At 35.6% G+C, this 71,536-nt stretch overlaps 5 protein-coding genes and 1 pseudogene across 7 annotated transcripts in view; 1 reads left to right on the top strand and 5 right to left on the bottom strand.

The window, feature by feature from the left end:
* LOC108340761 (tRNA dimethylallyltransferase 2) overlaps positions 1–5,717 on the bottom strand; it is a 6,883-nt gene extending 1,166 nt beyond the window's left edge. The window contains exons 1-7 of one of the 3 annotated variants that reach the window (XM_017578327.2): positions 5,409–5,717; positions 5,245–5,324; positions 5,080–5,148; positions 4,880–4,952; positions 4,655–4,776; positions 3,434–3,508; positions 2,759–3,169 (exon numbers count right to left, since the gene is read on the bottom strand). In XM_017578327.2, coding sequence (XP_017433816.1) covers positions 2,759–3,169; positions 3,434–3,508; positions 4,655–4,776; positions 4,880–4,952; positions 5,080–5,148; positions 5,245–5,324; positions 5,409–5,619 — 1,041 coding nt within the window. In that variant the 5' untranslated portion in view covers positions 5,620–5,717. The remainder of the gene's footprint in view (positions 1–2,758; positions 3,170–3,433; positions 3,509–4,654; positions 4,777–4,879; positions 4,953–5,079; positions 5,149–5,244; positions 5,325–5,408) is intronic. The other 2 variants (XM_017578325.2, XM_017578326.2) reach the window with 2 other exon arrangements.
* Positions 5,718–7,222: 1,505 nt separating this feature from the next.
* LOC108340466 (uncharacterized) lies at positions 7,223–11,635 on the bottom strand. Its single transcript, XM_017577873.2, has 4 exons — positions 9,045–11,635; positions 8,547–8,657; positions 7,614–7,694; positions 7,223–7,516 (listed from the first exon to the last, which is right to left on the bottom strand). The coding sequence occupies exons 1-4, from the start codon at positions 9,300–9,302 to the stop codon at positions 7,442–7,444; spliced, it is 525 nt and encodes a 174-aa protein (XP_017433362.1). The 5' UTR covers positions 9,303–11,635; the 3' UTR covers positions 7,223–7,441.
* Positions 11,636–11,776: 141 nt separating this feature from the next.
* Positions 11,777–13,619, bottom strand: LOC108340467 (uncharacterized). The gene is made up of 3 exons (XM_017577874.2): positions 13,460–13,619; positions 12,158–12,314; positions 11,777–12,034 (listed from the first exon to the last, which is right to left on the bottom strand). Exons 2-3 carry the CDS (start codon positions 12,311–12,313, stop codon positions 11,987–11,989), a joined length of 204 nt encoding a protein of 67 aa, XP_017433363.1. The 5' UTR covers position 12,314; positions 13,460–13,619; the 3' UTR covers positions 11,777–11,986.
* A 1,669-nt stretch (positions 13,620–15,288) lies between these two features.
* On the bottom strand, positions 15,289–18,165 carry LOC128196489 (pentatricopeptide repeat-containing protein At3g63370, chloroplastic-like; annotated as a pseudogene).
* An 8,680-nt stretch (positions 18,166–26,845) lies between these two features.
* LOC108340273 (DNA polymerase epsilon catalytic subunit A) lies at positions 26,846–62,358 on the top strand. Its single transcript, XM_052877438.1, has 49 exons — positions 26,846–27,188; positions 27,393–27,458; positions 27,559–27,618; positions 27,779–27,874; positions 28,169–28,329; positions 28,452–28,540; positions 28,647–28,864; positions 29,330–29,416; positions 29,560–29,694; positions 29,983–30,105; positions 31,870–31,953; positions 33,683–33,847; positions 33,942–34,118; positions 34,410–34,523; positions 34,753–34,857; positions 36,106–36,224; positions 36,332–36,503; positions 36,574–36,668; positions 36,906–37,011; positions 37,117–37,196; positions 37,306–37,482; positions 37,865–37,952; positions 38,087–38,167; positions 42,716–42,859; positions 43,302–43,397; positions 50,755–50,955; positions 51,087–51,141; positions 51,225–51,367; positions 51,448–51,917; positions 53,019–53,154; positions 53,238–53,435; positions 53,531–53,605; positions 54,560–54,750; positions 54,912–55,092; positions 55,187–55,251; positions 56,023–56,161; positions 56,253–56,354; positions 56,613–56,696; positions 57,188–57,262; positions 57,784–57,843; positions 57,936–58,198; positions 58,331–58,379; positions 59,318–59,478; positions 59,681–59,747; positions 60,420–60,530; positions 60,700–60,870; positions 60,965–61,162; positions 61,555–61,661; positions 61,807–62,358. Exons 1-49 carry the CDS (start codon positions 27,030–27,032, stop codon positions 62,165–62,167), a joined length of 6,660 nt encoding a protein of 2,219 aa, XP_052733398.1. The 5' UTR covers positions 26,846–27,029; the 3' UTR covers positions 62,168–62,358.
* A 1,676-nt stretch (positions 62,359–64,034) lies between these two features.
* LOC108340820 (MAR-binding filament-like protein 1-1) lies at positions 64,035–68,018 on the bottom strand. The gene is made up of 4 exons (XM_017578411.2): positions 67,634–68,018; positions 66,618–66,664; positions 66,374–66,514; positions 64,035–66,000 (listed from the first exon to the last, which is right to left on the bottom strand). Exons 1-4 carry the CDS (start codon positions 67,875–67,877, stop codon positions 64,174–64,176), a joined length of 2,259 nt encoding a protein of 752 aa, XP_017433900.1. The 5' UTR covers positions 67,878–68,018; the 3' UTR covers positions 64,035–64,173.
* Between the last annotated feature and the right edge of the window lie 3,518 nt (positions 68,019–71,536).

Raw genomic sequence — 71,536 nt, 5'->3', positions numbered from 1 at the left:
CTCTTTTATTGATGGTAATATCTGAATAAACAAGAGTAAACAATAATTGGAAGCATAACCTCCTTCAATTACTTTGGAAGCATAACCTCCCTCACAAGACAATAATGTCTGTCACAAAACTCAATAATCAAAAGCATACCCTTAACCATAGACTCTAACTTTATTTATACTAATTATTTCTTGCACATCTCTTATTAAATATTTCCCTAGAATATATCTGCATTTAATATAAATATCCCTATATTTAATATAAATATCCCTATATTTAATATAAATATCCCTATATTTAATATAAATATCTCCCCATATATTATCTTAGCATATATCCTTAATTATAAATATCTTATATTGAATATTTCTTAGGATATATATATTTATTTACTCTAATTAACTTATACTGAATATTCTCTCTTATTGTGCTTCTTTTAATGTAATTAGCTCTCGCCCCCCTAACTGCTGCGCAGTTAAGATGGTGATTCTTCAACCGTTCAACTCAGGTCCTTCCTGCTTCCCACTGTTCGGCCTGGTTGCTCCCTGCCTCCCACCGTTCGGCCTGGTCGCTCCCGTTGTCACCGTTCGGCCTGACCATTCCCCTTTGTCCACCGTTCGGCCTTACCTCTCAATGCCTTCCACCGTTCGGCCTTTACGGTCAATACCGTTCGGCCTCACTTCCCTCCTACCTTTCTTCTCCTTCTCATTACCTCCCAACCCTTACCATTATCTCCCACCTTATACCCTAACATTACACCCTGCTGCAAAACAACCTTGTCCTAAAGGTTGGAATCGGGGAGCTTGATCTCATGGCTCCTCATCAATTCAGGTCGGGAGGCTCGGGTGGTGGCCATCCCTCCTCATCTTTCGCCAATATCGTGACTCTCAAGCTCCTGTCCGGACAGTAATGAGCAGAACCGAACCGATCACCGCATCTAAAGCACCTTCCTTCTTCCCTCCGTTTCACAAAGTACCCCATCAGCTGTGCATCGGGTATTGTTTCCGTTTGGCCTACCAAGACTTCGAATTCTTGGATGTATTCCTCCACGGTTCCTGATTGTTTACAGGCCGCCAGTCTCTCAAAGACGGTTCCCCGGTTTCTTCCTCCGAAATGGATCACCATTGACTCTTTTAATCCTGACCACAAACGGTTCCTGGCCTTCTCCCTCCAAAATCTGAACCAGTGTCCCGCGATTCCCTCCATGCTGATATAGGTTGGGCGCAACTTCTCTTCCTCCGATACTCCTTGTAGCTCAAAGAATTTGTCCGCTCTATTGATCCAATTCAACGGATCACTTCCTTCAAAAATGGGTAGATCTACCCTTTTCCTCCAATTCGGATGCTCCTCTCGGTGTCCACCATCTAGCCTGCCACCATCTCTCTCGCCCTCCTCCTCCTTTCTCCCGTTGACAGACCCCTGACTTCCATCTGAGTTTCCTTCATGTCATCGACCTCGCTCTCCCATCACCTTCACTAGTTCCAGGACCGCTGCCTCCAATCCTCCCATGGAGATTTCTATGACCTCCAGTTTCCCTTCAATTGCATTTACTCTTCCCTCCATGATGTCTTTCCTCCTCTCAATAGGATCCGACAGTTTCCTCCCTTGACGAATCCGGTAGGTCGGACCAATTGTTACGTACCTGAGTACGTAAACTAGTCAAATACAACCTTTCACACTCTCACACACGTAATAGAACAATAAACGAATGATAATGGATGAATGAATCTCTTTTATTGATGGTAATATCTGAATAAACAAGGGTAAACAATAATTGGGAGCATAATCTCCTTCAATTACTTTGGGAGCATAACCTCCCTCACAAGACAATAATGTTGTCACAAAACTCAATAATCAAAAGCATACCCTTAATCCTAGACTCCAACTTTATTTATACTAATTATTTCCCGCACATCTCTTATTAAATATTTCCCTAGAATATATCTGCATTTAATATAAATATCCCTATATTTAATATAAATATCTCCCCATATCCTAGCATATATCCTTAATTATAAATATCCTATATTGAATATTTCTTAAGATATATATATTTATTTACTCTAATTAACTTATACTGAATATTCTCTCTTATTGTGCTTCTTTTACTATAATTAGCTCTCGCCCCCCTAACCGCTCGCATTTAAGATGGTGATTCTCAGGTCCTTCCTGCTTCCCACCGTTCGGCCTGGTCGCTCCCTGCCTCCCACTATTCGCTCTGGTCGCTCCCTGCCTCCCACCGTTCGGCCTGGTCGCTCCCTATCTCCCACCGTGTTCGGCTTGGTCGCCCCCGTTGTCACCATTCGGCCTGACCATTCCCCTTTGTCCCCATTCGACCTTACCTCTCAATGCCTTCCACCGTTCGACCTTTACGGTCAATACCGTTCGGCCTCACTTCCCTCCTACCTTTCTTCTCCTTCTCATTACCTCCCAACCCTTATCATTATCTCCCACCTTATACCTTAACAAACACTAATTCTAGGAAGCACAGGAAAACGCTAATAATAATACAAATAAATTATAGAAAAAACAAATAAATAGTCATACTGTACAGCCGAATGGCAGGTGAACTAAATGCTCTACAGAAAGGACAATGTATTTCAAACGTCTAAGTCAAAATTATTAATCATCTCAGTGGTACTGGCAATTTTCTATAACTTGTGAATACAGAAAATGACATTTTCAGTTTCCTTGCATGCTCGGCCAAAATAATTTCATCCAAGAATGCTTGTTTAAGGAAGTCAGAAAACAAAAGACATTATTTTTTACCTGTCGGCGAACAAGTCTCCTGGTATTAACCTTTACTTTTTCAATTGCTTCTTCCAAAAGAATTATGGATTCAGTATCATTGGAAGATCTCACCAACTCCATCAAATTACTATTAAACAAGGTCTTGCCCTTTTCTACCCTGGATCCTTCAGTCAGTTCCCTCTCTCTTTCATACATGTCTTTGACAACACAAGTTCTAAGAAGAGGCTCGAATTCACGGACACCAATGGCCTGCCGCAAACCTCTAGTATAATCTGCATTCAAATTATAAATGTCATAGACTTCATTGAGTAATCCATCGTCCATCATGCAATCTACCCTCTGCTCTACATATCTGTCCAGTACAGGGAGAGATGCATCCACACATATAAAACAACAATCATATCTTAAGTTGTCAACTTGACCCCAATTCTGCCCTGCCACAAGTAAGACCAATATTATTTATAAGGGGAAAAAAGAATCACCAGACATTGCAACAAAACATTAGCAAGTTAAACATCCTTTTTCCATTATTGATCCACTTGATACCCACACCAATTGTCCATCAATAGAACAGAATGAGTATAGTGTGGTAATGTGATTAGTGGGAAAAATAATTATATAACTATACGTAGACAAAGGGAAAAGAGATCATATTGAAATTCCAGTAATTGACTATTGGCAAAGAAAACAAACCTCTGCTGCCTTTCCTTGAAAAACTTTACTAGGAAGAACACCCGTGCGAGTGTACAAATTAATATATTGATTTATCTGAAACCCATTAAAACACAAGTATGCGGGTTGATGATTCCCAATTAGGCACTTCATATATATTTAAATGTTATAAAATGAATTGAAAAACCATATGGCTTGGTCCCAATAGATGTACAACACGCTGGAACTTTAAAATCATAAGACTACAATAATAAACATACTTATAAATGCCTTATATATTTTATGAATTAAATTTAAATAAATTAATAATGTAAATGCTTAGTTGCAAGCCAATTTTGTAAAGTTGAACTAGACCTAAATTTACTTTCTAAGATGGTATCGAGGTCTACCTTAACAAGGTTTAGTCTTTGGCATGAAGGGTTGTACTTATACATGCTCTAATTTTATATGAATTAAATTTTAAATAAATTAATATGCAGATGTTCGTTTGCAAGCCAATTTTGTAGAATCGAGTTAGATCTAAATTTACTTTCTAAGATGATATCAAAGTTTATTTTAATAAAGATTGTTGCACATATTGTACCACCTGCACAAGTATTTAGTTCCACATGCAAGATGCTTAATCCTTAGCATGAAGGGTAGTACTTATACATGCTTCATATATTAAATGAATTAAATTTAAATACATTAATAATATAGATGATTGTTTGCAAGCAAGTTTTGTAAAACTGATTTTGGTCTAACTTCACTTTCTAAAGTAGTATCAAAGCTTACCTTAATAATAAGGTTTGTTGGTCATATCGTGTTACCTGCACAAATATCTAGTTCCATATGCGAAATTTATACTCCTTGGCATGAAAGACTATATTAAAGATTTTACATTAACTAGAGATATAACTAAATTATAGTATATAAACTAATACAGATATCATCTTGCAAGTTTATTTCTTAGGATAGAGTTGGACCTAAATCCACTTTTTAAGAGTCGTTATACCATCATAAACTGCCATGCATATTCGGATGCTGACTTTTGCAACAACTATTTTAAAAGTAAAATTTTGACTGATATTTAACTGGTGGACGATGTAAAAGTTTTTACATAGGCATTCAACAAAACTGAACTCATTATAAACAGAAAAACCATCATGGAATTGTTGCATACGTAACTCCAAGTGCACAAATAAGACGGACCTTTCATTGTACCTAGAACTGTAAATGATAAATAATCAAATTATACTCAACCTTTCTATGGTTATTTGGATGGATTCTATTAGCAGCAACTGGATCAATATCCTTGAGCAGATCATAACCATAGCTTGAACCATCATTTTCAGCAGGGAAACTGTTCTCAGACTGCGTGATGCCTATAAAATTACAAATGCAATAAAGGATAAGTATATATCAATTGAAATAGAAAAAAAAAAAAAAAGTAAAGTAAGAGAAAGCACCAAATACATAACAATATACCAGGTGGGTCACCCAAACAGCTTTCATCCATATCTTCGGCAGAATCATCTAGAAGAAACGGACTCACAAGAGCCTGAAGAGGATTAATAAGTAGAAATCAGCCATATAAGTACATTATTAATCATTATAAGAAATTCAAATAAATAAATAAAATTAAGAACACAACAAGACACAAAGAACGCATCACTCAAAATCCCAACCTGGATATAGTAATTTGTACCCCCAACTATAACAGGCAAATGATTGCGAGCCACTATGTCATCAATAATCTGAAAATTAAAATAATAATAATAATAGCAAATAACAAATAATAATAATAATATTAATAATAAGTGGATTCTCTTGATTCATCGATTAAGACATACGGGAATAGCGGAATCCCGAAACGCTTTAGCCGTGAATTCTTCGTTGGGGCTTACAGTTCCCAAGAGATGATGCGGCACTCCTGCAGCAAATTCGAAACGTGATTTCAGAAACGGAACGGGATTGGCATGGAGAATAATCAGGTGCGGCGAGGGTACTGTGGTACCGTTTTGGTGAGAGAGAGGGAGTTTGTTGGCGAGAACATCAAGGCCGCGGTAGACCTGCATGGAATCAGCGTTGATGACTTCTATGGGGAATTGAGAGGCTAAATCAACGGCAAGCTTCGACTTCCCGGAAGCTGTGGGTCCCATTATGACAACCACCTTCGGTCGTTCACCGTCGGTAGAGTTTGAAGTCACTGTGCTCTCTGACGCCATTGTTAACGTTTCTTTCACTCTACGTTCTTCCCCTAATGTCAGCTTTGTTGGGACAAAATATTCGAATTATTTCCATAGGTTTTAGGGTTTCAATGGAAAAATTACATTTCTCTATTTATTTCTATTTTAATTTATTTTTATATTTTATTTTTTCATTTGTTTTGATTATTATATTTTTTTTTACTTAGTTGATTTTTTTTTAAAATTCAATTGAGTTCCAAGTGACTTATTAAATTAGTATTAATGAACTTTAAAAGCGTCATGTGATAAAATCAATATCTAAAATAAAATGAAAAAGAATATAGAAAATTAATTCTGATACTACTTTTAAATTTTTTTAATACTAATTTAATAAGATAAAACATATTAAATCTTTTAATAAAAACTTAATTGAATATCAAGTGGAGAATAAATATAAGAATTAAATTATTAATTAAATCTAATTTATAATTTTTTTTAAAATTAGATTTATCTATGTATTTATCTCTTGATAATATTCATCTCTTATATAATTAATTTTCAATACCTGTTTAATTTATAACAATTATAAATAATTTAATATATATTATCTTTATTTTGTTTTTACACTTTTAATCAATTTTTCACTTGTTCTCGTACTTTTTATATTTACTTATACTTTTTAAACTTTATACTTTACAGTTTCTTAATAAATATTGATTTTTATTGTATAATAAAAGAAATAATATAAAATATTTGAATAAGTGATATCACCAAGGAGATATAAACTTATTATACATAAAAAATTATCTTATAAAATTTTAATTTTTTATTGTTATCAAATGAAACTGATACTCATATTTACCAACATTTTAAGAATAAGTATATGTGCAAAATGTTGACAAATTGAACAACTCCTTTAGTGTTACTGATATAGTTAAGTTTTGTGTTCGTGACATCAATTGGGTAAGTTGGAACATGAAAAAATTGATTGGTTTAATGGAATATTTTCATTCATAAAAAAAAAGGTTAAATATGTTTTTCTCTATAACGCGATTTTGGTTTTAGACCATACTCAAAACTTTGATAGTTTTTAATTCTCATAGTTTTGAAACTTTTAGTGTTAGTCCTTAAAATTGAATGACGTTAACTTTTAATATATGTGGCTAACTGTCAGTCCACGTGTGATGTCACCTTTCCTGACTATTTTTAATTGACGTGGCAGTAAAGGTGTAGCGGTCTGGTGGGTGGTCGATCACTCGGTCTGGTGGTCGGTCGGCTTGGTGGGTTCTATTACAATCAACAGAACACAATAGAAGCGGACTATGTAAAAGACCGAACGGTGTTGGGCAAAGACCGAGCTGTTATGGGCAAAGACCACCATGCCGACCACCAGACCGAGTGGCTGACCTCCCACCAGGCCGACCGACCACCACACCTTTACTGCCACATCAATTAAAAGTAGTCAGGTGACATGACACGTGGGCTGACCATTAGCCACGTCAAACAAAAGCTAACGCCATCCAACTTTAAGGACTAATAGTAAGAGTTTCAAAATTATGAGGACTAAAAACCATCAAAGTTTCGAGTAGGGACTAAAACCAAAATCATGTGATACTTAAGAGACGAAATACATATTTAACCCAAAAAAAAATAGATGTTTCTGAATGTTCAGTTTGAATACACATCTCAATCAAATGACAAGAACTTTTGCAATGTTCAGAATTTAGGTGTCTGTCTAATGCAGATTTCCTAATCAAATTCTCAAAATACAATGAAATCACAAATTATGTCACATTACAATACAACCACATGGTTCTAGTTACATCACACAGAAGTAAGGTTACTTGTATTAGCATTAATTTCAGTTCAGGGTATCTACGTTTTTGCTTAACTCCTCCAACTTCTTCATCCTCAACTTCTCACTTTCAGTCACCAGCTATCCCAACATTCATGGAACAAACAGAAAAAAAGACAAGTTACGAAACAATTTCAGAAAGTTTTGTACTCACTCAAATCAACAAAGAAATTCTTACCTCCATTAGTTTGGTAACAAGTTGAGCTTTTTCCTTGTTTTTCTCATTGAAAGCATCAAGGGCTTCCTTATATTCTTTTTCCTGTGAGTCCAGAAAAGAGATAAATGAAAATATGAAAATTATGTTTAAATCAGTTAAGTATTTTTTATCCATAAATTTGGAAACGAAATTGAAATTAGTCTGTCTTAAAATTCAATATATTTTAGTCTCAAATTTGAAAATGAATGAATATAATCTTTCTAATTTAATGATGTTAATTTTTTTGTGTTAATCACACTGTTCAGGTTAGCATTTGAGCTGAAAGTGGTAAGTGACGTAAACAACTCAAACATCATTCTGAAACAATATTTAACATGTAAAAAAAAGTTAATATTATTACTTATATCTATTCATTTTTAAAGTTTAAAGACTAAAATATATGAAAGATTGAGATATAGAGAAATTTCACGTTTACGAAACTAAAAGCATATTTAAGTCTTCTTTATTTAATACTTAACTAATTCTCTTGTTATCTGTCAAACCATTTTTGAAAGTAAAGTAGTATCAACAAAGGTGAGTTATGATTGGTTTATGGTTCATATTTCCCTCAACCCTTTTCTTTATTTAATTTTTTGTAGGCATAATGATGCAAAAGAAGCAGCATGAGGAATTTGAAATCTGCCACTGAACCAAATAGATCATTTTCTACATGGACATTTGAACACAATTATTAATAATGAACAGCTTAACCACTAAATAATCATGTCCACTTTGCCTCTCAGTTGATGAGACAACATGGGGCCAAGAAAGCAAGCATGGCTAATTGATTAAATTCTATTCAGTGCTCAAGTGTTTGTATCAAAAGCTGTGTAAGTAAACCAGATAGGGATCACTTAAGAATGGATTTTAGAAATGTCAAAAAGCAAACAACTGTAAACAGTTGGAAAACTTCACCTTTCTCTGGCAGGTTTGGCCCAGTGGCTTTAACTCTTTGTTCACACTGTCTATCTTCTTTCTAACCATTGCAACTTCCTTCCTCAATGGATCTGTCAGACCCTCAAGCTCCTACAACATCGTATTCAGTTTTTCAAACAATTACTATTCAAATATGGTGACATGTTATAAGTACTTGTCCAAGAACAAGGAAAAATAACCAATACACAGCACACATGACACAGCAATTGCCCAGTTTCTGATCATCACTTGAAGATTTTGAGAAAATTAAAAGGAAACAAACTTTCTGATCAGATTAGTATATTTTTCCCTATACCTTAAGTTTATTGGCGTGTTTGGGAAGAGAAGCTAGAAATCAGGTCTGAGAGATAGAAACTATACCTATTGGAATGTGGAACCAAACACGCTGTATATTGATTTATATGTAAAACACAAAAGAACAGAAAACAAATAAAGCATGAAAGCTTAGAGGTAAGCCAAAAGCATTGTGACACTTACTTCTCTAATCTCAGCCAAGCGTTTTGTTTCCTCCTCTACTCGACCCAGATAAGCGTGAACCTTATCCCTCACCTCCATTTTCTTCCTCTCAATTTCTTCTTCCTTTGCTCTGAACATTGCCAAAGCTGATCTTGACATCTCCTCTTCCTTGTCATCCCTCATTGGACTCTGGTTGACGTTAATCATCCCTGAATTTCTCACACGCTGCACATTTGTTTGTTGTTGGTGTTGCTCATATGGCTGTTTTGGTGTTGCCATTATTGCACCACAGTCAATAACACTCTTTTCCTCTCCCAGGCCTGTTATCTCCCGTTTTCTTTCTCTGTTTTTTTTTTCTCTTTTCCTTGGAATGATGGCTCCACTTTCCCCTAAGGTGCTTATAAACAGGACTGGCTTTAAGGGTGTGAGAGCAAGTAGTTTGTGTTGTTAACAAACCTTAGAATAAGCCCAAATGACAGATATGACTGCCAAAAGCTATGAAGTTAACAGTGGATTTATCTTCTCTAAACAAATACTTAGTGTTTTCCCTGTCAACTTTATTCACAAGCCAACTTGATTATGGCACCATCAAAGTTCTAGTATTGGATTTGGAAGGTGTTATACGTTGAGAGTATAAATGTTAATCTTTGACTACACTTCTCCTTTTATTATTCTCTGAAAACTTAGTGAAGAATCTTTATGAGAGTGCTTTGGTTAGGTAGCAATTTTCTCAAGTTGGTATATTGGCATATTCAGCTAACGACTGTTCCTCAACATGGTATCAATAGTTGATGTATGGACCAAAAAATTTACACAGACGCGTGTATATATGTAGCTATATACCTGCTTCCCCAAGGTAACTTGGAGGATCATATCATCTTTTTACCACTTTTAATATGGCAAATATTTTTAGATCTTTTAAGGTAGCATATATATAGGTATTTTTCTTAAGAAGTTTCTAAGGAGCATTGGTAATTATATAAGTGCTTTCTTTAAGATAGAAAAGTGCTTGGACCATAAGTTTTGGTTGAGGAGTGAACAGAAAGGGTCACCTACTGATATATAAAGCTTGAATGTGGGAGAGCCTTAGGAAGCAAGACAGAGTAGGAGAACTGGCAGTACCCAGTTGCCTTTATAGAAAATTATTACCCATATGGACGACCAGCCCAAAAATGCATTTTCTGGAACAGAAAGTCACATACTCACACAGCTTGGCACTGTAAGAGAGGAGCTTCCAGCTTATGTTCTAAATAATTGCTCACTCGCATTACACTGGGCCAAGCACCATTGAGTTCCACTCGATGAATCTAGGTGTGAAAAGTGAAAAGTGAAAACACAGCATTATCTTATAATCATCTTTCATTTTTAAGATAATATTTTTCGTGGATGTGACGACCTTTTTGATTGAGTTAATATACGAATGAGTTTGAGATTGTTTAAAATTTCTTCTACAAACGCATATAACAAGAATGATTTAAGCAGGGAAAGTACAACACGAGTAAATGCATGAAAGAGTGGATGGTGAATACTTTACAGCCTGACTTGTGATCCTTCATTATTAGTTAGTGTTCGTCATAGTTTTTTTTTTCTTTTGTTACATCATCATTGATTAGTATGTTGAATAGCCAATTAGAGTATCTCATCAAATTAATCATGCACTTGGATTGTTCTTAGAATTTCATCACTTCCTAAGTATACTCAGAAGTCAGAAAAGCTTAAAAGTGAATCCAACTCTGTCAAGCGTGGTGTATACATTCAAAGATCTGCTGACTTATTGGAGGCATATGAATGTTATATGCCCCACAGTCCACCCACCAAAAAATTAGTCTCCAGCTTAGTTGTTAGTTGCTGTGCTCTTGTTTTTGGGTTTTGACCGTCCATGAACTTCTTAGTATCTGAATTTTGATCAGCAGCGTTGAATATCTGAGCTGTATAACTGCTGCGACTTAGAGAGCAGTACCTACTGGCTGTGGTACGTCATGTCGAGCTTTGAATTGCATAGGCCCACCGTATCACATTTCCACTGAATCTATCCTGCAAAAGATTTTTGCTTTGCCTGCTCATAATAAGAATTTGTTTGCTGCTTGTGTAATACTCTTTTGGTACGTGATCAAACAAAACCTCGAGGAAGACAAAGTACGCGCAGGACTTGCAGCCACATATTTTCAACTAAGGGGCAAATCTGTGCTTACATTCACGCACTTGACAAAATATGCTTTGATCACTGTTAAGCAGATTGCTTCCTTCTTCAATGACAAAGTTGCCGCTTAACAGCGTGTTTGGACCGAGAAAAATTGCCTTTAGTGTTTTGTGCTTCCGATTTAGGCAGAGAACACTCGCACCCAACCACATCATACAAACTCAGAATCTTGGAAGTATTGAATCAAGATTCTAATGATAACGTGTTTTATTTTCAGTTAGACTTTTCTAAATCATGGTACGGGAAAAAACTACGACATTTACCCAAACCATGGTTGGGGTTAGAGACCTCTCCAATATAAAACCAAATATGCATTATAAATACAAATTCTATGGAGTTCCAATCCGCACTTGGTTTCCACCTTAAGACCATTTCACAGGTTCCTGCCACCACCTATAGCTTAAGGGCAACTTCTCACCAAGTAATTCCACTGGACGACACACCATAAAGAAAAAACTGAAATGCATAACGACCGATGAGGAAAGCCGTTGAGCTTGTCTAACGCATGCAAAAGAAGGGGCAAAGCATAAACCAGAATCTAATGCCAGCAGTCTGAGCCAATTCACCCAATTTGATTTTATAAAACATACAATGAACAACTTTCGTTATAAAGTTATAAACCCCAATGGCAGTCAAAATCTGCAACTAAGAAATTTTATTAAGAGAACAAACATAAATGCAAGGGTAACCAGTGGTCCATATTAAGGAGGCTATGGTTGTTTTGTGTCGCAAATAGCCACCTCCTCAATTCGAAATTCCCAGGTCATTCTTTCTTTCCAATTCCATGCGACATATTATAGATTCCTCGTCCCTGGACAAAATGCATAACACAGTGTCGATATAACATGATTCCAAAAAAAATGGAGAATTGGAGATATACTGATAACGAAGTCAACAGAGACAAGTAAAAAGACCATATTACAATTAAACTTACAATCAGATAAAGTGATGATGCAGCCAAAGCCAGAGGTATGGCCACAGATGTAACCTTATCCATGGGTCCCTTCAAGTAGGTATGCTTGGGAATATTCTGGAAATATTTTTGCTTCTCAAAAAGCTTTTCACGTGGTCTAAATGGTGCTTCCGACATCCTGCATACCAAAGCCAAGGATTATCTCATTTTTTCCCAATTATCTAAAATAGGAAGAAAACATAGCATGAAATGAATTGAAACAAAACAGGACTTGAAGGATGCTCTCCCCCGCTTTTGTCACCATCACAAACATACCAGATAGAGAGAAGTACTTGAAGCTTTACCTAGTTCCAACTTAGGCATCGAACGAAGCAGGAGAGAAACAAAAGATAAAAAAGGAACAACGCGATAAATATATAACTGAAGCACCATACTACCAAAAACTAGAATATCAAATAAAGTGGGGATTTTCAGGTGAACAAGAAGATACAAAAGCTATATAGCAAAACTCCAGTGCAGACAATTTTCAGTTTCATCAGATAATATCTAAGATGTTACATTAGAAACAGCTCTACATATACAGTGAAACAGCTTTCCAAACTCCAGTGAGTAACAAACTATATCTTGCTACATTCTCCTCACCACTCCAAAGTCTCTTGACCAAGTACCATTGTATACTATAAATTGTAGCAGGTACAACTGTTCGTAGACCAAGCACACTGCCCCGTATTTTCGTAAATTGAATGAATTGATCATTCAAAAAATGCAAATATGAGGTTATGGATGTGCAGGAGAAGTGACTGGGGTAAAGGTGGTTATAATTATAAACTATTCGTCAATTATTCGAGCAAATATCATTATATACGTGCCAAAAGAACATTACAGAATTGACATCACCAAATGCTTGCCACTACTGCTTGGGAACAAAGGTATGCCTAACCCTAATGTTATTTTGCACAACTTGAACTTCTTCACAGTTTCATAATTCAACAGAACACTAAATAAATAATCCCACACACACGTAACAGATGAAAAACAAAATTGAAGCATCAATTCGACTAACAACCAGAAAACAGGGAAAACAACAAAATATCCGGATTTAATTGAGAAGACAAAATCGAATACAGCAACAGATTGAACAATGATAAAAACCAGATTCGTGGATAAGGCACACTGTTTGAATATGATCAAAACAGAAGAATTTGGCAAAATTGATTTAACTAGAATAAAATAACAAAAAACAAATGGAAGACGAGATCTGGGAGAAGAGCGAGGCTAAATCGTGAAGTGAGTGAGGAATAGCGTGGGGCTTTAGGAGCTTACTTGGAATAGAGGCGATAGGTTTCTCTAAAGATTGTGAGATTTGCGACGAAGAAGAATGAGGAACCAGCTCTGTGATAATCTAGGGTCTTTTCGGTTGGCGGAAGATGAACGAGTTTTATAGGTGTTCCGTTTGTCTCTCTGTTGACCCGGTCTGAACCGAAGTTTGTGTTCCCTAACAATTATTTTAAGGATTAAATTAAAGTTAATTATAAAAAATAAAAAAAATTGAAAAACAAATTTAATTCTTCCTATCACCGAAAATGAAAATAATATAATTTCAATAAAAAATAACTTTCAACAATTAAAATTAATCATTCATCGATATTTATGTCAACAATTACTCTTAAATTTTTACTCTGCTGTTATCATTTCGTCTTCAACCATGAACTTTAAATTTCATTCTCTGTATTCTGCTGCAAAGTTTATGTTTCTGTTTTTACTGTTTTACAATTCACTGCTTTCGGAATTTACCGTTTCTGCAAATTGTTTTCTGAATTTAAGTTTTCTGAACGTTTACTATTCAGTCTGTTTTTCAGTTTTATTTTCATTGCACTGTGTTGATTTTCGTTTTTTACCATTTTCCGAATTTACTGTTTGCTGTTTTCTGTATTTCTGATTTACTGTATTTTCGTTTCTGTATTGCTGTTTTAATAAAATTTCGTTTTTGCTATTTTGTTTTACTGTCTGTTAGTTTTCACTGCACTGGGTTTGATTTTAGTTTTTACCGCTTTGTGATTTTATCGTTTGCACGTTTTTACTGTCTTCTGTATTTACAATTTCTGTTTTAATTTTCGTTTTCTGTCTTTTACTGTTTTGCACGTTTTTACTGTCTTTTGTTTTACTGCTGTTTTGGTTTGCTGTTTTTACTGTTTCGGTTTTCACTGTTTTAATTTATTTTTACTGCAATTTAATTTTCTGTCTAAAATCAACCTTCAAAACAACCTCCTCTTTCGTATAAAAATCTAATACTGAACCACACGTAATTGGTCCTTGAAAGATAACCTAGGAATCACTTTTTAGTTTATACTGCATTCGCAATCAATTTTTGTGTGAAGTGCGACCCCTTCAACACATCTCTCTCACTGTAACATTTTCCTCTGTTACCCTACTATAGCCCCAAGTGAAAAAATCAGAAACATTGGGTGTTAAACAATTTGTCTTTGTAAATAGTCGAGTCATTGCCTTCATGTTAAATCATCATCTCTAAAAAAAACCCTCTAGGCCAATTACCAATTCTTTCATATGTCATTATGCTTGTGAAAATTAGATAAGACAAAAAATTATAAAATGAAAACTCATTATTATCCTTAACCTTAAAAATTCATTATATATAAAGGTATTTTTGTCTACTAAAATCCGATATATATATATATATATATATATATATATATATATATATATAATAGATATATTTTTAGTAATTAAAAAAAACTTTAGTATGAGTTTTATTATGATTAATCTAATAGCCTTTTGACTAGATTTGTTTAAAGCTTTGTCCTGCTTTGTTAAATATTATAAGTTTTATTTTCTAAAAAGTTGATAAAATTAAATAATTAGTCAATAATTATATTAAACTATATATTATATATTTTATTTAATAATATAATAATAAATATAATATAAATTTTTTTATTTAAATATAAAAAAAATTACCAACATATTTGATATTGTTTATAAGAGTTAATTAAAGGTTAAACTCACTTCAGTCCTGATCTTGATTCTAATCCACTTTACGTAGAGTTTGGGGAGCTAAAGCTTTCTTTTACTCCACTTGAAGAAACCATGGGGCTTTTTCATGGATGAACTAGGACTAACATGTGGACCATGAATCAAGTTGTAAACTCTACATAGACGTGTGCTATAAATTTTCATACTATCAAGTATTCACCAGAAATCTCCACATGAACAAATTCCTCTTTCAAAATGATGGAACCTATTGGCATCCCTTACAACAAGGGTCCGTTGGGAGACTTTTGATGCTATCTTAAAGAATGTATGACAATCATCACAAATTCGAAGGTTTTTTGTGATCCGAATAGTATAACCGTTTGGCGTAACAAGCAGACCAAAACCAAGTGCCAACCTTTCACTATGTCTATATAATATCTGCATTTTTTCTTCTCCACTGACATTATGGAACACAAACTTCGTTTGAGCCCTATAGCCTTCTGTTTCCAGAAGTTCTGTAAACTGAGCTAGTTTTAGACAAATATCATCAGATTTTGGATGAGACTTGTCCCTTGCCATGAAGGTGTGAATCTTATTCTCAACCTCAATCCAACTGCATCCTGGTGTCTTCTTCGTGCCATTTCCTTTCATTCTCAACCTCACCTCTTCAACATCGTTCCATCTACCATCTGCTGCAAAGATGTTTGATATCAATACATATTTTCCTGAATTCTCTGTATCCGATTGTAAGAGCTTCTTTGCTGCAAGCTCTCCCAGTTCTTTATTAGAATGAATGAGGGAAGCGCTGAGAAGAGCACACCAGACTTCAGAAGTAGGTTTGATAGGCATGTTTCTCACAAAACTATGAGCCTCCTCAAGGGAATTGGAACGGCTGAGGAGATCAACCATACAGGCATAATGCTCTGGCCAGGGTTCCAGTTTATATTCATATTTCATAATATCGAAAACCCTCTTACCTTCATCCATCAACCCTGAATGGCTGCATGCATATAATAAAGCCAGAAATGTTATATGATCAGGAATAACATTTTCATCAGTCATTTCCTTGAATAAAGAAATGGCCCTACGTCCACATCCATGCATTCCATTTGCATTGATTATGGAAGTCCATAAAATTAAATCTCTTTTTTTTACAGAATTAAATATCTTTCTTGAGTTCTCCACATTCCCACAGTGAGCATACGTATCCACCAGGGAGCTAGCAATTGGTCCCTCCAAGAAAAAACCTTTCCTAATCAGAAACCCGTGAATCTCCTTCACTTTCTTCAATGAAGATAAACTAGCAGTGGCAGATAGTGCACTAATGAGAGCTATATAGTCGGGATGAATTTTAAATTGGTTTAGAGTGTAGAAAAGTTCAAGAGCCTCAACTAGAAGTCCATTATGAACACAGCAGGTAATCATACTTGTCCAAGACACAATATCTTTGGATTTAATTGATTCAAATACACGTCTTGCATAATCTATATGCCCAACTTCTCCGTATACATTGACAATGGCATTTTGTAGCACTGTATCAGCTAAATCTCTTTTTAAAACATAACCATGAATCTCTCTGACAAAGTTTTTAGATTTCAACTCGCCACAAGCCTGCAAAACACTTCCAACCATCATGGGATCAACAGGCATCCCCTCCACCTGAACCATCCGGAACAAGTTCATTGCTTCCAGATGGCATTCATTCTGTGCATAACCGGCAATAACAGTTGTCCAAGAAATCAAATCCTTTTTAGGCATACATTCAAAAGCATGACCCATATATTTCACACAGCAACACTTGGCATACATATCTATCATGGTGTTCCCAATCTGCATATTACAATCCATTCCATTTCTTATTACATAGGCATGAACTTCCTTCCCTTTCAATAAATTTCCCAATCGGCCAGACGCAGCAATCAAGTTTAACACTGGCACCTGATCAAACTTCAGGCCAGAACCCTGCATATCTCGAAAGTAATTTACAGCATCACTATAGAGCTCATTTTGAACCAAACCAGAGAGCAATGTATTCCAAGATACACAATCCCTGCAAAGCATACTTTCAAAAACTCTTACAGCATCCTCCATACGACCACACTTTGCATACATGGCAATCAAAGCATTGGCAACATAGACATCAACAAAATGGTTAGATTTCAACACGGCACCATGAATCTCCATACCCAGTTTAACAAACGAGGGATCCTCACAACCTTGAAGAGCTGCAACAAAAGTATATGTATTACTCTCGACACCAACCTCCTGCATTCTTCTAAAAAGCGACAATGCCTCCAAGCATTTCCCTTCTGCTACATGTGCCGAAATAATAGAATTCCAAGAAACAGCGTCCTCTTTCTCCATCATAATCCCATCAAACAGCATCCTGGCCCCATCAAGATTACCGCACTTGGCATACATACTTATAAGCGCATTGCACACAAACACAAATTCACCATATCCACACTTAACAGCCACACCATGGATTTCAGCCCCAGAGCGAGTTGCTCCAAGAGCACCACACGCTTTAAGCACGGAGGGAAAAGTACAAGCGTCAAGCGCCACTCCATCGACTCTCATCTCTCTGTACAACTCAATTGCTTCGAGGTATTTACCGCTTGACACAAACGCACCCATCATGGCATTCCAGGTAAAATTAGTTCTTTCAGTTATTTCGCCGAACACTTTGAGTGCATCGCTCAAAGAGCCACATTTTCCGTACATGTGGACAAGCTTGGTGGCTAGAAACGCCGAAACGTGAGATTTTAACAAACGGGCATGCAACTGTTGGCCTTATGGGAGGGCTTTCTCAGTCAAGGAGGAGAGAATGCGCGTGTTCGAGACGCGAGGGGGCGTGAGTGGGTGAGAGGAAAGGAGGGTTAAGGATTCAAAAGCGGGTTTGAGGGCTCCTTCGTTGAGGAGGGTGTTAACGGAAATGGGTTTGAGACCAGAGAGGATTGAAGTGGACATGGTGACTGTGCATGCGTGAAGCTGCGCTACGCCGCACCAGAACAAAGATCTCATGCGTAAGCCGCCAAACAAAAACACTAAATTAAAGTGACAAATAAATAACCTTTTTATTTCATATATTCTTTTTCTAGAGAGTTACTCTCCACCACAATGCTGTCTGTATCTCCTCTTCCTTTTTTACCCTTCAGATATGCATTAAACGGTGTGCACGGATATCGACATCCGTTTAAAGGATAAACGCCATGTCTCACATTTATGTATCAAAGGATTCACAAATGTTTGTCTCCTAACACAACGTCACCACCCCATCTACATAGCTTTTGCACTACAATGTTTGATTTTAGACATTTCTGATGTTATCATTGACATGTATGCTGATGAATCATCTGCAAAGGAGTTCTTTGGCACCAACAGTATCATACTAGGTAGGCAGTTCAGATGGAAAGGAAGAAAAACTGAATAATCTGACAGTTGGGTGCACAAAAGAAATTCTAGATGGCATAAACCTTAAGGAGAAAACTGGTGACATATTGGGGCTGGGCTATTTCAAGGACTCGTTCATTGATAAAGCCGGTAACAACTAAGATAGTGGGGAGGTGTGATAGGCTATTGCCGGACTATAATAGGTTATGCCTATGCACGTAAGGGAAAGTTGTTGCATTGAGACGGAGGAGGAGGTGTAGGATATTTTTGGAATAAAAAAAATAGTGGAAGAGTGTAGGGAGTTCTTGGGGTGGTGGAGGGACTTCCTCTATGGTGGCGGCTGCACCTGCTCCAAGCCGAGACACCGTGCAGCTCTCTCTTCCACCGGTGGCTGCTCACTCTTCTTCCTTCATCACCACGTGCTACCATGTCCATTGCTTTGCTGCCATGTGCGTCTCAAGCTGCTGGAAACGTGTTGGCTAATGGCTGGAACGTGTTAGAGCTGGAGCGTGAAGTGCTGGAGCTGCTGCCAACCTTCCTTGCTGCACCAAGGCCGTGTGTTTCTTTCTTCAAGCTTGCTGGACTTGCTTCCACTTCTTGCTTGCTGTTGTTTGCGTTGATGCTTGCTGGACGCATGAATCCAGTGAATCACCATGCAGCACTTCACATTTTTCTTCCAGCCAGCATTGTGCATCTTCCAAAGTAGTAGCTGCAATGACCGAGAGCTCCTCCTTCTTTTCCAAGCACACACCACGCTGCTGCTATTCCGGATCTCCATCACTTAGGCGGCGGCTGGACAGTGTTTTATTTTTCTCTCCAAGCTGTTGCCTCAAGTTAGAATCCATAGCTGCTGGATGGAAGTTTCCGGACCTGCAACCAAGCTCTTCTCCTTGCCCGTCCGTGATGGATGAAAAACCGCTGCTGTTGTGTTTTCTCCCAGACCGTGAATGTGTGTTCTTCCACTCCAAACTGCTGTCCATGTGGTGTTCTTCATGTGAAGCTGCTGGACCGAGGGAGTGCTTGATAACAATTCCTTCTTCTCTTCAACGTCCATCACCGTTGCTGCTTGGAGACGAACTCCTGCTGGACGTAGAAGGTCTTCTTGCTTCCCCAGCTGGACCGTGAGCTGCTGCTCTTCAAAGCTGGTCACTCCATTTCCGCTCCAAGCTACTGGACGGTGATGTGCTTTCTGTTTTAGCCGTGAAGTGTTGCTGCTGGTCCTTCCCATCTCCACGTTTCCGCACACTACACTCTCAACGTGCTGGCTTTGGAGCTCTCCATCAACGTGTGCATCCGCTTGCTTCCAGCCGTGATACTTTGACACAAAGACGTGGCAGCACCTCCTATTGATTTGCTTTCAAAACGTGCTGCTGCCCCTGCCTTGAGGCTTGGCGTGTTGCTGCGGTGGACGGTGATGATGGTGTTGCTGGAACGTGGATGTGTGCTCTCTGTTTCAGCAAAATTAATCAGCCGTGTGCTTTGCAAAAAGAAAGATGCTGGACGTGAATTCCATCCGAAGCCGTGACAACTCTCCAAAATGTCCTAAATTATTACCCAATAATTTCTTAGAATTAACCATGTAAATAATTAATCATAAATAATTCAAATTAATCAAAATAAGAATTACCGGTCACAATTATGAAAAACAGAAAAATACTGGACAATTAACCACAATTCCCCAACTAATTTTAGCATAATAAACTAAGTGTAGTAAGAGTTTGGAAGTTTCTTGTTTTTTTTTTAATTTTTAGAATGAAATTATTAAAATACCCTTAACCTTAAAACTTAGAATTCATAATATAAAGGGTATTTTTGTATACTAAAATCCGGTACACATTACTAAAATGTACCAACTGAAAAACAGGCCCGTGTTAGCAAACTATATATATATATATATATATATATATTTATTTATTTATTGATTATTAATTGTTGATTGAATTTAACTGTAAGTTATATATTAAATAAATAAATAAACAACATATAATAAAAAAAAATCATATACTTATTACTTTTAAATTCATTATGTTAAATTGTTTCATTCATATGTTTTATCTAATTTTGATAAGATCTATATGAGTTTTTTACATAATAAAATTAAATAGTTATATTATATATTTTAAAAATATGTTTAGTGAGTAACAAAATTTATTTTAGTCTAATTAAAATTTTTATACATAATTGTTTTACAAATTTAAAATACTTAAATTTAAGATAAATTAAGAATTAATTATATTTTTTATATTTAAAATAAAAAAAATTGAAAAGGAAAACTAATATATTGATATTAGTTGACTATAGTTTTATGAATATTTTGGCCATTGAACTTTTATTATTGAAGGTGTAACATCCCCAAAATATAGCATAATATTATATCATAGATTAATCACATATAATAATATGATAGATCATTTCACCAATAGTTAGTAAAGTATTTAACAATTATAGTTATCCAAAATAACCATAAATATAGGAATAAACCGAACGGTGATACAACATACTGTAAAAATCGATCGGTTTGCAAAAAGTAAACTAACCCTATTGATCGAACGGTCCAATTCAAAACTACACACAACCGATGACCGAGCAGTCATAACTTAAGCGACAAGATCATCGCCTTCCAATACTTGCTCCACCGAACACTCGTCACCTTCTGCTCACATCCACAGGATGATCATCGCAATGGAAAAGAAAACCGAACGGACAAGACAAGACATAACAAGAAAGTAGGGTAAGCTATTGAAATTTAATTATAACCACATATATGCATTTCATGCAAGTTTAATCCATACGAAATTGAACGGTACATCATACAACAATGAATACAATTCATCACATACAAACAAAACATCATAATTCATATAAGTATATATAAATCGAACACTATGCTTGACCATCCGGATTGTATGAATATGTAGCTATAGTCGTCCTTGCACTTGTGGTAGTGTAATAGCTGACACCAATAAAGCTACTACCCAAGGTTAATCCCATAATACCTACCTCGGCACCCTGAGGTGGTAGGACCTCCTACTATTCTCACAAATGAAATACCTCTCTTTATGTGAGAATGATACTCAGAATTTCAGGATGAACGCCAACTTAGCATATCCATATTCATACTTTACAATTCCATAACCATACACGAGACATTCCGCCTTGGAATTCTCTCCCATAGTATACATAAGTCCAAAATTCTCATATTAAACATAATTTGTCATTCATCAATTATATTTTCATTCACAGAATAAAAAGAACATGTGAACGTTGGAGACCGAATACCTTCACACTACCCAATCGAGAGTAACGAACGATTCATAAGAAACAAAACCGAAACAATTGACCGAACGCTATTATAAACCGACCACTATAGAAACAAACTATTAGAAACTTATCCCAAACCGAAGAGCTTAAACCGTACCCTAATAACTCAAACCAAAACTCTTAAAAACTTATACTGAACATTATACTAGACCGAACACTTAGATATTATTGTATCCTCTATCCAGACTAAACACTAGTTTAATATTAGAACAATATGATTAGACCGAACGGTCATACATAGATAATACCTTAATAGATCGAACTCAGTAAATGACTGAGTATGTGACACGGCCGAACGGTCAACAAAGCAAAACCCTGAATAACACTTCTTAAACCAAAACAAGATATTTTTCTTAATTTCTAAACTTCCAAACTTGATTTCTAAGTTATTTTAAACCTATTCCACTGAACCTATTACTCACTGCTCACCACTCACATTTTCACATACTCTCAATCCCAAACCAGAAATGATCGAACGTTCTACAACAGGAAACTCCAATCCAGTTCACATGTATCAGCCAAACACAAAAATTGAATACAATTTAATCAAACATACCATTATTCATACATGCAATCGTTCAAACATCAATTCCAAACAAAAAAAAAATATAATTAAATCACCAGCTTCCCTTACCTTGAATAAACTAGGCACTTCCTAAGCTTCCACCACTTTGACTAACCAGCAACCACTTCTAAAGCAACTTACTACAATTCCGATCGGTAAAAAGGGACCAACCAGAGGATAAAAAACAGAAACAGGTTCAGAGAGAGATAAATGAAGAACATATGTCAGCGAAACAATGCTTGCATGTTCCAGAAAATACCGAAACTCAAAAAGGAAGAATGATTTTACTTACCAACTTCACACAACAACTAGATTGATGAAAAAGAACTTATTGCCACCAAGGAAGAACTCAAACATGGCCTAGAAGGTGATCAACAGAAGAAGAAAGTGAGGATTTTTAGAGAGAAGAAGGAGGATCGTAGAGAGAAGGAGGAGAAACTCATAATTTTGGAAAGAAGAGGTGCATGCAAACTGACTCAATGTTAGAAAATTTTCCTTATATACCACCGTCAAAAACCGATCGGCCAACCAGCTAGACACACCCGTCTTCCACTTTTTGAATTTTCTAAACCCTCACACTAACACCTGGATTCCACTCAGCATGGATTTTATGGTTTTGACAGAAGTTTTTTTTTGTTTTATTTTAGTCTAATTAAAATTTGTATACATAATTTTTTTACAAGTTTAAAATACTTAAATTTAAGATAAATTAAGAATTAATTATATTTTTTATATTTAAAATAAATATTTTTTGAAAAGGAAAACTAATAAATTGATATTAGTCTACTAAAGTTTTATGAATATTTTGGCCATTGAACTTTTATTATGGAAGGTTTTTCTGGTTCAAGTTTTTCTAGTCCAAAGTATGTTAAAGAATTCAAATTATGAGTTATATTTCTCTGTGGCAGTCACTAAGGTTTTGTTCACTTGAATGAATTTGGGAAAGAGTGATTAAATAGATTTAAGAGAATTTAAAGATAAATTCTTTTATTATTTATTTGAGTGGATTTGAAGGTAAGTGAGAGTGAATTTGAAAGTAAAGTTTGTGAGAAATAGTGTAGGATTTGATTGATATGACAGATTAAAAAAAATTACTTTCAAATTCACTCTCACTTACCTCCAAATCCACTCAAATAAATAACAAAAAATTTATCTTTAAATCCTCTCAAATTCATTCCATCACTCCTCTAAAATCTATTGAAGTGAATAAAGCGTAAAATTTCTCCTTCGGAGTTTTACTGTGGAATCAAATAGATGTTGAATCTATTAAGCAGCGCTACTTTTCAAACGGGGAAATTGTTGCTTTCCTGAACCTCATTTTCTGAACCAGAAATTAGTGGTTTATCTTGGACCATTTGATTTAGTGATTCTCAATCTTCAACCTATTTGAATGTTTTTAATAAAAAAATTAACACTGGAATTTAAATGCCAAATTATCTCGATATAAACACAATTAAAAATGTATTAAGAATTAAGACTACCACTGATCAAATGTATTAAAAATAATTAAGGGAATTAGTACTTAAATTACTATGATCATATCTCATAAATAAAATTTTATGAAACTTTAATTGAATCATAAAATTACCTTCTCACTCAATACAGTTCATGGCTGTTAAGAAAGAAAAATGCTAACGATAATTTTGTTTGTTTCTGGAAATGATATAAAATTATATACAGAGAGAGATAGATATATTAAATGAGTAACGTCACATGCATTACCTCATGGCATTTCAATCATATAATAGAAGAAATGGAGAAAATTAAGATTTATATAAACGCAGCGTTAACATCTCAAAATATATATAGTATAAACTATATTAAAGAGAAGTTACATACATGATAAAATATTACAGTTATTCATTAAAAATATAAAGTGTTACTTTTAAAGTTATCCAAAAACAATTATAAATTTAAAAACTTTATATACATACTATAGGAGACTCAAAACTATATACAAAATTCTACTAAACTAAGCCAACTAATCTACAGCATCGCCTCCATCCAATGCTTGCTCTAAAGAAACCTCTTCTTCCGCTGCTCACATCCAAAGAATGATCATTGTAGAAGAAAAAACATCAACACATACAAAACACAACACACAACAGGGTAAGCTAGTTTAAACAAAAGTTAATCATACACTAATTTATTTAACTTCATACAATCATACTATTCATTCACATCACATAAAATATTCACACATTACACCACACTGACTTTGACTGTCTGAACTTAGAATGATTGTCGAACTATGGCGGGTCGTGCACTCGTGGTGGCTTCTACTGCTTTGCAAAACCATTGCCAATGGGTTTCACCCTACCACACTCATGAGGTTAGTCCGTTATCACTCACCTTGGACCATACTGGAAGCATCCAAGACTAGGACTTCCTCCTACTCCTCACGACATAGATCAATCCTCTCTACTTGAGAATGAAAGACCATTGGAGTTTCAGGATAACCCCCAAGACTAAGCTCATGCATTCATTCTAAACTTACTTGAATCTCAACTAGAGATTGCACTTTGAATCACAACATAGGGCACCACCATGTATCCTCTCCTTGAGGATTATGGAATTACGTCCACTAACCATACTTTGAACTTTACACTTTGAAATCACAAACTTACACTTTGAAACACAACATACATCAATAACCAATGATATTACATAATACAACTTCAACTTACTTCATAAAGTACTCAATGTTTCATTTAAAACAACTTAAGATCAAAATAAAAGTAAACTAAAACTGAACCCCTCGCACAGCGCACACATTCGCATAACGAAACTAGAGGCTTCTCGCACAACGACATAACTTGATGTGCGAATCCTCAGACAGAGACCCAACCCTCTAAACCATTCACATAGCGGTTAGACTCGCTATGCGAATAAACCACGACTTCAATCAGACCCCAGACCCCTCGCATAACATCCCAGTTTGTTATTGGAGAGCCCCAGACAGTGGCTCAGGCTCCCCAAACACTCGCAGAGCGAAACCTATTCATTGTTCGAATAAAATGAATAATAGCCCCAGACCCCAACCAATAGTATAGCAACTTGATTCGCTATGCGAATCATCAAACAGAGAGCATCTCGCTAAGGTGACTCGCTATGTGAATCCATTCGCACAGCGAGTCTGCATAATATGCAGAACGAAATTATGCAGAATTATGCAACTCAACCACAACTTACCAATTCTAAACATTTTTCCCAACTTCTAACATTCCTAGATTGTTGTATATACTTAATTAGACTTGACTAAGTAATTCTAAACCTTACTAACATCCATATAATGTGTTTATGCACCAAATCCTACTCTAAAACCTCAATTTCATCAACCTAGAGACTCAAATTCGGATTTACCACTTTGAACCTGTTTTTGACCATTTTGATGACTCAAATAAGTCACATACAGCTTACCTAAACTACCCAAACAGACCATATCAACTTTTGACATCAATTTCTCAAATTCACCATCTCACTTCCTCCAAAATGATACTAAACAACTACAATTCACTTCACATTTTATTTGATCACCACTATAACAGATTACTTACATTAGTATATTCAATTACAACAGTACACAACATCCAATTCAGTTCACAATCATCATTTCACAGTTTTCACAATTTAACATTCAAAGAACATACGATTAAACCTACTCAAAACCTAATTTTCAACTCAAATAACACTATAACACAAAATTTATCACACACAAAACAAACTACTAACTAAAATAACAAACTAGTTTCCCTTACCTCATAGATTAACAACCCAGCTCACAGAGTCGCTCCAACCGTACCTTGCACTGCAAGGAAACTCAACAAAAACCTACAACTCACGAATTGGTGATAGAAAACAACTCTTAGAACCTAAATTGAGCTGAAAATTGAAGAAGAAAACTGCGAGACACATGCAACAACACTACTTTGAAATTTTCCAGAATCAAAAACAAAAGGAGAAAGGGGACAAACAGCTTACCAGCTAAAATCACAGAATTGATTGGTTAAGATCGAAGCCGGATCGCCTAGGCACCTCCTAATCGTCAAACAAATAACTCAACAGTGAGATAAGGTAGAGAGAAGTCAGAGAACTCAGAGGAATAATATTCTAGAAAGATGAAGTGTTCTTAGAATAATGAGACGTGTTTATAAAAATCCTATTTATATTAGAAGATTATTTTGAAGTAAAATAATTTGTCTCATTATTTTAATACACTTATGTGCTCTAATACTATATTTTCTAGATGTTATAGAGTAAGATTTCTCAAATTTACCTAGCAACAATACTTATTATGTAAAATATAATAAAAAATAATAGATAAATAACTTGTAACGGAAATAGATGACAGATTAATAAGAGAATCGAACCAATTAAAGTTTTTTTATATATATATTTTGTTTTTATAATTTATTCAATTTGGACCGTTCCGGTTCGTCGGGTTGGTTATTTGCGGACCAAACTTTACTTTGCGGCCGGGGAAAAAGCGCGGGAAAACGTCTTGATTGTGTCTTCCCTCCGCTCCCAATCTTCTAATCACGCTAGTAGCAGTTTTTCCCAAACTCTCGTAACCTTCATTCAAAAGCGCCAACGCCAAAACCTTCGATCTCGTTGGGGGCAACGATGAGCGGGGATGGTCGACGACGTGACCGGAGAGATACCAGAGCACCGAAAAAGCGGAAGCTAAACCGCAACCCCGAGGATGAACTCGAAGCTAAATTAGGGTTCGATCTGTTTTCAGAGGGTGAAAAGCGGCTCGGATGGCTACTCACTCTTGCATCCGTAAGCACATTACTATTGCATTTCGCTAGCACTGATTAAGTATGAATTGAAGCGTTATTACATAGCTAAGCTGAAGAATGATTGAATTGCAATTGTCTCAGTCGAGTTTTCCGGTTCCTATTTACAATATACAGTCTCAACTAGTTGGTTTGCTTTAATAGATCATTATTGTTAGCCTATTCATGATTTTCCATACTTTTGCAGTCATCTGTTCAGGATGAAAACAGTTACAAAGAATACAGTTGTGTCGATCTTTACTTTGTTACACAGGTATTTTTTTTTGGTAAAGATTGCTTAAGTTAAAAGTTATTTTTGCTCCAAAGAGTGACCTGGTTTAAGGAATAGTTTACTGATTGGATCCTGGTTGCAGGATGGCTCTTCATTCAAGTCAAAATTCAGATTTCGGCCTTACTTCTATGTAGCTACAAAGGTAGGCGAGAACATTCTTGTATGTCATATGTGGGGCTATGGTAGTACGTTTTGATCTAAACCTGTTCATTGCCGTTGTGGATATATTCTGATTCAGTGTTTATTTTGTAGTAACCATCATGATGTTGTGTTAATTATGATTATATAATTTAATTTAATAGGATAAAATGGAGATGGATGTTGAAGCATACCTGAGAAGACGTTACGAAGGTCAGATTGCTGATATTGAAATTATAGACAAAGAAGACCTGGATCTTGTAAGCAAATTATACATGTCTTATATGCTTCACTTTGTCTGGTACACCACAAACATCTTTTAAAATACGACATTCAGCACCAGTAATATTTTTAATTGGAAGTCAAGTGAATGTGGTTCGTCTTGATATAGTCTGCATTAGTTTCTTGCAATTGTTTGTGGATTTGACAATGCCTATCTGCAAGTTAAATCTGAGTTGCATTTTCTTTAAAATTTCGTGCTTTGATTCAAATGGGTTGTGATTGCTTTCTTTATACTTATAAATGGACTCTGACGCTTTCTTGATTTTTGACAGAAAAATCATTTATCAGGATTAAGAAAATCTTATTTAAAGCTTTCATTTGATACTGTACAACAATTGATGGATGTGAAGAGAGACCTGATGCCTTCTGTTGAAAGAAATAAGGCTAAGTCTGATACTGCAGAAGCCTTTGTATCCATGTCAACAGAAAGAAGGTAGATCAATTTTCACATCTTAGTTCACATTCGCATATTACTTCCTTTATGCAATGGCATATATTTTCATCTTGGATAATTTTAGTTAAACCTTTCTTTTACCTGATCTTGTTGCTTATCAGAGAACATAGACCTCAGGACTTTCTAGATTGCTTGACTGATCTTCGAGAATATGATGTTCCTTATCATGTTCGCTTTGCCATTGACAATGGTACTTTTTGAATTTTTTTTGCTTTTAATATTTATTCTGTTATCCTGTTGTCCATTGCTATGCTATTGTCTATTTATCATGACACTTGCAAAAACATATTACCTAGATATACGGTGTGGCCAGTGGTATGATGTTGGAGTGTCCAATAACGGGGTTAAACTTGAAAAGAGGACAGATCTTCTGCAGCGTGCTGAAGTTCGAGTTTGTGCATTTGACATTGAGACCACAAAACTTCCATTAAAGTTTCCTGATGCTGACTATGATTTAGTTATGATGATTTCATACATGGTAGATGGTCAGGGGTATTTAATCATAAATAGGGAGGTAAACTTCATAATTTTGTTTTTCACTCTTACTATTTTTAATTCAGAGGAAACCACCAACATCTCATCAAAAGAGACTTATTATTAGTATTCTCGTTATCAATATCTTCTGATTTCTTCCTCTTTCTTTTAAAGATGGTTCATTTTATTCAGATTGTTTATCTGCAAGAGATTATATTTCCCAAACAACCCAAATTTTGTGTCTACAGAGGATGATTGATTTGCATTAAAGTATTGAATATAATGTTGCAACTTCATTTGTAATTTTAGATATGCAACTAGAGATTACATAATTTTTTCAATGGCAAATTAGGTAGAAATTGGAATATAATAAATTATTCAGCTCTTATGCATGAAATGTTGTTGTTAACTGATTCAGGAATTGCACCATGAGAAACTATAATGTACGGCATTAGTCATTGTCATGGGCTGATAACTTTAAATAACTTATTTGCTTTATCTATAGTGTGTCGGGGATGATATAGAAGATATAGAGTACACTCCAAAACCAGAGTTTGAAGGGTGTTTTAAAGTGACAAATGTTCAAAATGAGGTAAGGGTACTTCTGAATCCATAAGCAATAAGTATATAGTATGTGTTGTCTTATTTCGTTGTTGAAAATCTGTTCCAGTGTGTGGTTTTCTTTATTTGTAATGATTAGTCTAATTTGTTGACATTTGAGTTTTTTTTTTTCAGATTGAGCTTCTTAGATTGTGGTTCTCTCATATGCAAGAGGTGAAACCTGGTATCTACGTGACGTATAATGGTGATTTTTTTGATTGGCCATTCCTGGAACGAAGGGCAACCCATCTTGGGTTGAAAATGAGTGATGTATGTTAACTTTTTGTTAGCATTCTGTGCAATTCTCCATCTCATTATGTTGGATGCATATCTATTTTCTATTAAACCCTTTGAATTTGTAGAATGTCAACTGTTAGCATAGTATTTGAACTTGAATTAGACTATGTTATGTCACAGTTTTGGGACAAATCATGTTTGTTATCTGGTTTCCCTTTTTATTGTTATCGTGAAAGTGTCAAACCAAATAGTTTTCTTTTAAGTTTGTTTAGTTGGCATTCTTTTTCCTTCTATTTTCATCACTGTTATTTAATCATTCAGGAATTGGGGTTCAAATGCGACACAAACCAAGGGGAATGTCGTGCTAAATATGCTTGCCATTTGGATTGTTTTGCTTGGGTTAAACGTGATAGTTATCTCCCTCAGGGGAGCCAAGGCTTGAAGGTACAAAGTTTGACCTCGATTTCTCAGCTGTTTGCATAATTCAATTTATTAATCATTAACATGATAAAAACTATGTATTGGAGAACTTATGTTTCATATTGTTAATCATTTCGTATTGTTCTAACTTCTCGTTTGTGAGCCAGATAAAACATACTTTTGAAATAATTTGTGTTTACTCTGAGACAGTTCAAAATTACAATTCTCAGTTTGCATGATTAGGAACCTATGATGCACAGATATGATTCATGTCTTGGATAAAACACATATCTGATAAGCAAATACGCTTATTTTGGAATATGCATATTGAAAAATATATATATTTTTTAAAAAACAATAAATTTTTGATTGCTATTATGTGAATCCAAATTAAAATCACTGTATTAAATGTCAAAATAAAAAATTTATAAATTATTGTCTCCACAAAAGTATTATTGCATAGATTAGATACTTCATTGATAGCTATTTGTAAAGTATCCTAAAGTATTAGATGTAGATACGTGTCAGACATGGATACTAATAGCTAGGAACTAAAATCCTTATGTTGGTGCACTGTTACTACCTTTTGAAGATCCGTGGACAATCTAGTTGGAACCTATGAAGCACTTATGAAGCCAAACGCTCTTTGTATAGAATGTGTTGCTGTTTCTGTGTTATGAGATAAAATAAATTTTATGGCTTCTCATTGGTGCATGGTTTATAACTGATTTAGTGGAAACTTCTTGCCCAATATTCTGAGGATTGGAGAGCTTTTATTTTCTTTTCATTTTTGCTGTCTTTGGCTTTGTAATAGAGGGTTTATATTCGTTCTTCCAATTTGTACCCTGTATCTTCTGTATCTTACTATATTCATCTTCCTAGCTAAAAGGTGCTCCATCGTCAGCCAAAGTGTTCATTCAGTCCTATATCTAACTGTTCAGCACCTCCATATGCAATTTTGCACCAATAAACAAAATTTCGGTGTAAATAAATTGTTTTATAATTATTTGTTGTGAAATGAATTGTTCTCTAGAGATTAGCAGGGGTATGAGAAATATAAGAAACATCTGATGATACTGTCTTTGAATATTTAGAGTGTCTAAGATTATATATAAGGATTTATTCTTTTATATTTTGAGTTTTTTTTTTTTTTCAATTAGAAACTTTATAACTGTTAGGATATTTTTATAGATCTGATTCAAAGGCATATTATATCATATATAAAAGGAATAAAATCTCCTATAACTATTTTTGTAATTAACTTATATAAAATGGACTCTATTGTTTACTTCATACACAGTTTTAGTCCAATGTCTCACAATTATAGCCAACTAACCAAATCAGTAACAGCTAATTGATAACCACCTACTATGCTAATTGCAACAGTTTTTGATTTGATGCAAAGTAGTTGTACGCTCATACTTAACAATTTCTTTTTCAGTGTGACACTGAATTATCAAGCTGGAAATGTACCATATATTTTCAACCACAATAGAATTGTAAACATTTTTATCCTGGCACCCTGTAACTGCAGGAGGATGAGCTGTGCGCACGAAGGCAACTAATATTGGCTCAACAAGCTATCCACTTAACCATGCATAATTTATTTACTATATTGGGAAAATCATTTTAGAATTTTATACTTATTAGTTTTGAAAAAGAACTTTATTTTTATATTAAATTGAACAGTTTCCTTGCATGTTATAATAAGTAAAGCAGGAATAAGTTCTCAGCTCATAAATTTTTAATTAACCAAATTTGTCCTTTTCATTTCTTTGTTTTCTTTAGGCTGTTACAAAAGCAAAGTTGGGATATGATCCAGTGGAGGTGCATCCTGAAGACATGGTTCGATTTGCAAAGGAAAAGCCTCAGGTATGATTCATTTGAACTGATGTCTTTATTTTTTATTAAATTGGTTTGATATGATGTATTGGGTATGAATCATAGTAGTAAAATTATTTGAACGCCTTTTTTGTCTTGTTAGCTTAATTGTTATGATTGTGCAAAAAATAAGTGTTCATTTTGATTGCCACTGCTATTCTTCGCTAAAATGGACATTTTTATTTTCCTAATAAAATGGGATACAATTGTTTGAGTGACATTGCTATGGTAATTTGAAGGAGTTGGCCTTTTACTTTATGCTTATATTTTGTGTAAAACAAATGTCTCCTAATTTGTCGGTGTTTTGGGTTCTACTTATGGAAAATATGTAACTTCTTAGGTTTTGGCTTTGGACCTAAATCAATCTCAAAAGTTAGCTCATAGGGTGGGGTTTGGCTCTCAACTTATGTACATTATCTTGGCATTGTCCCTAGTTGATAACTTAATCTCACAAAATCAACTAGTGATATGTGGGTTTCTCCACATGTATACATTGTTTTGGCTAAGTGAAATTTGTGTTTCCCCCCAATTACAACCCCCAAAAGTTAAGTCATAGGTTGGCCCTCCACTTATATACGGTACTGGTACCAGCTTTAGTCAATGTGTGATTTGAGTTTTTCCCAATACTCCTCTCACACTTAGAACTATTAGGCTTGGTGCACATATAATATGATAAATGACCCATTAATGGATGTTGTTAGAAGTCCCACGTTGACTAGAGATAAGACCAATTTATAGTGTATAAGTGGGTGCAAACCTCACCTTAAAAGCAAGTTTTGTGGGGTTGAGTTAGGCTTAAAGTCCATTTCTTAACCTGGTATCAAAGCCAGGTTAGAGCCTATCCTAGAGAGATTTGTGTGGACATATTCACATTGACTAGAGATAAGGCCAATTTATAGTATATAAGTGGGTGTAAACCTCACCTTATAAGCTGATTTTGTGGGGTTGAGTTAGACTTAAAGTTCACTTCTTAACATGATATTAGAGTCAGGTTAGAGCCTATCCTAGAGAGATTTGTGTGGACATATGGTTCCACCCGCTATCGGGCCACTATCGGACCACCTACTAATGTCTAGTTTCACGCTCGAGATGTATATACCTCGTCGTGAGTGGGATGTGTTGGAAGTTCCACATCGACTAGAGATAAGACCAATTTATAGTATATAAGTGGGTGCAAATCTCACCTTACAAGCCGGTTTTTTGGGTTGTGTTAGGTTTAAAGTCCACTTCTTAACATGGTATCAGAGCTTGGTTAGAGCCTATCCTAGCGAGATTTGTGTGGATATAATGTTCCATCTGCTATCGGGCCACTATCGGACCACCCATTAATGTCTAGTCTCACGCTCAAGATGTATATACCTCGGCGTGAGGGAGGTGTGTTGGAAGTCCTTCATTGACTAGAGATAAGGCCAATTTATAATATATAAATAGATGCAAATCTCACTTTACAAGCTGGTTTTTAGGATTGAGTTAGGCTTAAAGTACACTTCTTAACAGATGTAGACTCTGAGATCATCTTACGTTGTGGGTTTGACCCTAACATGACCCCAAAGCTAGTTCATAGGGTGAAAATTGCCCCCTTCTTATTTGCACTAATTTATGCCTTTCTTCTTCTTCTCAGGATTAGGGAGTATGTTCTACTTTGACATTGGAAAATCTGAAAAGTTATGCATCCAGGTCATGAGACATCTTAATCATATTTTTTTAAATGTTTTTGCAGATGATGGCCTCCTATTCTGTTTCTGATGCAGTGGCAACTTATTACTTATATAAAACTTATGTTCATCCCTTTATATTCTCTCTTGCAACCATTATACCTATGCCACCCGACGAGGTTTTGCGCAAAGGTAGTGGAACCCTATGTGAAATGTTGCTTATGGTGCAGGTGGGCTCTTACTATTCATGGTAGAATTCTCTGCTTAAATTTTTTCATTTAACGTCCTCTACTTTCAGTTTAATTGTTTTGGCATCTTTTACAGGCATACAAGGCCAATGTTATATGCCCTAACAAACACCAGTCTGATCCAGAGAAGTTTTATAATAATCATCTTCTTGAGAGTGAGACATACATTGGTGGTCATGTGGAATGTCTTGAAAGTGGTGTATTCAGATCTGACATCCCATCTAGTTTTACATTAGAGCCATCTGCTTTTCAGGTTTGTTGTTTCTATCTTAAATTACTTTACTGGTGACTAGCTCTCCTTTTTATTATAATCACGTCATACAATCTTTTTACAATTTTCATATGTTTACTTATTATTTCTTCCAATTATAGTTATTTTCTTTGCAAAATAAGGAAATCTCTTGCGTGTATGCCCAAGGGGGTGCACCACTGGAACAGACATGAAAACCATAATTCTACTAGTTTATATTTTATTAACTCTATTATGATATTGTTTATCTTTCTTAAAATATGTTTGACTAACCATAGAGTGGCATGGTTCCAGCAACTTATCAACAACCTTGATCGAGATCTACAGTATGCTATAACAGTGGAGGGCAAGATGGATTTGGAATCTGTTTCTAATTATGACGAAGTAAGAAATGCAATCATGGAAAAGGTACTGATTCTGATTTTTGTCTGATCAAATTTTCATGTATTTACTTGTGTATTATAATCATGTGTAAAGCTGTAATTTAATTGTTTGGTTTTACGATTTTAAGATCATTATTTTCTATTCATATGTCATTACATTGACTAAGATATGCACATTTGTTTATTGTGATCTAAACTGCTGAAAATTTCAATACCCTTGAATAAGAGATGACCACTTCTCATTGTGCATGCAGCTTGTAAAATTACGAGATGTGCCAACACGTGAAGAATGTCCCCTCATTTATCACCTGGATGTAGCTGCTATGTATCCAAACATAATTTTAACAAACCGACTTCAGGTATGATGATATTTATAATTTATATTCCTGCACTTTAGCAGGATATGCATGTTGGTAGAAATAAACACTATCCACCAGAAGTGAGAGTGTATTTTGATTAAAAAGACGGCAAAATGCCCCAGCCAAGGAAGAAAATCCTTTGGACCCAAGCTATGAGCTGAAAAGAAAGAAAGATACACATGATCCCTATCAACATAAAGCTTTCCCTTATTTCTCAGATTCTCATTCTCATACTGTAACTTTTCCTTCACGTTTTACTCTTTTCCTCACCCATTTCACACCCCTTCTCCTAATTTCAATTGGACCTTATTTAGGCCTTTGTGAACACAATGACCTTCCTTGGTTGCATGGGTCTAACCCTGGTATTCGAGTTTTATTAATTGAAAATAAGTCTTTACTTCAATAAAGTGCAGAATTTTATTATCAAAGCAGACAAAATAAGATAATTTCTTTATCTGTTTGAATTCTTCTGTTCCTGCATTACACTATGTTACATGTTAGGGATTCTGAAAGGAATTCCTAACCAGCTCTATCTCTACTCAAACACCACAGTGGAGAATTGGAAAAGAAAGAAGAGTATGATTGGTATTCACAACAAAAGAATCAAGATTACACTGTATCTTAGGAGCTTAACCTCCTTCACCTGGTGCCAAGACCGGTCTACACATACAAACTACTCAACTGGCTAACTGAAACAATAAAGGGTCCTAATATATTGGCCTTTTCCCGCCCCCTCACTTAACTGATTAACAGTTAAGTGTTCTGTTTCCCTTTTCTCCTTTCCTATACTCTCTAAGTCCTAACATTACATGACTAATTTGAATATTTACTTGTTAAAATATCCCTAGTGCTCTCCTATTTTCCTTAGATGGTTTTTCAAAATAATGTTAATAAAACTAGTAAAATATGAGGATGACTACAATATGTAGTTTGAGGCATATTAAATGTGAAGATGACATTTATGTAGTCTCGGGCATATATTAAAATACTCAGCTGGTGGCATGGAGTTCTTCTGGTCTTACACACTTTTGATTATTGTTGATAGAGGCAATGCATCTCACCACATTATCACAACAATTTCTGCTCTTTTTATGGTAAACTTTTAGTGTGGATAAGCATTTGATGTAAAATGCTAGGAGCTAAGGATATCGTTGTTGTTTTCTGCTTCAATTTTCCACTAAGATTGTCATCCTGAATTTTGAAATTCTGATAATACGAACCTCCCATTCTTCTCATTCATAATTGCAGCCACCATCAATTGTTACCGATGAAGTCTGCACTGCATGTGATTTTAATCGTCCTGGAAAGACTTGCCTACGTAAGCTTGAGTGGGTTTGGCGCGGAGAAACATTCATTGCAAAGAAAAGGTGTAATTTTTTTTTTCACTTAATGTTTCCTGTTCTGCAGATCTTTTGAGGAAATTTTTAGAAAATTAATAAACTACTGACTATAACTTTTATTTGAAATCCTTCAGTGACTACTATGCTTTAAAGACACAAATAGAATCAGAGTTTGTTGATGATTCTGAGAACAACAAATCCTTACCCCGCTATTCTGAGAAGAGGTCATCAAAATCCTTTCTTGACCTTCCCAAGTCAGAGCAAATATCAAGATTGAAAGATCGTTTAAAGAAATACTGCCAGAAGGTTATGGCTGTTTCATTGAACATGTTTGATTGAATAATGCATGATTACTAAATCTTGATGGATTCCACAGGCATATAAGCGGGTACTTGACAAACCTGTTACTGAAATTCGTGAAGCAGGAATCTGCATGCGGGAAAATCCATTTTATGTTGACACTGTTCGCAGGTGAGTAAATATCACTGAAGATTAATTTTGAATGGTAAAGTTAACCTTTGCATATGTAGTTAGAGGCAGAAAGTAATTATTATCTCCTTAGATGTTCATAAGCTGAGGAACATATAAGTTATACAGTCCATAGATACAGTGTGTCCTAACCTTAGAATTTCGTTAAATTTCTACTGCACTTTTTTCTTTTGTTGCTTGCCGTGTACTAAGCCCTTATTTTGTGCTATCTTATTTAAGTTTCCGGGATAGAAGATATGAATATAAAGGTCTCAATAAGATTTGGAAGGGAAAATTGTCAGAGGCCAAGGCTAGTGGAAATTCTATGAAGATCCAAGAAGCACAGGTATAAAAGATATTTGTAACTTGTAGGTTCTTCAACAAGTTATTCATTTACTATGAGCAATACTCGATTATGACAGGATTTAATTATAATTATTTCATGCATCAGGATATGGTTGTGCTTTATGATTCATTGCAACTTGCTCACAAGTGTATACTTAATTCCTTTTATGGATATGTCATGCGCAAGTAAGTAAATGGAACTTCATATTTTCCTGAAGTTTCATTGGAGTTCATTTAGTTACGTTTCCTACTTTTTCCTCCCGAATCATCCCTTGCGTTGATGTTTATCTTACAGGGGTGCAAGATGGTATTCCATGGAAATGGCTGGAGTAGTGACATATACTGGTGCAAAAATAATTCAGAATGCCCGCTTGCTAGTAGAAAAAATAGGAAAACCACTTGAACTAGATACAGATGGTATTTGGTGTGCACTACCTGGATCTTTTCCGGAAAATTTCACTTTTAAAACAAAGTATGCTCTATTCATATATAATTACACTACATATTTTGAAATTTTAGTTTATTGTTTTTCTTTTAGTTGCTTAACACGGGCTATTCTAAGACAATCATTGTTTAATTTGTTCATAGAATGAAGAATTTTAGGAAATTGCTGACTTCCAATATTAAGGGACATTTATTTGGGTGCTTAATTTTTAATAAGGATGATTGGATGTTCTTGTATCATTCCTCATGCCTTCAGTGTAGTTTGAGGTGTTAGCTGTAGCCAATATATTGCTTTCAACTTTTTTACCCTGTCTTTCTTCCAAATTGTCACTTTCTCTATTTAATTATCAATAATTTTGAGTGCTCTTGATATAAATGTAGTAATAATTATAATATTTAATGGATTTCAGAGACCCAAAGAAGAAGTTCACAATATCATACCCTTGTGTTATGCTTAATGTTGATGTGGCAATAAATAATACAAATGATCAATATCAGGTCAGCTTGTTTTATCAGTAAATGATTTATTTAATTCACAATTTGATGGAGACTCTTCTGACTCAGTGTTTTGCAGTTAGTGCAGTTTCTTTGCTATTGGTTGTTATTAATTCATTCTTTCAATTTTCTGACAGACACTCACAGATCCAATCAGGAAAACTTATACAACTCATAGTGAATGCTCTATTGAATTTGAGGTGGATGGGCCATACAAGGTAAAATGTAGGGATATTTTATGATTTACATGATTTCCCGAGTTTTACTATTGATTTATTAGTGATAGACTAAAGTAGCAACTATAAGCAGGGGACATGTTACGATATAAGGTAGGGGTAATAATAAGGGTTGGAAAGTATATGAGCAGAGATAATATTTAGTATAAGTTAATTAAAGTAAATAAATATAGTATAAGTTAATTAAAGTAAATAAATATAGTATAAGTTAATTAGAGTAAATAAATATATATTTAGGGAAATATTCAATATAAGATATTTATATTAAATATAGGGATATTTATATTAAATATTAAATATAGGGATATTTATATTAAATGCAGATATATTCTAGAGAAATATTTAATAAGAGATGTGCGGGAAATAATTAATATAAATAAAGTTAGAGTCTAGGGTTAAAGACATGTTTTTGATTATTGAGTTTTGTGATAGACATTATTGTCTTGTGAGGGAGGTTATGCTCCTAAAGTAATTGAAGGAGGTTATGCTCCCAATTATTGTTTACCCTTGTTTATTCAGATATTACCATCAATAAAAGAGATTCATTCATTCGTTATCATTCGTTTATTGTTCTACTTGATCTAAAACAGAGAAAAATAGTTCTGAAGGGCTTAGAAGACCCTTCTCAGTTCTCTTATTTATATAGATAAAAATCTGATACAATAGATAGATGGAAGATGAAGAGATTGTCCTAGACTGCTAGGAACAATCATTATAGATAACCCAACACACAACTACCTACTTTAGGCCCTGCTATACTAATCATAGGTAGACTTAATAATTATTCTAACAGTTCTATTACGTGTGTGAGAGTGTGAAAGGGTGTATTTGGCTAGTTTACGTACTCAGGTACGTAACAATTGGTCCGACCTGTCGGATCGTCAAGGGAGGAAACTGCCGAATCGTCAAGGGAGGAAACTGCCGGATCCTAATAGAGACGAGTGAAAGACATCATGGAGGGAAGAATGCATGCAGTTGAAGGGAAACTTGAGAGCATGGGGTAGAGACTAAAGAACATGGAGTTGTCCCTAAGGAGGTTGAAGGCAGAGTTGAGTGGAATACGCCATGAAGTCCAAGCTCCAAATGGGAAGGGACTGCTGAAACCGAACGATAGTGGACTAACGGATCCGAATGTGAGCGAACTGCCAGAGCTGAACGATAGCAGACTGCTGGATGCGAACGTGAAAGAACGGACGGAACCTACAGAGAGAGGACTTACCGAGCCGAACGGGAGGAGACGGCCAAAACCGAACGTGAGAAAACTACCTGAACCAAACGGTCTAGTATTGGAAGGAAGAATGAAGGCTTTGGAAGGAAGGGCAGATGGAAGAATCAATACCCTGGAGGGAACAATGGAGTCTGTGAAGAGATGGGCCGACAAAAAGAACAGGGGGCTTGCAGTGTTTGGTACACTGGCAGAAGGAAGAGAGCGACGTGAAGTACTGAAAGACATTGAAAACCATTCCCTCAGGGCTTATGATTCAGGAGAAGTGGTAACCAGAATGCTGGACGAAGAATGGAAGACATTAGAGAAGGTTTTACCACCACCCGAACCTCCAGACATGAATTGATGAGGAGCCATGAGATCAAGATCCCCGTTTCAAACCTTGAGGACAAGGTTGTTTTGCAGCGGGGTGTAATGTTACGATATAAGGTAGGGGTAATAATAAGGGTTGGAAAGTATATGCGCAGAGATAATATTTAGTATAAGTTAATTAAAGTAAATGAATATAGTATAAGTTAATTATAGTAAATAAATATATATTTAGGGAAATATTCAATATAAGATATTTATAATTAAGGATATATGCTAGGATAATATACGAAAAGATATTTATATTAAATATAGGGATATTTATATTAAATATTAAATATAAGGATATTTATATTAAATGCAGATATATTCTAGAGAAATATTTAATAAGAGATGTGCGAGAAATAATTAATATAAATAAAGTTAGAGTCTAGGGTTAAAGACATGTTTTTGATTATTGAGTTTTGTGACAGACATTATTGTCTTGTGAGGGAGGTTATGCTCCTAAAGTAATTGAAGGAGGTTATGCTCCCTGTTGAATATAGTGAAAAACTATATTTGAGATTAATCTCCCTTGTGTAAAATACACACATAGGGTTCTCTATTTATAATAGAAGAAATATGGGCTAAGCCCAAAATACAAATGAGAAATAATAACAAACTAACTAAAAGATAAAAGATATAATATATCTAACACTCCTCCTCAAGCTAGAGCATACAAATTGTATGAACTAAGCTTGAAATAGATGAACTCAGTGTTGAACTAGATGATTTGTCTTCAAGAGTGTGAGGCAAACAAAGATGGACTAACAACAGCTTGTGAAACTTCAACTTCAAAAGTGGATGAAGGAGAGTCGTGTGGACAATGATAAACTGCAAGGACTGATTCCCAATCAATGATGGAAGAGTGACGGGATCAACAGTGGTAGCTGAAAGCTAAGAGCTACAAAACTGCAGGGACTACACTAAATCCTCATCAATGATGGATGGGTGACGGGATCAACAGTAGTAGCTGAAATCTACAAAACTGCAGGGACTACACCCATATATATGTGACTTGCAGTGTCTTGGAAACGTACTCCCCCTTAGTGTGAAGGGTGGAAATGTGGAATATCACAGTTGCTGGACCACTAAAACAAAACCAAATATTAAGCTACAATGCTGAAACAAAGGCATGAAAGATCCAAAGATATGTTGGAGGTCCAAGATTCTTTGCTGGACAACTCCCAAGTGGTGATACTTAGTCGTGTATCACAAGAAGATCGAGCTAAACTCTAGCCCAAGAAGAACTGACGCAATTGCGTCTGTCTGAGGCGGTAGCGACTGCAGCGGCGGTTGACTGCTATAAAACTGAAGGGACTAAATTGCCATCAGTGACTGATGGGGCCTGTAGTAGCTGGAAGCGACAAAACTACAGGGACTGCCATCACTAACTGACAAGGTGATGGGGGCCTACAGTGGTTGGAAGCATATGGTGCCTGGACAGCGGCAAACAGCGCCTGGACAGCGGCAAAATGGCGCCTGGAAAGCGGAAAACGGCGCCTGGACAGCGGAAGACGGCCTGGACAGCGGAAGACGGCGCGGACAGCGGCAAACAGTGCCTGGACAGCGGCAAACAGTGCCTGGACAGCGGCAAACAGTGCCTGTACAGCGGAAAACGGTGCTGGAGCGGCATCAGCAGCTGAGACGAAGCACACAACGCAGAAGCGAGAGGAAGGTCCGACGATGCGGAACATGCGGCGAGATGAAGATGCTTTGAAGACAGAAGAAGATGGCAGCAATGACTGCTCTGGAAGGTCTGAACAGAGAGAGGGAGGTCCGGCGAGACAACCGGCAGCGTCGTGGTTTGACGACGATGCTGGGAAGGCGGCGCGTGACAAACACGCACCCGAGATCTGACGGAGAAGAAGCGGCGCGTGGCGGAGCGTGGGAAAGAGTCAGACGCCGGCACCGGTGGGGTTGGTCGTCGTGTGAAGAGGCAAACCAGATCTGCTGGTCACCGGCTAAAACTGCGGCGGTCGGCCGACGGACAGGCCGGAAAGAAGCGCTGCGTGGCGGAGCGTGACTGAGAAGTGACTCTCGAAACCGGCGTGGTTGGCCGTCGCTCGAAGAGACGGTCCAGATCCGCGGGTTACGGGCTAAAACTGCGGCGATGACCGGCGGCGACGGCGTTAGCAGCGACGACGGCAGAAAGTGGAGGCGACAGCAGTGGAACTCTGGGTCTGGACTGCTGCTGACTGTGACACAGATTTAAGAAAAAGAGAGAAGGGCTGCCCATTGAAATTTTAGGGGCTGCCGGCGACCATGGCGGTCGGCCGCCGACAGACAGCAGAGACCACCAGAAGAGGATCAGAGAACTTGCTCTGATACCATGTTGAATATAGTGAAAAACTATATTTGAGATTAATCTCCCTTGTGTAAAATACACACATAGGGTTCTCTATTTATAATAGAAGAAATATGGGCTAAGCCCAAAATACAAATGAGAAATAATAACAAACTAACTAAAAGATAAAAGATATAATATATCTATCAAAATTATTGTTTACCCTTGTTTATTCAGATATTACCATCAATAAAAGAGATTCATTCATTCGTTATCATTCGTTTATTGTTCTATTACGTGTGTGAGAGTGTGAAAGGGTGTATTTGGCTAGTTTACGTACTTAGGTACGTAACAGGACAATTCTCACTTTATGAGTAGATTTTATAGTGTTGGCTTAAGCATAAAACCCAAATTATATGATGATATCTGAGTTTATTGTAGATCTATTATTGGGCCACCCATCCCATTGTTTCCACACAAAACCAAATTGTGCTGGGCATGTTGTATTGGGAAAAATTCAAGTCTTTATATTGACTTGAGATAATTCTAACATAGTGTTGGGAGGCAGCCCTTAGGTTCCAAACCAATTTTAAGGGGTTAAGGCATGCTTAAATTCAAAGTCTAAGATTTACTATATGTAAATTGCTTACATGGCTTTGATTTGGTGTAGGCAATGATCCTTCCTGCTTCAAAGGAAGAAGGAATTTTGATTAAGAAGCGATATGCTGTTTTTAATGATGACGGAACCCTTGCAGAGCTTAAAGGTTTTGAGATCAAGCGCAGAGGTGAACTGAAGCTAATCAAAGTTTTCCAGGTATGTTGATAAAGAATTGTGATCATCATCTTCAATTGCAATGCCATACAATATTCTCCCTGATGCCTGTTCATGGGAATGATAAACCTGTCAATGTTTTTAATACAAGGCTGATGATAAGTGAAGATTTTAACATCTGTGGAACTAAAACTGATCAAAGTGGATGAATTAATGTTTATAAGGAATGGCTGATTCTTTTCACAAAAATTGGTAACTATATTATACTTTCTAATTTGCGGAAATAGTACCCCCAAACTTAGTGGGTAATCTATTTTGTGGATTGGCTCATCTAACAGATTTGATGAAATTATCTTTATGTATTTTCCTTAATGCGTTGCCATCACATTTTAAAAATAAAAACATTTTGTTCAATGTTGAGGTTCTTTTTTATGGCTGTTCTTTTCTCAATTTTTTCTAATGTGAAACACTTTTCTTGTCACAGGCTGAACTTTTTGACAAGTTTCTCCATGGTTCATCATTAGAAGAATGCTATTCAGCTGTTGCTTCGGTGGCAAACCGCTGGCTTGATCTTCTTGATGTATGCTAGTTAATTTGTAGTTCCTTAAACAATTTAATGATTATTAAGAGTGATAGAAACCAACTGGTATAGAAATTGTATTAAATTACTCTTGAGAAACATGTAGAACTATATTTATTTCAATACATATTATTACAACATACTAATGTATTTATAGGAGTAAAAGTTAGGCACCTCCTTAAGTTAGGCACCTCTAAGTTAGGCACCTCCTATGTTAGGCACCCCTAAGTTAGGCACCTCATACCTAAATAATTATAGAAAAATACTTAGTAAGGTTTTCTCTAATTACAACACTCCCCCTCAAGTTGGTAAATGAATATCAATCATTCCCAACTTGCTTACAAGATCTTGAAATCTTCCCTGAGGTAGCCCTTTTGTAAAAATATCTGCTAGCTGAAGACCTGTTGGAACATGAGTTGTAATCATAAAGCCTCTGTCTAGATTATCTTTTATAAAGTGTCTGTCAATCTCAATGTGCTTTGTCCTGTCATGTTGTACTGGATTATGAGCAATGCTTATGGCAGACTTATTGTCACAGTATAGTTGCATAGGACTGTCTATCTTAATTTTAAGATCATCCAAAATGATTTTCATCCAAAGTCCTTCACACATTCCTTGAGCAAGGGCTCGAAATTCAGCTTCTGCACTAGAGCGAGATACTCTGTCTTGCTTTTTGCTCCTCCATGTTACCAGACTATTTCCAAGAAACATACAATACCCAGAAGTAGATTTTCTATCAGTAATAGACCCTGCATAATCAGCATCAGTATATATTTTCATACCTAATGTGTCTTCCCTTTTAAACAACAATCCCTTCCCTGGACTTGACTTCAAGTACTGGAGAATTTTATCAACTGCTTGCATGTGTCTATTTCTTGGATCATGCATGAATTGGCTTACTACACTAACTGCATAGGCAATGTCTGGTCTTGTGTGTGATAGATAGATTAGTTTTCCTACTAATCTTTGATACTGGGTCTTCTCTACAGGAGCACTTTCTTCACTTCCAATTCTATGATTCTGTTCTATAGGAATTGTTGAAGTTCGACATCCCAGTTTTCCCGTTTCTTTGAGGAGATCAAGTACATATTTCCTTTGGGAGATGAATATTCCTTCCTTGGAGTAAGCAACCTCTATTCCAAGAAAGTATTTAAGTTTTCCTAGGTCTTTTATTTCAAATTGAGCTGCCAGTTTTTCTTTTAATGCCAACTTTTCTGCTTCGTCATCTCCTGCAATAATCATGTCATCCACATAGACAAGCAATAGGGTGAGTTTACCTGTAGATGAATGTTTTATGAATAGAGTGTGGTCTCCTTGGCTTTGTCTGTATCCCAAGGAAATCATTGCTTTTGTAAATCTTCCAAACCATGCTCTAGGGGATTGCTTAAGACCATACAATGCTTTCTTTAGAAGACAAACCTTGTTTCGTTCATTTTTCACTTCAAACCCTGGGGGAATATCCATGTAAACTTCCTCTTCCAGATCTCCGTGAAGAAAGGCATTCTTTACATCCAACTGGTGTAAGTCCCATCTAAAATGAGCCGCCAAAGCAAGAATAACTCGAACTGTATTCATCTTTGCCACAGGAGCAAATGTCTCCTCATAGTCAATCCCATAGGTTTGAGTATAGCCTTTTGCCACCAGTCTCGCTTTATATCTTTCTATTGTTCCATCCGCCTTATGTTTCACTGTGAATAGCCATCTACATCCTACTGCCTTCTTGTCTCTTGGCTTGTCAACAATTTCCCAAGTTGAATTTCTTTCTAATGCATTCATCTCTTCTTTCATGGCTTGAGTCCAATGTTCAAGTTTCATGGCTTCTTGGATTGAGGTAGGAATTTTTGTTGCATCAATGGCAGCAATAAAACTTCTATGCTTATCAGAGAGATTGTTAGTGCAAACATGTTGAGAAATGGGATATTTAGCACATGATCTCCTTTCTTTTCTCAATGCAATGGGCAAGTCATCAGTAATACTTACCTCTTCGATGTTGTCTTCAGGGATTCTCACCTCCGGATTAGACAATTTTTCTTGCTCTAGAGTCGAAGTGGGTTGTTTTCTTCTTTCATATTTTTGACCAAAAAAATTGTCTTCTTCTTCATCCTTATTATGGATCCTGATAGTTTCATTGCTCAGGTCTTGGGCATCCTGCGAAGACTGACATGGTAATGACAAGAAGGAGAGTTCATCCATTTCAAGTGTTTTCTACCCCTGAAGTGGTGAACTGACATAAAAGGACTGTGTTTCATGAAATGTGACATCCATGCTGATAAAGATGCGACGACTCTGAGGATGATAACATTTGTACCCTTTTTTATTAGAAGGATACCCTATAAAGATACATTTAAGGGCTTTTGGATCTAATTTGCTACGATTAGGGTGATGAGAGTGAACAAAAGCAATACATCCAAAAATTCTACTAGGCAGACTTGATATTAAAGGGGAAGAAGGAACAAAAGACAATAAAGACTCTATAGGACTAATGCCGTTTAAGACACGGGTAGGTAACCTATTGATGAGATATGTGGCAGTTAACACTGCTTCCCCCCAGTAAATTTTTGGAACAAACATTTGAAAACGAAGAGCTCTAGTTACTTCAAGGAGATGACGATTCTTTCTCTCCGCAATCCCATTTTGTTGAGGAGTGTTTACACATGTAAGTTCATGAACAATACCATTATGAGAGAAAAAATTGAGGAATTCATGATTATCATATTCAGTACCATTATCAGACCGAATTCTTTTGATATTTCTTCCAAATTGATTTTGGACAAGATGAAAAAATTTAACAAAGATTTGGAAAACTTCAGATTTATTGCTCATAAGGTATGTCCATGTGACACGAGTGCAATCGTCAATAAAGGTAACAAACCATTTTGCTCCAGAAATAGATGCGACAACTGGTCCCCAAACATCAGTGTGAATTAAATCAAAAGGAGAAGTACTCTTTTTATTACTAATAGGATAAGATGCACGATGATGTTTTGATAATTGACAAATATCACAATTAAAAGACTCAACAGACTCATTGGTAAACAAATGGGGAAATAAAGACTTGATAACGTTAAATGAAGGATGTCCAAGCCTTTTATGATGAAGCCATATTTGAGAGTTTGCCCACGTCTCAGATGTAGCTTGTAGACTCAAAATATTTGTTGTGCTTTGGTCATTAGTCTCTAATAGATACAACCCACTTTGCTCCTTAGCAGTTAAAATCGTCTTCCCCGTGGCAAGATCCTGAAAAACACAATGAGTGGAGAAAAATATTACTGAACAATTTAAATCCTTTGTGAGTTTTTGCACAGAGATAAGATTATTGGCTAATTGTGGAACATGTAAAACGCCCTTTAATATAATGGATGATTCCAAAACTATATTCCCAGAGCCACATATAGGTATACCCTGACCATTCGCAACAGTAATAAGTTGTTCTTTACTGCTTTCATCATATGAGTTGAAAGACACACGACAAGGTGTCATATGATCAGTTGCTCCTGAATCAAGAATCCAAATACCTTGAGTCATATTACCAACAATATTGAGACAAATCTTACCTTTCATGGACAGAGTACATGATCCAGAGGGCTTACTCATTGATTCAACCATTGCTTTCAAGCGGTCGAGTTCTTCCTTATAAGCTTTCATGTCAAGATCTGGTGGTGGAGAAACATTAGATTGATTGGTGGCTTCCTGTTCTGAGGTAGTGTGATTTACCCATTTTTGAGTAGGCCCTTTGTTATTCCTCATACACTTTAGAACATTACTTTTCCCATGGAGTCTGAAGCATGTTTCTTTGGTATGTCCAGATCTTCTACAAAATGAACAATAATCTCCACGATTTCCTGTTTCAAATGACTTTCCTCCAGTATAATAATCTCCACGATTTCCTCTTTCAAATGACTTTCCTCCAGTGCTCGTTCCTTTGTGGAATCCCTTTCCGGTTGTCATGGCAGAGCCTGTGTTGGAGATCCCCCCATCAAGCATGACAGCTCTTCGAGTTTCTTCTCCTCTTGCCATAAAAAATACTTCTGATAAGGAAGATAATTTTTCTCTTCCTAAGATCTGTACCCTAATTGGGTCATACTCTTGATTTAGGCCATGGAGAAATTTAAAGATTCTTCCTCTTTCCACGACTTCAGCATGTGCGGTAGCATCTGTCTTACACATCTTTATTGTTTGGTATTGATCTAATTCAATCCAAAGACCATTCAAAATTCCATGATATTCTGATACAGAATGTGAGCCCTGTTTTGTATTAAATATCCTGCTCTCAATGTCATAACATGCAGCAAAATCCTTTTTTAATGAAAAAGTATTTTGTAAATCATCCCATATCTCCTTGGCAGAAGAATGAAACATGTAATTTCGACTTATCTCAGGAACCATGGAATGCCACATCCAAGTCATAATTAGTGAATCTTCATTGTCCCACATTAGGAAGTTTGAGTCATCTGGTTCTGGTCCTCCACCATCTATGTGGTCTAGTCTTGAACGACCCTTGAGAATCCTTCGAATGTACTGGCTCCATTGTAAGAAATTCCGCCCATCCAACCGATAGGCACCTATCATATTTGGAAGATTATTAGGACCCAAAGGAATAAATTTTACCTCAGACATCCTTGGGAATGCAATCTGGGGACCCTATCTGCTGACGAAACAGTGGAAAACGGTGCCGGACAGCGGCAAACGGTGCCAGACAGCGGCAAACGGCGCCTGGACAGCGACAAACGCGGCCTGGACAGCGACAAACGGTGCCGGACAGCGGCACAAGGCGTCGGACAGCGGCACAAGGCGTCGGACAGCGGAAAAACAGCCTGGGCAGTGGAAAACAGTGTGGGCTACACAGAATAATATGGAGCAGTACTTCAAAACTCAGATTTACTCCGATCTGAGCCAAAATGGGTTGTCACCGGCCCTTGTAACGGAATAAGGAGGCTCCGGCGACTCCTTCTGTGACGTCGGCGGCGAGTGGGTCTCGCCGGAACTAGGCGCGTGGGCTACACGCGCCGGCAAGGCTGGTTGTGCGTGGCGGCGCGTGGCAACGTCTTCTCCGGAGCGATTTGCAATGTTGTGTTTGCTGCAGATAGGCGTCCCTTTCTGTCCTATCAGTGATTCCAATAGTTTCTGCTACAGTTGAAGTGGCTGGATAGCTGCTGTTGCTGGTGGCTGGTAGCTTATCAGTGCAGCGGAAACAGAGCTCCCAAGATCGGGAGCTCTGATACCATCTTGAGAAACATGTAGAACTATATTTATTTCAATACATATTATTACAACATACTAATGTATTTATAGGAGTAAAAGTTAGGCACCTCCTTAAGTTAGGCACCTCTAAGTTAGGCACCTCCTATGTTAGGCACCCCTAAGTTAGGCACCTCATACCTAAATAATTATAGAAAAATACTTAGTAAGGTTTTCTCTAATTACAACAATTACTCTCACGAGATCTGGTCTATAATTTACCAGATTACACAGAACACAATAGAACACAAACTGAAATAGAACAACACTTGGGACAGTATGCATCTTCCAAGTTACCGAGAGCTTGGTCTCTCGCATTCCAAATTTTCTCTCCAGTCTAATATGCCTTTTTCCCTCCCTTTCTCTATTTTTCTACTGTTCTGATAACAGCCTAAAAGCAGTTATGCTTGGCCCTAATTAAATATAGAAAACTGTCAAACTGAACACAGAACTGTCAAAAACTATCACAATAACTATCCTATTTACTATAGATCCTGCAGACTCTTTATTTCTAGTTTCTCCTTTTATAGTGCTTACTTATAAGAGGTCTAACAATACCCCCCCAAAAAGAGTCCTTGTCCTCAAGGTCAAAAGAAGGAAAGTGGTGCATAATGGTCTACATGGATTCCCAGGTGGCTTCAAATTCTGGCAGATCTGTCCACTGAATTAGCACTTCTGCAGTCCCATTGGGGGAATTGCGCATGTTTTCACCGCAGCTGGGGTGACCAGTAATTCTAGTTCTTGTGATAACATTGGAGGTAGAGTTTGTGGCCTTGTGGAGGGCGAAAGAGCTCTCTTTTATAGAGAGACATGAAATACCGGATGAATCTTACTCTTTGACGGAAGAGCTAATTGAAAAGCAACTGCTCCAATTCTGTTTTGTGATCTGGTAAGGATTGTTATTAGATGTTCGAGTTGGCCGACTCCAACTACTTCCAGTAATGCTCCCTCTCTCAGCCAATCGATTCTTCTCATCGACCTGTTGTGCACAATCCATTAAATCAGCCAAACTCTCTATTGGGTAGAGTTTAAGTTCTACTTTAATTAATTCATTAAGCCCATTCAAAAATATGCCTTGCAAGTACACTGGTTCTATTCTTTAACGAACCAGCATAGAGTTCAAACTTCTCCCGATATTCCTCCACTGAGCCTATTTGCTTTTAGACTCAACCATTCAAAAGGATTTTCAACCATGGTGTGTTGGAAGCATCTAATAACTGCTGCCCTAAAATCCTCCCAAGTTGGTTGGTGCTCTGAAAACTCCCACCATTGATGCCAAGTCAGCGCCTTCCCTTCACTGCATGTAATTTATCCTCTCGTGCCATCCCTTTTAAGTCAAAATATCGCTCTACTCGGGTTTATCCATCCATATGCATCCTCACCACCAAAAATTGGTATCTCTAACTTCCTCCACCTACCCACTTTGTATCATCGACGCGTATGGCTCCGTTGCATGCCACCTGCACGAAATGGTTGGCCGCCATCACTGTTCTCTTCCTCTTGTCTCACTAATTTCATGTATAGATGCCTTCACTTCGTTTAACTGTTCAGAAATTTTTGCCATTGTTACCTGCATTGCCAACAAGCCTTCCAACCCCCTGTCCAATGCTTCCACCCTTGCTTCCATGCTTTGTGTTGTCACCGTGAGGGTCCCTTGGAACGTACAACTCTGATACCAGTTGATGTCACAAGATCTGGTCTATAATTTACCAGATTGCACAAAACACAGCAAAACACAAATTGAAATAGAACAACACTTATGACAGGATGCATCTTCCAAGTTACCGAGCTTGGTCTCTCCCTTTTCAGATTTTCTCTCCAATCTAATATGCCTTTTTCCCTCCCTTTCTCTATTTTCTGCTGTTCTGATAACTGCCTAAAAGCAGTTATGATTGGCCCTAATAAAATATGGAAAACTGTCAAACTGAACACAAAACTGTCAAAAACTATTACAATAACTGTCCTATTTATTTCTGGTTTCTCCTCTTATAGTTCTTACTTATAAGAGGTCTAACAGAGAGTTCATATATGTTTGGTTCAAATTAGTTTTATGATATTGATGCTCATGACTAGGTACAACTTTTTTGCTTCCTTATTTTATCAAATCTTTGTCATACAGAACCAGGGAAAGGATATCGCAGACAGTGAGTTGCTTGATTATATATCAGAATCAAGTACCATGAGCAAATCTTTAGCTGATTATGGTGAGCAGAAGTCTTGTGCTGTTACCACGGCTAAACGTCTAGCTGACTTTCTTGGAGATACAATGGTCAAAGATAAAGGTCTTCGATGTCAGTACATAGTTGCAAGTGAACCAAAGGTGTGGTCCATGTTTGATACAGAAAATTTGTGAATCGCAAATATATATTTTCCTTTTTTCATCTAACTACAATCATCACAACTTCTTTATTTCCTAGTTACTTTTATTTTAAAAGGTTATTGCCTTTGCAGGGCACACCAGTTAGTGAGCGTGCTATTCCTGTGGCAATATTTGAAACTGATGCTGGTAACTTTTTTACTTTCTTAATTCAGACAAAACAAAATGATTGTATTTCATATTCTAAATAGGTGTATGCTTAATGTATGCAGAGGTAATGAAGTTCTATGTCCGAAAATGGTGCAAAGTTTCATTGGAAGTTGCCATTCGTTCAATAATTGATTGGTCCTATTACAAGCAGCGGCTTAGTTCTGCAATTCAAAAGATTGTCACTATTCCTGCTGCAATGCAAAAGGTTTATTGAATTCTTTTGTCTGGATTTGAAATAATCCATTCTTGTTTGCTCTCTTTTCTAAAGGAGTTTAATGCCTGCAGGTTTCAAACCCTGTCCCTAGGGTAGCTCATCCTGATTGGTTGCACAAAAAAGTTCGGGAGAAGGAGGACAAATTTCGCCAACGGAAAATAGTTGATGCCTTTAAACCAATGAACAAGAACGAGCACTTGAAAAAGCTTAATGACTCAAATCGTGTCTCTCTTGTGATGGATGATGAGATTCTTAATGAGTTAGAGGACTTTGGAAACAAGGGTAGGAGTTCTACTTACGGACCTAGACCAATTATAAGGCATTATGAAGCTAATAATGAACAAAATTCGAGGAAGCTCAGTGATCAACAAGATTTAGAGCAAGAGCATAGTAAAGATAATAGCAGCAAGAAAAATCTACTTTCACCACCACAACAAGATGAAACGTATGAAAATATAGACAGAAATGTAGATTATCAGGGATGGCTTCAAGTAAAGAAGCGAATGTGGAAAAATATTCTGGAAAGAAGAAAGAAGCAAAGGTAAAGTGCTCACTTTCATGCATTGGTATTAGGAACTCTTTGGTGTGGTTTCTTCCCATTAAGAGCAAGACCCAAAAGATAGTCTTGGGTTGTTTGAAAGAGCTAAAACAATCCTTTGGATCTTCTGCTGATACTTTTCTTTTCTGCATTATGCATGTAATTTTATTGGTAGACACCGTTAACATGATAACTAATAGAGCTAGATCATACAAAAGCTCAAAAGGGGGAATTTAGCATTGCTATGTTCTTGTATATTATGAAATTGGTTTTTTTCAGAATTTGTATGACCCAAGCCTTTAGTGTGACATCTTGAGATGTTAGTACTTACTAAACTATTCCTGGCTTAAATGAAAACGAAATTGAAACTTAAGTGAATTAAAATGGACAGTATCATTGTTGTTGTTTTCAATCAGAATCAGAGTTTCACCTTGGTGGATTCCATTAAATGTCATTGTGTATTATTGAGATGATACTCTAAATTTGATTGGAGCGTAACACCAATTGAACTGTATATAAGTTGTCCAAATAGAATAGGATATCCACAAATATCTACAGTTTTCTTTAACTGGGCCACTGTAACATGTGAAGGACCAATCATGAATAATGTGTTAGGATCAATTGTAATGTATGTGACTTGAGTTCTATATTTATTACCAAAAAAAGACGAGTCCTACATTGGAAGAATGTTGTTTTTTGGGGCATTTGACTCTTACTACAATGGCTGGCTTTCATGGTGTGGTAACTATCGTTGAAGCTTTTTCCCTGTTTTGAAGTTTATAATGTAAGTTTATATCATTGTTTGACTCACTTTACTATTAACTGACCAACCGGAGATATAAGATTGGCTTAATGGTAAAGTTAGAAGGAAGGTGGGAGAGGTTGTGGTTCTACTCCCCCACTAACACTTGGGAGATATAAGGTTGATTTGATAGGTTTGGAAGGAAGGGTTGTAGAGGTTGTTGGTTCGACTTCCTCCACTAGCAAATACTAACAACTAAACATTGTTGATAAAAAAAACTATTAACTGACCAACCATCCTTTAAGCCATACATTTGATTGTTGGAACAAAACCCGACTAAAGAAGAGATTTTTGTTTCCCAGATTGGAGAAATCAAAGATATCTAATCGCATGAATGGTGTTTCTGAACAAATAAATGGTAAGAGGAATCTAGGAAGAAGTCATGTCAGTTCATATCTTAAAAGGCTTGAGGTAGACTTAACGAAGTGTCATTGGCAGGTATGGTTAACTTTTTGCAAGTAGTCAATTTTCTTAATGACTGGTATGATTTTTAAAATTTCTTATCCAATTTTGTGGTTCAGATAATACAATTAGTTCCCAGTTCACTGATAGGCCAATTTGTTGCTTGGGTTGTTGTTGATGGGAGTATGCATAAGATTCCTGTTTCTGTTCCTAGAGTCTTTTACCTCAATTCAAGATCTCCAATTACTGAAGAATTTATGGGTAAACGTGTTAACAAGAATCTTCCTCATGGAAGGCTGAATTATAACTTATATGAGGTAGTTGGTGTTATTGCTTCTATTTTTTTCAGGTTTAGTAGATTTTGTTAACTTTTTCATTGAAATGTATCATTATTACGTTGAAAATTTTGCAGGTCTCAATTAGTGAAATTCAATATGGGGAAGTGAGCAAAAAACTTGCAACTCTTCTAGCGGATCCTGATATTGAGGTCAGCATACGGACTAATCATCTTGTATGTGTGTGTTTGTATATGTAGTATGAGTGAGGATCATGTTATTACATTCAATAATTGTATATATTAAAGTTTAATAATCCAATCTTTGAATGTTATTGCATAGATTAACTTAATTTTTATAAAATTTTAACTTATAAATTTTGAAAATATAAGCAAATGTCTACATAAGATGATCTAGATATAGATGCCCAATTTATTGAAAATTTGGTAGCATAAGCGTTGAGATCATATCAATGTAATCAATGGTTATATTATTGGAATTTAACATATAGAAAAAGTTATTGAATGGAGTAACAATTTGTTGTTCACCCAATATTTTGTTGTTAATTTGATGTACAGTAAATTCTTGTATTTTACTAGTTGGTAGTTTGACTTATATATACGAAGTTGTCTTTATCTTTTACCCAGGGTTAAAGGTAGTTTTTTCAGTGTTGAACACTTGTATGTGCCATCTATTTGCAAGAGTATGGTTGGCCTCATTAAAATATAGTTCTACTAGATTCTTTTTTCTTCCGAGCAAGGCATTGAATATGCACTATTCATTCAAAATATTTTCCTGGCTTGTAGTGTCTTTCATTTTGATTAGCAAATTACTAGACTGGCTCATGATAAAGTCGAACTTTTCAACATTGACTGATAAAAGTTGTGATATGAACTGTGGTTTTTTTATTATAAACTTGGGTTATATGAATTTGGCAATGTGCGAAAGGTCTATTTGTGTTCCAAATTTGCAGGACCTTTTATATGGTATAAAATGGGAGTTCTCTCAAATCTGAATCATTTTTTACAACCCCCCGTATAATTCTTGGATTTATGTTACTAAGTTACAATGAAGAGCTTAAATTGTATTATGAATATTATATTCATAGTGTAAAATATATATGATCAGTGTAGTTACATTGAATTTAATGGACAATTTTATATCAGGGAATATATGAAACAAAGGTGCCACTGGAGTTTAATGCATTAATCCAGCTTGGTTGCGTATGTAAGGTGGATAAAACTGCCAATAAACGTAGTCTGCATGAACCATGGAATTTGAGTGAATTGCACATGAAGACTACGACAGAATGTGTTTATCTTGAACAGTCTTTATCCTTCTTTTATTTGTACCACAGGTAAGTGGAGGCTCCTTATTTACAGAGATTATTTTCTTCATTCATTTATGTTAAAAACATATAGTTGTATTTGCTTTGAAACTTCATGTTATTTTTTTTGTTTTTCTTCCAATATATTTAAAGCTTTAGTTTCATATTTAATACTCCTTTATGAATTTCAGCATCTCTGAGGGACGGGCTATATATGTTGGATATTTTCCTGCATCAAAAGCAATAACTGTTGTGGTGGTTAATCCCTATCAAAACAAAGATTTATTACCGACTTTTCTTGAACGACAATTTCATGATGCTTGCCAGGCTTTGTCTATTGACCCACCTCCGAGGAATGACATTAATTTTAAGGTAAGTCTACTACATTTTTCTGATTGTTTACTTTGTAGTATCACTTAAAAACTAATCTGTATCAAGTTTGAATATAATTATGTCCTGTATACAGGTGGACTATGTGGCCCATGTCAAGGATGCTGAAACAGTGATGCAAAGAGCAATAAATAGTCACAGGTTATCTATTCTATCTTGGTTTACTATAACTCTCTTTGAACGTTTCAGAAATACATTTATTTAAATCTCTCATAATTTCTCTCTTCACCTTAATTATCATTCTAATGTCTCTTAAATTTCAATATGCTGTTATTGGAGAAGTAGAACTTTTTTAGGGACGTGTAGAGTAGAGGAATTAAACATAATGTAATTGGAGATGAAAGGTAGACTTCGAAAAAAAATATCTAATGCTTCATGGATTTTATAAAATGATTTTTCTGTAAGTAAAATTTTTAGAATTTTACCTATAACAAAGAGCAGAGGACTTTTCTCTTAGAGTATGAAGTTCTTAAAATGTGAAGAAGAACATGGGGGAGTTTTCTCATACAATTTCTTTTAGGGTGGGTTTGTTGCCTGTAGTGTAACATGAGTGAAACAAGATTTTGAATATTGAGTAATGTAGATAAGGTAGTAGCACTTGAGTTTATATTATAATATAAATAAGGTTTGTTCTGTCTGAATCTGATTTTAACCGATAAATTCCATATGACTATCATGTATGGGTAAGTTGATTTTTTGTCTTATGTGGAAATGTTACATTAATTAATGTTCAAAATGAGATTGCGAGTGATAGCAGATTTAAATTTTGACAATGCTAATATTTATGGTCCTTAAAGATTGAGGCTTTCCAGTTATTTATTTTATGAAATTCGACAAGCTCTGAAATTTTAAAATGCCATATTCTGTTTACATTTTTTGGACTGAGTTATTTTGCACTTCTCTCAATCTTAGTCACGGAAGGGAAAATCATGTGCCTATGGTTGCTGTCATTGAATGCCCTAATGTTCAATTAGTAAAATTGGGCATCCGTGCTCTAGATGATTTTCCATGCCTGAGTGTTCCTTACAATGCACGTGATAGTCAGTACCAGGTAAAAATGTTTGAAACAAGTAGTCCTTTTCAAGCATATCTGTAACTAGACCTTTTTTTTTAATAATATATGTAATTTTGTCATTGTTTAGATTCTTGGATGGCAACAAACTGCTGGTAAAGTTGGAATGCAACGTTGTGCTGCATCAGTCCGATGGTTAAATGAAAGAATTGCTCTCTCAAGATATGCCCATGTAAGTAGTTCAATCTTTAGAAACATAACTGGGGGGAGATTATAAAAAAATAGATAAAAATATTTGTTTGTAAAAGAAATTTATAGTTTAGGAAAAGGAAAATTCAATTAACAAAAGTGGTTATTTAAGACAAGTAAAAACATTCGTAGCTCTCTTTATATGCCATTAATTGTTCCTGCAGGGGAAATACTTTTTAGTTGAGAAGTTATATTTTTTACTTTGTATGACATTTTGTTTTCTTGTGCATGTCCTTTGCAGGTACCCCTGGGGAACTTTGAACTTGACTGGCTCATATTTATGGCAGATATCTTCTTTTCAAGGGCGTTGCGTGATAATCAACAGGTTTTAATTTTAATTTGATTGAAGTTATTGTAATATCGTATTTAGAAAGTGAATTTATGTCTGACTTAATCCTACAAAATTGACTTGTTGGGTATATTATGTCATCTCAATCGATTTGCTATCTAACTAGTCAAAAATATCTTATCTCATGTTTGAGATGGTACTCAATGTGAGAGAATATGTTGGATATCCCAAATTGATTAAAACTATGGTCAACTTATACTAAATGAGTGGATGCAAATCTTCCCTTATTAGTTGTGATTGAGTAAGATATAAATCCACTTTCTAAGACTTAACAAAAAGAAAATTTATTGCTCTTTCTTTTGTTTTTGATGTTTTACATCTTGTGTCCTCACATGAACAAAATAGTTTTATCTTTTGTGTGTTCAAATGTGGGTTTGTAATTATTTAGAGGACAGGGTTGAACATTTTGTAATTCATTATATAGTTCCTGAAATGATAATTCATGAAGGAGATTTCCATTTGTACAGGTGCTTTGGATATCTGATGATGGCCTTCCAGATTTAGGTGGGATTAATGGCGAACAGAACTTTTTTGTTGATGAGGTATGCCACGGAGTTATTTTGGTTCTTTATTATCCCAATTTTTTGCAGACCCTAATGTTTTCCACTTATAAATTTTGAAAAAATGATTATTATTATTGTTATTGAGAATAAAAATGATTTCTGTATTCTTATGAAAGCTGCAGTTATTGTACTGTACTCAGCCACTCTGATTTTTATTGTACTGTACTCAACCACTCTGATGTTAACTTATTCTTTTACAAATATTAAGCAGTAACAACCTTTTATAACATGACTGCCATGATTAACTTGTTCTTTTATAACAGATGTTATCTGTTGGGAACTCTCCCAGATTTAGTAACAAATTTATGATGAACTAATTCACCACTCTGACATACATGATAAGATTTTAAACTGTGGGTTCCAATGGTTTTTGAATAAATACTAAAGTGTGCCACTATTGTCACCGGTGAATAATTTTCCCTCATTATTTGTTATTATTTGATGATTTAAAATGCTTATATTTGATTGCTCAACTTGACGGCTGTGCTATTTGAAAATAGGTCCAACAACCTGTTCTTACATATCCTGGAGCTTATAGAAACGTAACTGTGGAGTTAAAGGTTCAATGATCTAAAGTTACTTTCCCCATATTGAATGAGAATTAAAAGTTAATGATGATTTTATTTTTATTTATTAATTAATTTGTATGCAGATACACCACCTGGCTGTAAATGCTCTACTCAAGTACAGCCTAGTTAATGAAATGGAAGGAGGCACTCTATTAGGATTTGGTCACGAACATGATTCTGGAGCATTTTCTATGAATGATCAGAATGGTTTTGATGAGTCTACCTCTTGTGCACATGCCTTTCGAGTCCTTAAGCAGTTGATCCAGCGTTGCCTAGCAGATGCAGTGACATCAGGAAATGTTTATGCTGATTCAATTTTGCAGCATCTGTACAGATGGCTTTGCAGGTTTTTACTACATTCTTTACCCGTTGTTAAACAACCACACAAATGGGCTTATGGGTCCACACTACCTGACATATTAACAGTCCTATTATTTTTTTTGTCTAATTAATTCCTGTTCTGCTTTCCACATTGCAGCCCTAAATCAAAACTTCATGATCCAGCTCTCCATCAGCTACTCCACAAGGTAAACAATTTACATTAAAAGAAGCTCTATAGTGAGTGAAATTAGGGGTGTTTAAAAGCGAGCCATCCTAATTGGAAAACAGAAAATCGAACTGAAGAACTGCCCACTGTGAAACCAAATTCATTGAATTGTATTTAGTTTTTTTATTCTCCCTCCAGACCACTCAGTTTGGTTTAGTTGGCGGTGTGGGATTGAAAACCAAACCAAATTGCCTAGTGCATTCTATTTATTATTTCCATGTTATTTTTATTTTTTTAAATGTAAGTAAATTTCATTTATTATTGAGTTCATTAAATTTGAATACGGTTTAATTCATATAGTATTTAGATCTTTGCATTTATCAATTAAAATTATTCTAAGTGCTATTTCTGTCAGAAATCTAGTTTTTATTGTTGCAGCTGACTTTTTCATTAATGTAGTATAGAATTATTTGACTTTTCATCATGGTTATCTTGTTTTGTCTTTTTTACTGTAATTATGAAATGTTTGACAACAACTAATATGTAATGTGTTGCTTTAAATTCGTTCAATGGTAATGCTTTTAAGTTAAATGCTTGTTCAAAAAATAAAATGTTGCAAAATTGTTTTGAAATTGCAAAAACTGAACCAACTCAAACTGCAATAGTTTGGTTCGGATTGCATAATTAATTTCAACCGAACCAAACTGCACCACACATGTTTTTTATTGGTTCAGATGATTTTTTCTTTTGGTGGAAACTGAACCAAATTGTATTGGGAACACTGCTAAATGTAATTAAATTCATTTTTTTATTTTTCCCTTATCATAATATAGTATGTGCTTTCCTACCTCTAAATTGGGTTTTTCTTTTCCAGGCTTTTGTGCCTTTATTAGTTCATTTCATTGTGATTTAAATATTTAGACTAAATTCTTTTAATTGAATGTCACTAATGTCTATTGATTGCATTGATATTTTTAGGTCATGCAAAAGGTCTTTGCATTATTGTTGGCAGAGTTCCGCAAGTTAGGTGCTACAATTGTATTTGCAAACTTCACGAAGATTATTATAGACACAGGGAAATATGATTTGTCTAGAGCCAAAGCTTACTGTGACAGTTTGCTAAGAACTATACAATCTAGGTCAGTATTGCAAAAGTCATAAATTAATTTTCTTTTATTATATAATTGTTTCGCTATCTTTGGATAATTTAAATGAATTGCATAAAGTTGTGATGAAAGAATAACTCAGTTGAGTCTTTTTCCTTTTCTCTTAAATTCAACTTAATTGACATTAGAGTGATGCTTCTTGTTTTATGTAACCCTGTATTACTTATTTTTGTAGGGATTTATTTGAATGGATTGAGCTTGAACCACTACAGTTCTGGTGCTCGTTGCTATTCATGGATCAGGTATTGTCATGATTTTTTGTTGTTCATTGTTTAGACCTCACTGTTTTAATTACACTCGCAAGGTATTTTTTTCTTCAAATTATTTCTGAAGCAATTTTGAATGGCCTGGATTGCTTAGCACCTAAGAATAATAATTAATTAATACAGGTCTGCCACTCATTTGATAATTATAATTCTTAATGGTTGGTTAGAAAAATAATAATATAATTGAACTTTGGATGTTTACAAAGGCACGGGACATAAAAAATTTCTTATAATTAGTGAGAAAGTATTTGAGATAAGGTTGGGTTGTCTGTATGTGAAATAGCATCTTTGCGGGAGAGGTTTTGATTCTGATGCCAAAATGAGTACTGAGTTTCTTCACTGATTCTAATAGAGGAAAAGGGAAATATGCTTGATTGATGAAGCTGTTATATGATTTGGTAATGGTGTGATCGTAGTTGTCAACCAAATATTACAAATCCCTAGCAGTCCTTGGTTCCAGTTGGGTTATACTTTGTTTGACATCAAATGCATACTGATCGTGACCAAGTGCTTAATGATCTAATTACTAGTTAAGGTCATTAGTTTTTACTGTACAACTTTGAAAAGTTGGTGTATTTTTATTTGTATGTTATTCACTCCAACATAATGTAATCATATATTGTTCTCATTGTGATTTTCTGCGTGCAGTATAACTACGGTGGAATACCAGTAAAATCTGATGAAGCCATGAATGATAAATCCCAAGTAGACATTATATCAAGCTGGAACATTGCTGAATACTTGCCAAAAAAAGTCCAAGTAAGTTACCGTGTAAAAATTTTAGCTCGAATACTGATGTGATGAAGGGAAGGTGTCTTTACATTTGAAGATTAATGTACTGTATTTAAAATCGAATGGCCAGTAATTTAATACAGGAGCTGTTCTGCGTTCTTCATGTCTTTGTTGTTCGTATTATGGCTATCTACAGGACCATTTTGTTTTCATCGTTTCTCAATTCATGTATATTCCCTGGAATTATGCACAAAACCAAGCACAAATCAGGGCCTCATTTAAGGATGGTGACACCTGCACTCCATCAATAAGCATTGGAGCTGCAGCTGCTTTTGAATCAGAAATAACAGAGTATATCAAAGAACAGGTATAACAGCAGAAGTAACTGAAATTGCATGTTTTCTTCTTTCGAAGGATTAGTTTATACTTATTTTGTTTTTGCATAATATTCTATTCCACAGATTAGCTCTTACTTTGCGGACAAACTGCTGGGAATTGTTCACGATATTAGTCTTCATATGAAGGGGGTGAGCAGATCAGAAAACAACCAGAGTATATCACCAGGCCCTGAATTACACAGAGGGGATGCTGCCTTGGAATTTATCAAGCATGTCTGTGCTGTCCTGGCTCTTGACCAAAGTGTGCAGCATGAAGTTTTGGTAATAATTGTTTAAGCAATGCTAGCAAAATTCTTAACAGTTATTCATTTATTTGTTTCATAACATAATAAAGGATGTCTTAAAGAGGGATTTGCTACAATTTTTGTACTTGTTTTCCTTAAATGACTTAATGCTGTCTTATCATCATACTACTATCATTAATAATATTATATTTTTGTGGTACTGCTGCTGTATGTTCACACATAGAATACTTCTAATATATTTCAGAGGCCATGAGATATTTCCTTCTTAAATGGATATAATTCCATAGCAGATTCATATACTTCCTTGAGTAATTTAGGTTGAATGACTTCTTTCTTCTGCTGTTGATTTTCATGTCTCTACGCTGAGGTGAGCCAAAAAGTAGTTCTGATTGGTTCGTTCACTTGCAGGTGTTGAGAAAGAATTTGCTAAAATATGTTGGTGTTAGAGAGTTTGCTCCCGAAGCCGAGTTTCATGATCCTTGTCATTCATTCGTCTTATCCAACGTCATATGCAGGTAAAAAGTTAACAAGTTTTCATTATATGAGAGCAAAAGATTTCTCACTCGAGGTTGACTATCCCAACAATGTTAACCATGGACGCAGAAAAGGCATTAAGATTCCTGTATTCACATGTTTTAATTTTTGTTTTTTTGGGTACAGCTATTGTAATGACTGCAGAGATTTGGACTTGTGCCGGGATTTGGCTTTATTAACTGAGGAGTGGCGTTGTGCTGTGCCACAGTGTGGGCAGCCTTATGACCGTGAGGTGATGGAAAATGCTCTTCTTCAGACTGTAAGACAAAGAGAACGACTATACCACCTGCAAGATGTGGTGTGTATCAAGTGCCATCAGGTGAAAGCTGCGCATTTGGCAGAACAATGCGCATGTGCAGGCTCGTTTAGTTGCAAGGAAGATGCAAATGAATTTCGTAGAAAGATGCAGGTTTTCTTTAACATAGCATCTCGTCAGAAATTCCAGCTTCTCCTAGAGTGTACCTCTTGGATTTTAGAACTTAGATAATTTAAATTAGTGCCTAGAATCAGAGTAATTGTATATCAATGTATACAACGGGTCCCTGCAATTGAGATTATTCAACCTTGACACTGCTCAAAGCAATTCTTTTATTCTATTTATCATATCCATGATGTAAATTACGTGTATATGAAATGTTTACCATGATTAATGAAATATTTCTGTTGTCATACAATGCAAGTTCCTAAAACCATAAGCTACTAAATTGATCATCTATTGGGCTTCCAAGAATCTATGATATCTGCTTAAAAAGTTATTAATGATAAGAAGCTGTAGCTAAGATTATAGATAGTTTTCTGTATTATGTCGAGAACGTTCTATAAAGTTTAATGGAAACATTTTGAGATAAACTTTTCAAAAATTAACTCACTTTATCTCAAGATCCTAAATATCCGAAGAAAAATAATTTTTTAAATTCTCTTGGCGAAAATTTGTTTTGCAGTCATTCAAAACCAATACTTACCAATGCATAAACTAGTGACAATTGAATTTGTAGAATGCTTTTAGTAAAAAGAAAAAACTAAATCTCCCATCTACTGGTTAATGAGACTTAAAACGCAGGGTATGTGTTAATCAGTTCATACAAGACCAGAATTTCCTATAACAAACGCTCCTCCTTAAGAAGCGGCACCTGGCGGTTTGGAAAATTCGAAACTCCCCCAATGGTAGGAATAGGTTCTCCAAGGTTCGAACTCAAAACATCGTGACAAGGCTTTGATACCATTGTTAGAAATACCATTGTTAGAAAAAGGTTAACCTTTTATATAAGGCCAGAATTTCCTATAACAATATACTCAAGGATGGTCATGTGTAGTGATGAAACTTTTCGTTTAAACAGGAGTCGTGATTGAGGGTCTTGTTCGATTTTTCTCCTTTTCAGAATTTTTTTAAGGATAAATTCATCATGGAAACATAGAACATTTAAAGAATTTTGATGAATCAATCAATGAATTCACGGTTTTTGTTTAGGTTTTTCATTGTTTGCAATGCAATCTTGATTTAGTTGTTCCTATGTATAAATAAAACAGTGTCTTTAATACGTATAAAAAAGTAGCCTGATTCTCAATTATCCATGGTACCAAATTGCATAGTGTTAGAAACATGGTTCTAAGTTTTACAGTCAGTCAAGTCTCACCGAAGCTAACTGAAGCAGCTCTTGTATCACTACTAACTTGAGTCATGTTAATTTCATATATATCTTTTGTCAACGTTTTCTTGTTTCATGTACATCCTTCGTCAAACTTAAGTCGTTTTAGTGATTACACATCCAAAACTAATTTTGGTTGCATTTCCAAATATTACTTGTCAAAATAATTTTTCTAATGTTCGTTATCCAACACATGTTACTGCAAACTCGTGTTCAATTGGAATCGATTATGTAAAATCACGTTAATTTAAAATCAATTTATAAACTCATCAAAATCACGCAACTTTGTGAGTATGTAATAAAGTTGTTCAAATGTTAGTCACATCTTTCATTGGCTTCCATGTCTAAGAATTGCTGAAAAATAGTTAACAAATTATTTTGTCTGCTTTTCATTTTTAGAGAAGAATATAAGCTGCTTTAGGTTTATATTACCTTCATGCTTATGAGAACATGCAAAGGGTTCATCACGTACTTCTTTAAACCAAAGGAAAGAATGCTATAAATCAGTCAGTAAAACCTAATCACCTATGTTACAGCTCAGGAAAAAAGAGCAGTTGCAAGCTTGTTGTATGCTTGATGTACAAGGAAAATTTGTTGTATATACACCAATGTTTATGTTGCAGAAGATGGTTAATATTCTCACCTTATATAGCTTTACTAAAGAAAACTATCAAGAAAACAACTGTCCTACAAGTTTAATAATTCCCATTTGTACAATACAACTACAAAATGGAATTTCTTGCATGCCAAAGTGAATAGAGTTCAAGATCAATTGGCTTCGAAATAGTTTATTACAGAATATTCTAACAGCAATTTTTTATTGAAAACTCACTAAAATTTTCCTATGTTATTGTGGATTAGCTTTTCTTCTTCTCACAGTCTTCCTCGCAGTTACAGTAACCTTGCTTTCACCTCCATTTTTCTGCACTTGCTCGTTGTCAACAGCAACTTTTGAAGAATTGACCCCTTCATTTTTCTGCACTTGCTCATTGTTAACAGTAACTTTTGAAGAATTGACCTTGCCTTCACTTTCATCTTTCCGCACTTTCTCATTGTTAACAGCAACTTTAGAAGAGCTGATTCGGCTCTTTAAGCGCAATATCTCACCCTTGGCAGAAGCCAAATCCTCCTCCAATTTCTTCCCTTTTCTCTCTAAATTCTCTCTTTCATTGCCGAGTTTCATGATGAGGTTATGAGCATCTTCAATGTTTTCCTTGGCCTCTTTGCTTGCATTTCTTTGGTCTGCTAGGGAATTCATAAGCACCTCTTTCTCTTTTTCAAGGCTAGAAATAAGAGAGTTGGTTCTCTGTAGTTCACTAGAAAGGATCGTTGCATTTCGGTTCATTTCATCAAGTGATTTGACAGCCTCCTTCAAGTTCGTCTCAAGAGATTTTCGGGACTCCTTGTCTTCTGAGATTTGCTTCTCTAAAGTTTGTATATCTTTTTTCAAAGAATCAACTAACTGTTTTTCTTCCTTTAAATTCTCTGCTGTGGTCTCAGCCTTTTTGTATATCTCAATTAATTCTTTTTGTAGGCTATCACACTTTTCAAGAGCAATTGTTAAATCATGGGACTTACCTTGTAGCTCTGCTTCGGTTTTCTTCAAATGTTCCTTTGCAGTTGTAACCTCACTTGCTAGCATCTCTGCCTCATGTTTTGCATTATCAAGACTTCTCTGTAGTGATCCTTTAACTTCAGTGAGCTCAGATGAAAGCTTAGACACCTCAACCACAAGGTCATTGCGCAGTTTGTTTGACTCACTTAAAAGGTTTTCCAATTCAGCAGACTCATTTCTTGATTTTTCAAGATTTCCCTGGGTGTCTTGAAGTTCATGCTTCAAATGATTCACTTTACCAGATTTATTCTCAAGAGCCTCCTTCAACAAATCTCTTTCCCGGGATAAATCAGCATTGATGAGCAGGTTTTGGCTTGATTCACGCAGGGCAAGTTCAAATTGATGCTTTAGCTGAAGAAGCTCCTCTTCTTTTTCACTTAAAACCCTAGAGTCCAAAGCAGCCTTTCTTTCAGTAGTGAGTTTTAGGTCATTGTATTCCTTCTCCATGACATCATATTTACTCCTAAAATCATCATTCTCATGAGTTAAGGAACTCAATCTTGAATTTAGTTCCATCACCAAGGAATCTTTAGCTTCTAGTTCCTGTTGGCTTTTAAGTAGTTCATCTTTCAACCCTTGAATCTGCAATTGTACACTGGATAAGTCATCCTTGGTTTTCTCATAGGTAGAATTCAATCTCTTCAATTCCAACTCCTTTACTGCTAGAGATGAATTGAGATTCTTAACAACATCTTCTTTGTCTTTGAGGTCCTCACTGAGAAGATTGATTCTTTCCTGTAAAACTCCAATGAAATCTATCTTTTCTTTCAAATTGGTTTCAAGATCTTTCTTATCTGTATCAATCTTTGAAAGCTCAGTCTCAAGTCTGTCAATTTGAAGTTTCAGGTCCTCAACCAAAATTCTCTCATTTTTAAGCTCCTTCCCCAAGTGGTTGATTGTACTGATCGCAGAATTTAGTTGTTCCATCAATGCTTGCTTCTCTTCCTTTGCCTTTTCAAGTAGGTTGGCTTGTTCCTCCTGCTTATTCAGTAACTTCAGCTCATAGTCCTTCTTTAAGGAAACAATCAGTTCTTCCTTTTTCTTCAGTTTCCAGCTCATCTGTGCACATTGACCAGTATAAATAATGCTTAAATATTAACTAATAAATAATAAAAATGACTTTAAAAAAAAAAGTGGAATGCAGAAAAAAACTTATTTTCACTGATGCACACTGTTACACACTCATAGCAGTTACAACATTTTAAATAAAACAGTAATTACTTATAAAACTGTAAAACTGACTAATAATTACACATGACCCACAAACTGTTTGGATCACATTTTTAACAAAAGTGACCAGAATTTTTGTTTCCTCAGTAACAGAAGAATAATTCCTCATTTCCTTTTTTCGCCTTAGGAGTTTTTTAGGAAGAGAGACATCCCTCAAAGGCTAACACACATCTAAGAAACATAAGAGTGAAAATAAGCTTACTGTTTCTATTGTTGCATCAGCAGCAGCCTTTTCTTTCTGAGAAAGTGTATAGAGAGCACCCAGCACACCAGAAGAAAATATTCCAATTCCATTCAGGAGAGACAGAAAGGAATTTGATGGTGTTTCCACTTCAGGTGCTGTCTGTCCATAGAAGCTACAAAGTTTAGATCAACTAAACATCCAAGGCAAAACCATGATAGCTAACGATAAATTTACTATTCAACATTGGTAACCACATACAAACCTCAGCTTCCTGGTTATCCTCTTGTGTCTTCACCTCATTTTCTTCAGCTGCAAGGAGAATGAATAATTACCCCCAAGTTACTTCAAAAAGAAGACTAATTAATCCACATAAAACCCATAGCAGAACAACACTTGAGGTCCTAAAGATACAATTTTCTTTGGAGGGATGGAGGGCAGACCTCATGAGATATCAGTATACAACAAATAGAGCAAGGGTGTATTGTAAGCATAAGGGGGTCCAAAAAGGGGGAAATGGAGACCTTTTTGACATATGTATGAAACCCTAATGGTATATTGTAAGAGGCATAATGTAAAATAATCAATCGTTCCTTTTAAATTAACAAATCAGTCTGGTGATATATAACATGTCACAAGCAAAAAGCAGCAAATCAATAAGAACTTACTTAAGGAAGTTTCTAAGTATCCATTTCTTTTTCATCCTAGAGGAAAAGAATTGAAAAATTAAGATTTTATAATATCCTAGAACCAAAAAGAAAGAACATGCATTTTCACAACTTGAAACTTGAAAACAAATTCTAATTTCTTTTCAGAATATTATGAGGCAGAAAAGGAGAGAACATCCACCACAACACATCCTTCTCATTTCTTTCTCTTCTATCAGTATTCTAATCAATTGTATCACTTTTCCGGGAGTTAAAAATGATCACCAAAAACAAAGTCTGATTCGAACACTCAAAATCCATATTTCTTAAATTTAGATCACATCATATTGCATTCAACAAAAGAAGCTCCCATACTGGAATCTTGGATCCTAACTTGAATGCAAGTGAACTCTGAAGAAAGAATCCTCCAAAATAACTGTTACAAACATTTAGCATTCGTTGTTTTAAATTCTCTTCTAATAGAATAGATTAGAGGTAAACCCATATCAGAAAATATTTGGGTCATGCAATAAACCAATACAAGAACTCATCTTTCGGGATACTACATGCTAATTCAGTGACCCATATGCAATTACACTATAATAATTTATAAATGCAAATTGAAGAATCTCACTTGGAGTTACGGCCGGTGGTTCTAGAGCTGGGGCCCTCTTCAAACGGCGAAATGGAAGAAGGGCTATGCTGGTTAAAAGAATGGTTCTTTTGCTGCAGACTGGGTCTTGCTGGCCCAAGCAGGAGGACGTAGGAGCTCGCAACTTGGTCTTTGGTCTGTATCCAGATGAAGATGAAAAAGATGAAGATGAAGATGGGAATTTGCAAAGGGATGAGTGGAGCAAGCAGAAGGAGGTGCTTCCCATCTTGCTGTTGAGAGTTACTTGGTTCGTGGCTTTTCACTAGCAGGGCGCCACATAGAAAAAGAGAAGAATGGTTTTGAACATGCGAATATCATTGGATGGTGATGGCAAGCTTGCAGTTTTGTTGAGGATAATATATGGTTGGGAAAGAATAGACATTCTTAAATAAACTTAAATTTACAAAAGGATTAAAAATGTAATTTTTTATTGTGTTAGTTTGAGGAGATGGAAATATTTTTTAGTGGTTTAGTTTTTATATTTTGTAGGTAACAGTTTTTATTATGTTTTAATTAATGAAAGGTAACGCAATAAATACTTCAGAAAGAAAAATATTTTATGCGTGAGATTAGTTTAACCCATGGGACATAAAATATTTTTTATATTGTTTTTTTCTTCATTTATTTGGATGGAAAGTATGAATTTTTTTTTCTTTTTCCTTACTTTCTGTATAAATCATACAATTTTTTAAATGAATTTATTTATTGAACTTTAATCTTTAAATTGTAGCTTTAGGACTAAGTTAACATAAAAAATTTATTTATAATACAAATTATTATCAAGTTTTTTTTTTTTCCTGAATTCTCTAATTTAAAAATTATTTTTTAAGAATTTGAATTATATGATGTGAAAGTCAAAAACCACTTCCAACTTCTGTAAGGACCTCCTTTTCTTTTATTATTATTAGTTTGAAAAGGATGGAAGAAGTAATCAGTGCAGCCGCCCATAGAAAGAAATGAAGTTTTGTTTTATTGAGAAAATAAGGGAGACAAACGTCCGTGATTCCCCTCTCATGTTTTGGCACCATTCAACAAGCTGCAGACGTGGAAGATATAAGGGGGTGTTGGGTTCTGAAATGGAAAAGAATCCTTGCTGCCTTGCTGCAAAAATTGGTGAAGGAGGTGAAGTTCAGAGTTGCTAGAGTTGCTGGAGTTGCTTGGTGCTGCAAGCCTTGAGGGGGATAAATTCAAAGATTCACAAGGGAAGTCTTCAAGAGGTAAGGGGAGCTAGATCCTTTTCTCTGGATTGTATGAACCATGTATGTGTAGTGAAATCTATAATATAGTGTCGTTGATGAACAAATTTCGTACTTAGAATGACCTTGTTGTGTATGAATCTGTATGAGTGGTTGTAAAATTGTGTTGTTGAAGAAAATATGGGAAGAAAGGGATGAAAATGGGGTTTCTGGAAAATCTGGAAATCTGCTGCGTTTCTGCAGAATTCTGCAGAACGCGCGTTCGTTCCAAATGGCTCGACCAATTAGTGGTCGGCCAAATAGTATGAGCGTTCGTCCTTAAATATTAAACTGAGCGTTCGTCCTTAATATTGAACTGAGCGTTCGTCCTTAATATTGAAGTGAGCGTTCGTCCCAGTGAGCGTTCTTCCCAGTGAGCGTTCTTCCCAATGAGCGTTCTTCCCAGTGAGCGTTCGTCCAGTGAGCGTTCGTCCCAGTGAGCGTTCGTCCAGTGAGCGTTCGTCCCAGTGAGCGTTCGTCCCAGTGAGCGTTCGTCCAGTGAGCGTTCGTCCCAGTGAGCGTTCGTCCAGTGAGCGTTCGTCCCAGTGAGCGTTCGTCCCAGTGAGCGTTCGTCCTAGTGATCGTTCGTCCTAGTGAGCGTTCGTCCTTAGTGACATGTTGAGCGTTCGTCCTTAAGATATATATTGAGCGTTCTTCGAGCGTTCGTTCTGGTGAGTATAGCGTTCGACCTCAGTACTCCATTCCAGCGTTCGGCTTTGTTGAGAAATAGCGTTCGACCTTTGGTAAAAGCGTTCGTCCAGTACCGTTCGGCGAATAACGTTCGTCCAAATAGTAATTTTGTTTTAAGTTCATTTCTCTCTTAATTGAGTTATGTGCAGAATGTTTGAAATATATATATATATATATATATATATATATATATATATATATGCTGTGATATGAAATATGTGAATAGTATGAGGTATGTTAGATTTACTGGGATAATACGGTACTTTCGGGTTATTCATGACTTGGGATAAGGTTCAAAGTAACACTATAATTCATGGACGTAATTCCATGAATCTCAAGGGAGATTACATGGTGGTGCCCTATTTTATTGGACGTAATTCCATGATCTTCAAGGAGAGGATACATGGTGGTGCCCTTATTGTGTGTGGGATGATTTACATGGGAGCTTAGTCTTGGGGGTTATCCTGAAACTCCAATGGTCTGTCATTCTCAATTAGAGAGGATTGATTCATGTGGTGAGGAGTAGCAGGAGGTCCTAGTCTTGGAGGCTTCCAGTATGCTCCAAGGTGAGTAATAACGGACTAACCTCGTGAGTGTGGTAGGGTGAAACCCATTGGCAATGGCTTTGCAAAGCAGTAGAGGCCACCACGAGTGCACGACCCACCATAGCTCGGCAATCATTCTAGTCCGGACGAGTCGGTTTATAAAGCAACAAGTCGGGGTATAAAGTAATAAGTCTAGTGATGTTAGTTTACTAGGTTTGGATGACTTTTGCATGTCGTGTGAAATTTTATAACATGTTTTTTATATCTAGCTCACCCTTGCTTGTTTGTATTTGCTTGCGTATGTTCTTTGGCGATGATCATCCACTTGGATGGGAGCAGATGGTGAGGAGGATACTTTGGGAGCAGCTCTTGATGAAGACGGCAGTGTTGCAGCTCAGAATAATTAGTCTTATTTCGTGAATTCTTGTGTGATTTAAGTTTTAAATTCTCTGTAATTCTCATGGAGAAATCCTAATACTCTAGTCGAGATTTCCGCACTATTCTAAGGATGACTGTAATCCTGAATTAACTCTTGACTGTTTTCCTATATTATGCATGATGACGTCTTTATTATATATGCATGACGTATATAATCGGGATGTTACAACTTCCCCAATCCAAAAACAATCTAAAATTACACAATCTAAAAACCTTTTTTTTATGAAAAGAATAACTTTCAAATTTTACAATCTTTTTTTACTTTGGCCAAAAGTAATATCCAAATTATACAACCCACAAGTTAAAAGAACTTTCATAAGTCAAAGAACTTTGATATTACACAATCTAAAAATTAAGAATTTTCACATTACAAAATTCAAAATTTATAAATGACTTCCAAATTATACAATTTTAAAAAGAAATAATACAAAATTTTCATAAAAACTTTTTTTTTATGTGAACCTTCTGGATTGTATAAACTAAAAATCAATTATTGATAATAAAGTGAAAATTTTAATTTTAAAAGTGCTAAAGGAAAATATGGAGAAGAAAAAAAATCCCCCAATAGTGAATTTTAGGTGATTTGTGACAAGTTGAACATATTTGTTAGAAATAATAAGGGGATCTCTTCCTACACCCCATATTTTTTAAAATTCTAATTATAACATGTGATTATAGTTTGAGATTGTGTAATCCGAAAATTTTAGATTCTGTAATTTATAATGTAAAACTATATCATGGAGTGTACAGTAATGTAAATTTGAAAGATAATTTAAAATATAAATTACATTCTGAATTGTATGATTCTAATACAAAATTATATTTTCGATTATATGTAAATTTGAAAGGATATTTGTAATACAAATTATACTTCAACTTGTATGATTTGTAGTTTAAAATTACATTCTAAATTGTAATGTAAAATTATATAATTTGTAATGCAAATTGGAATAATCAACTTGAAACGTCAATTACAT

This window comes from Vigna angularis, chromosome 5 (genome assembly GCF_016808095.1).
Source record: "Vigna angularis cultivar LongXiaoDou No.4 chromosome 5, ASM1680809v1, whole genome shotgun sequence".
In the NCBI taxonomy this organism is placed as follows: domain Eukaryota; kingdom Viridiplantae; phylum Streptophyta; class Magnoliopsida; order Fabales; family Fabaceae; genus Vigna; species Vigna angularis.
The sequence above is the reverse complement of the archived record's forward strand: the minus strand, read 5'-3'. Positions and strand labels throughout refer to the sequence as shown.

What these genes read in the sequence shown, in the direction of transcription:
- LOC108340820 (XM_017578411.2), bottom strand. Translation starts at nt 67,877, where the DNA reads ATGGGAAGCACCTCCTTCTGCTTGCTCCACTCATCCCTTTGCAAATTC. An exon ending in ACCACCGGCCGTAACTCCAA is followed by an intron (nt 66,665 to 67,633) that starts GTGAGATTCTTC and finishes TTCTCCTTGCAG; the next exon opens with CTGAAGAAAATGAGGTGAAG. An exon ending in CTGATGCAACAATAGAAACA is followed by an intron (nt 66,001 to 66,373) that starts GTAAGCTTATTT and finishes CAATGTGCACAG; the next exon opens with ATGAGCTGGAAACTGAAGAA.
- LOC108340467 (XM_017577874.2), bottom strand. Translation starts at nt 12,313, where the DNA reads ATGTCGGAAGCACCATTTAGACCACGTGAAAAGCTTTTTGAGAAGCAA. An exon ending in CATCATCACTTTATCTGATT is followed by an intron (nt 12,035 to 12,157) that starts GTAAGTTTAATT and finishes CATTTTGTCCAG; the next exon opens with GGACGAGGAATCTATAATAT.
- LOC108340273 (XM_052877438.1), top strand. Translation starts at nt 27,030, where the DNA reads ATGAGCGGGGATGGTCGACGACGTGACCGGAGAGATACCAGAGCACCG. An exon ending in ACTTCTATGTAGCTACAAAG is followed by an intron (nt 27,619 to 27,778) that starts GTAGGCGAGAAC and finishes TTAATTTAATAG; the next exon opens with GATAAAATGGAGATGGATGT. An exon ending in TGACAAATGTTCAAAATGAG is followed by an intron (nt 29,417 to 29,559) that starts GTAAGGGTACTT and finishes TTTTTTTTTCAG; the next exon opens with ATTGAGCTTCTTAGATTGTG.
- LOC108340466 (XM_017577873.2), bottom strand. Translation starts at nt 9,302, where the DNA reads ATGGCAACACCAAAACAGCCATATGAGCAACACCAACAACAAACAAAT. An exon ending in GCTTGGCTGAGATTAGAGAA is followed by an intron (nt 8,658 to 9,044) that starts GTAAGTGTCACA and finishes ACGATGTTGTAG; the next exon opens with GAGCTTGAGGGTCTGACAGA. An exon ending in TTGTTACCAAACTAATGGAG is followed by an intron (nt 7,517 to 7,613) that starts GTAAGAATTTCT and finishes ATGTTGGGATAG; the next exon opens with CTGGTGACTGAAAGTGAGAA.